Source organism: Lissotriton helveticus, chromosome 9 (genome assembly GCF_964261635.1).
Source record: "Lissotriton helveticus chromosome 9, aLisHel1.1, whole genome shotgun sequence".
Lineage (NCBI taxonomy): Eukaryota > Metazoa > Chordata > Amphibia > Caudata > Salamandridae > Lissotriton > Lissotriton helveticus.
Genome location: NC_136070.1, coordinates 219,464,974 through 219,537,062, shown reverse-complemented (window position 1 = coordinate 219,537,062; position 72,089 = coordinate 219,464,974).

Here is a 72,089-nt window from a genome sequence, read left to right as displayed (position 1 = left end):
AACTCAAGATCGTCAGTTTGTAACAGTTTTGCTTCGCTGATATTAAATAGACTTGGGATGAGTTTGAGGAGTTCTGCTTCACGGAACTCCGCAAAGTGGCTAAAAAACTCTGCCATGCTACTTGTAGTTACACATGCAAGTAGAGTTTGCCGGGTGCCTGTTCCTGTTGCCATGTACACCTCCTCTAGTTGGATATTGTGCATGAACAGCATTATGCGGTTCTGATATGCATCATCGCATTGGAAATCACATGCAAATGGCACCAGGCGGTTTGCATGGGCAAGGCCACCTTGTTTGTCTACTCTCTGTAATGGTGCTGGACCTAATTTTCATTTTCAGTGCCTCTTTAATCCTCCTCCTTTAAAACATATCTTTCCCTCATTTTTATGTATTATATTAGTGTGTGTCTTTGTGTTTGTGTATTGTACGTTCTTTTGAAATTTTCGCTGTGTCTTTGTGACTTTTTTATTTTGTTTATTTTTCCCCAACTTCCTTGTTTCTTCTTTCCTTTTCTTCTTTGTCCTTCTTTTCTACCCCACCCAGCACCATAGCAGAGGGCTGTCTTCCTTACGGGTGGCACTGCGGCTATCTTTAGCTAGGAAGAGAGGTAGCAGCACTTTTGTTGATTGTTCAGCGCCACCTCACCTCCATGCTGGCAGAAGGCCCGGAAGCGGATGTCCCCTGTGGGACCATCCACTGCACTGGGAGAGGCTGCGCCCCTGCTTGTGGTGCACCAGCCAGGTTCAGCGCACAGTCTAACAGATGACACACCGCTATGTGGATATGTTAGACCGGGACCAGGACTTGCTCAACATGCTAGGTGTTGAGTATTAATTATTTTCTTTGTGTTCTACAATGCCAACTTTTTTTTATAGCATGCTGCTCATACTCAGAGGTAAGCTATGTTTAGTTTACATTGGAATATTATTATTATTATGTGATCCAGTTTCTAGTTTCTGCTAAGAAGGTGTTCAGTGCTACTTAATCTTACTCATCATTGATGCTCACTTTGGCTAATTGATTAAGAATCCATTGTAGACTGCTCTCCTGTCACTATATTGAATCAGTGACATCAGTGAGTAGCACATTCTCTGTGTGACTTTGTTTATGTAGCTCGTACAGTTTCAAGCTATTTCACAGTGATGTATAGTATGCATCTATGCATTGCAAAAAGGGAGACAGATTTGGTCCATCAAGAGGGTTGAGAAATGAGAATAGAATCAAAGATCATTCACTGCAATACATTAGTTCAAAATATAGTTTTTGCTAAGGAAATTTGGAATAGGGATTTTAGGATTAATACGGGCAACTCAGCTATAGTCGATAGACTCAAAACTAGTTCTACATGTGATCTGTTTTAGACAAGTACAATGTGTGACTGTGTTTGCCTGTCATAATAATTTTGTGGAATAAACTGAATCACTAATCTGTTTTTATCTTCTTCATTTCTTACCTCAGTACCCAAGGGCAAGAAGATGGATGTTGTAGAGGGTTCTGGAGTAGCTGGTTAGCAGGAGGTGCTGATCAACAGTGCTGCTGCTGAGGGCTCTGCTAACCCCAGTAAGTCCTAATATTTATTATTATTTTGTCCCTAGTGTTGGGGTTTATGATTGTTGTGGGCTTAGGGTAAAATCTTGGGGTATAGGAATGTTGGTGTTGGGTTCGAAGATGGGAGTTGCTGTCTTGAGGCTTGTGTTGCTGGTGAGAAATAACATTTCTCTGACATCCTTACCTGCCGTCTTCATTCCACATGGCTACGATGACGGGTACGAATACACTTGTGCAAAGCACAATGGATTACATTTTAGTTTCATTCCTGTTATCCCTGCATTATCTTTTTTTCCCATATATTACATGGTTTTCATTTTTGGTAGCTGACTTTTTCCAGTTTCTAGTTCACTTATCTTCTGCTTTGTTGGTAATCTTTCCCTCTCTCCTATATATCTTGTGGTACTGTAAGAGTAAGACTAATAATAGCACATTTTGGTACTCTACCATCTACCGTGATAAATGCAGGCCTAAGTAAGCTAGTATTATAAATAATATTCACCATGTATGTTCGTTGAGTTCAGAAGAGAGTGGCCATAGTCATGCCCTCGCAATGTTGTGTTTCATTCATTTATACAGCATACCAGCAGTTTTCCATGACAGTGCACCAAGGCTGCAAAAAAATTAAAAACAATTGTTTGCATAGAGCATTATTTACAATGTATTTGTTTTCTTTTTGTTTTTCTCAATACAGCTACTACTACAGGTCCATCTGTAGGACCTAACAGGCAGGAGATAGTGGACCATCTGCAGTGGGAGAGGTTGGAGCATATTCAGCAAGAGAACCGGTGGCTGGTGGTCCTGAAAGAGGAGAAGGAAATAAATGCCTTTCAACTTGGCCCCAGTGCACTTGGTCCCGCTCAGCCTCCAACCTCCCAGCCATCCCATAGCCGGCACCTCCACCAGCTGCCATCAACTGCTTCCACACCGTTCCACACTGACAATAGCATGGCACTGCTGAGGTGCCTCCTGCAGTGGTTGGACTCCATAGAGAGCCAGCTCACCACAATGGAGAAGAACCTGGACTAGCTCTACCCAAATGCAGAATGCCTTCCTTTAGCCTTTTATTATTTTATTTTTTTGGGTGGGAGGAACTTTTTATGGCTGGGTCGAGAGGGTGGGAAGGGAGATGGGACCAGGTTTCTTTGGACATTTCAGGTTTTGGGGGATTGGCGCTTGGGTCAGTTTTTGGGGCGACGGGTGAGCATGTTGTTTGAGTGGAGAGGGTGGGTTTCTTTGTAAAAACAATTAAGGGAAACTATATTTTATCAAATGATATGCCTGAAGTAGTTTGTTTTACTTTTACTGAGCACTGCTGCCTTGAAGATAAGATAAGATGAGATAATATTTTATTTTGTTTGAATAATTAAAATCTTTGCAAATACATGACAGAAAGATTCCCATTGTGCTCAGATAAATACATATAAAAACTATTAAAAACCACATAATATAAAAGAGTCAACAATTGCATATTCCTAATGTATACAACCACCTGTTTTAAAAAAGATTCTCATAAACATATACATCTCATTTAATACTAACTGCAATGTCTACCACAACTTCTCAAGTCGGATGGCACAGCTTAACCAGATCAGGGCCGGACTGGGAACCAAAACCGGCCCTGGCAAAGTGCTCACCCCCCCTCCCCGGGGGAGTTTGGAGGTGCCGCCAAGCTCTTTGCCAGGCCCGGTTTTCGTACGATTTTGTCACAGGACCGATTATGCAGCTATGCTGCAAAAAAGGCCTTGTAACAAAATCGGCCCAAAGGCGCCCAAAACCGGCCACCACCCGTGCGGCGCACCGGGGGATTGCCCGGTGCCCGTTACGGCCAGTCCGGCCCTGAACCAGATCAATTGTCCAAGTTAGAGGCTTGTGATTAAAGTGCAAGTGCAGCTATTACAAGATAGAGAATTTATATACTTAAGGAGCATTTTAGCATGTTTTGGATAGCGACAGGATTTTAAGTCTCTTAGTTATCAACTCAAAAAATATTGTTAGCCGACAGTTAAGTTGAACGTCAGTAGGATTGAAGCAAAGCTTCACTGCCTGCCTACAGGACCGAATGCCGTAATGCCTGAAAAAGGGACGTAGCAAGGTGCATCTTATGTCCTTTAAATTCAGACAGTTTCGGGGTTTGACCCTGATCCATGTGTCTGTATGCAGCTGCTTTTGCCGATCCAGAAGTGTGTTTGGTATACCCCAATTTTCCAGTTTTTCACAAAGTTTGAAACAATTGACATGGTCGAAAGCTGCTGTGTAATCAATGAAACACAGGAAGAGGGGCATTTTTGAGGCTTTTGCTGCATCCATTAACAACGTAAGAGCCAGTATATTAGTTGTAGTACCTTGGCCACTGCAGAACCCAGTTTGATTAATGGGGATGATGAATTTATCTGAGGCCCAAGATGTTAGCTCGTCCAAGATTTTTCCGGCATAGTATTTGGCTTCTACGTCAAGACGGGCGATCAGACCACAGTTATTTGGATCATTTCTTTTGCCTTGTTTAAAAATAGGGCTAACAATAGATCCTTTCCAAGATTCTGGAATGGTGAAAGTGGTGTTTCAGCCCTTGAAGACTGGTAGTAGGGCCTTGCTCCAGAAGACAGCGTCGTGTTTATACAGTGCTGGTGGGATCCCGTTGGGGCCAGGTGCTCCCATATCTCTACCCTTGGTTATTAGGCCTTTTGTCTGTTTTTCCATGGGAGCATATCCTTCCTCTTCAGTGGGGTCTGTAGAGTCTAAATCGACAGCCGGCAGAATCCCCTGTTGCTTGTGGATGTTAGTGCTGCTGACCAAGTCAACTTTGGTTGTGCAGTTTTGTGTTGCTTTTCCCTTGTTGGGGGATTCGATATCCGGTACCGTGATGCCCGCTAACTTGTTTGGTTCCCCTCCCTTGTTGTTAAAATGGGCGGCGAGGTAGTCTACCAAGTCGGCCTCTGTTATATTGGAACTAATTCCAGGGTGGTTTGGTCGCTCTAGCTTGTGGATTGTTTGCCAGAACTTTGCGCTGTTGTGTTGCTTGGCATCATGCCATAATTTAGCCCACGTTTCGTCATTCTTTTGCCTTATTTTTCTCAACCTCCTCTTTCTCAATAGTGCCTTCGTTTGTCGAAGGGTGGACTGCTGCTCCAGGTTCCCTGGTGTTTTTCGCAGTTGTCGAAGGGTTTGGTTTGTGATGCGTTTGAGGCTCTTAGTTTCTGGACTGGAATTTACTTTTGTTATTTCATCTTCTGAGTGTCTTGATTTGGTCACGGTCCTGGTCGCAAAATTGCCACTGAAGGTTTTAATGAAGTTTTCCCATGCTGTTACAATTGTGGTACCAGTTTCTTTTTCTCTCAAATAAGATTTTAGCAGTGGCTGATAGAGCTTCAATGTTGTTGGCATTGCACCTTAAACACTTTAGATTAGAGAGTTCTTCATTTGCAGCCGGGTATCAATGATCTAGTGCCTTCAATTTTTATGTAACCTCTTTAGGCGCTTATAAGGCAGAATGTACTGCTTAATTATAGAGTTATACCTCACTAGCAATCTTGAAAATATGGGGGGATTCTGCCAAAACCTATATTGTCTACAACAACCTAGATAAATGATAACTTGTAGTAGCAGTTCATTACTTACTTACTAACTTAACTAGTTCACTTCACTCCATAGTTTTCATACCTGAATATAGATGAAACAATAACAGGGAAAGCATCACAGCTTCACAAGTGAGGTCTTATAGCAAAGCTTTCCAAAGAATTGATACCAGACTACTATAAGATGACAAAAACAGAATTCTGTGTAGTGATAAAATAACAAAAGTCCTTTGGCCAATTAGGGAGCTACTGGTAACTTACGAAATAAATCCTCAATTTATACAAAATTGACTCAATGTCTGGAGTGGACAGGCTTAGGTTAGGCGTTTATGGTTACGCAACACACGGCCTGAAAGATGATGCTGATGACTGATGTTTTTCGTTCCATATCTAAAATATGGATCACTTTTCATGTGCGGGTTGGTAAATGGGGCCAGTGTGGGCTATTGCTTAGAAGATCCTGCAGTGAGCTGGTGTTGCTTTCACCACATCCGCCCGCCAAGTGTGTGATCCACTGTAAGCCTGGGTGGAGTTTGTGTAGCCGTGCTATGTGGAACTCCGTGAAGCTGTAAAAAATCTCCTGAATGCTATGTTTATTTCCACGAGCAGGTGAAGTTTCTTGCCCTGCCTATTCGCATGACATTTCTGTTGTACGGCAACTCAGATTGTGTGTTCGGGGAAAAATATTGTGCAAACTGCAGCACACGGTCGCGCATGGGTGTGGTCATCTTGTTTATTTTCTCTGTTGGCCTACTTTCTGAATCCTTCCTAATACTTTCAATTCTTTTTTTTGTATTGTTTTTCTCTCTACTTCCTTCCTGATTTTTTTTACTTCCTTCTTTCTTCTCCCTGTTATTTTTTATGCTTTCTATTTATTTTCAGCCCAAGCATCAGGGCAGAGAAGCGTGCCACAAAAAAGGCGGCAAACAAGAGCTGCCTTCCTTGCGGAAGGCGGTGTCCGGAAGTAATGCAGCCATGGGGCCCTGTTTTCGGAGCAGGAAGTGTCAGCTCTTGTTTTTTGTGTGCAGCACCACGTCCCCTACACCCTGGCAGCAGGCGGCAGGCTTGGGTCCGAGTACAGTCTCCTGGAGCACCAGCAGTGTTAGGCGAGAGTTCTCCAGGCAGTGTATTGCTGCGCGGGGGTCCGGTGCACTCCCAATCAGCTGATGATCCGGTGGTCCAATATCCTGGACCAAGAGCAGGACCTGCTGGAACTGCTAGGGGTTGAGGTCACGGGGTTTGGGGAGTAGCTAATTATTAATATAATTATTACTTGTGTGTTCTATGTTATTGCTAATATATTTTCCCAATGGCAATTATGCTGCTTACATGCAGGTAAGTTACATTTACAAATCTTACATTATATGACCTTTATTGTAGACAGGTGCTCTCTGCTACCTAATATTACTTGTTTGCAACTTTGCACTCATTGGGCTGAATATGTAAGAACTTATGTTAAGCAATGCAGACTAGAGAGAGACTTCTTTCCTTTGTCCTGTTACTAATATAGTGGTAGTATAGTGGTAGTTATATAGTGGTAGTTAGTATTAGTAACTTAGCTTTGGGCGTCCTTTCACTTCAGTTCTTAGAACCTTTTTTGTAGCCGGTACAGTGACAAACAACCAACCAACTTGGTGTATGCATGCATCCATCTATGCAGTTAAAGACAACATCTAGACTTCGTGAATTGGCCCGTCAAAGGGATTTGAGAATGATTGTGAATTAGATCGGAACTTAAAAGCGAATATCATTTCCTGCAATTTATTTCAAAGTCTTTGGAATAGGTGGGCTAGGTAGGTTTAGAAAATGTGGAATCAATATATAGGACCGTCCGCAATTCTAGCCTACTAATAGTCGATTTGATTTAGGAAAGTTCATTGTTATTGTATTGCTATTTACTGTCAAAAAATCTTTTTGAACAGATTTTTCATTTACCACCAATTATTTTTTGGGCTCTTTAATTATGTTTTATATCAGCATCTAGGGGCAAGAGGTTGTCTGAGGGTGGTGCAGGAACTGGAGGTCACTCCCAGGAAGAATGCTCCTCGACGATTGCTCTGCTGACCCCAATAGGCCCTCCTGTCTTAAATTATTATATATTTCACTAACTTTTACCGCTCCTTATTTTGAACTATTTTCTACCTGTTTCCTACTTTTATTTTTTTTCCAAATCCTCTTCAATCCATCCGTTTCTAAAATCTTGTTATCCCTGCATTTTCCTATTTACTAAGTTATTTTATGTGTCTGTATTTTACATCAAACTGTCTCTGTCTGTACTAGTCTGTCTGTAGCTTCATTTCTCCTGGTTTTTCAATCAGCTTTTCCTCTCCCCCTATCTATTTGCAGACTGCCTAGTAGTGATACAGTAAGACTCAGAGTACCCATTGGTCATGGTCACTTACTACTACTAATACTACTCTGCCGTGCAGATTGTATGCTCAAGTAAGGTATTCAACGCATGTTTGTTGAGATGAGAAGGCTTTCTTTTACATTCTCATGCTCCATCAGTAACATGAGAGAGTGACCATGGTCATGTTGGACACCCCCAAAGTTGTGTCTTGTTCCGAGTTAGGCCTATTATTATTGCAGCAGTTGATGGTGAACTGATATCTGTGCATCATGGCTGGAAGGAAGTATGATGAGGAGGACTGGCCTATTGCATTCGCCAACCAAAAATACCCTATGTCTGATTTTCCGCCCAGTTGGCCACTCTTATTTCTTTTTAAAACTCAGATTCACCAAGAACTCCAGCCACTCAGTCCCATCCTTAACATGTTGTCTTCTAGAGAGACTTTTCAAATAGACTTTTCAAATATTTGCCACCAACAAAATGCTCGACCTGATTTTTTTGAGAGAACATACTGTCTGTATCTGAATTGTAGTGAATAGTGATATGTGCGGTGCATGTATTTCCAATTTTGCTGCAAAAAATAATTAAATAGGTGGGAGGCTTATATGGCATATAAAAAGGTGTAGTCATTTTTCTAGCCACACCAACTATCAGTGCCAGCGGGAATGGCGGAGCCATCCAGGAAGCAGATGTGGCAGCTGCAGGGGGTGAGCCAGCAGAAGTGGCAGGTGGTGGTAAGTCATATTTCTTGCTTATTGACAATTTATATACTGGCTGCAAGGCTGTACACTGTAATGTTGAGTCAAAGTTGTTATGAGTTGAAGACACCCCTCTTTACTTAGCATATGCAGCAGGAGTTGAGTAAATAATACCTCATCTATCTTCAACTCAGCAAAGAAAGTTTCATGAAGAGTCAGACCTTGATCGGCTGATGGGAAAGGGAAAGACGGATTGAAGGAGGAGTGGCTCGTGAAATGTAATATGACTGGCAGAGAAGGATGCGTGGGTGAAAGGATGCATATAGGTGGCTGATAGGATGCATGGGTGGGTGAAGGATGGATGAAAGGTGAATGGATGCATGCCTGGGTGGGTGAAAGTATATCGGTGAAAGGAATCCTTTGGGGGTTTGATAGGTCAAAGCAAGGATGCATGGGTGGCTAAATTACAAATGTATGTTGGTGAAATGCTTGTTGAGAATGTAAAACTAAAACTGTGACTGAGTAACAAAGAAGAACAGTGCAAGGATGCATTGAAAAATCCCTGGAAAGAAGAGTACGCGAGGAATGTTCTTTATCAAGGTTTTTGATTCAAAGAGTCAAGATTGTATTTCAGACTACTCCCTTGACTAACAGTAGTTTAGAAGGACAACATATATTATGTGCCCACCAATCATCACTAAACACCTCCCTAAGAGTCCCTACCAATGGCATTACACCAGTCACAGCCTTAGGTGGCCTATCAGCTGTATGGTTACAATAGTAGTGCCTCACCTGACGTATATCATTCATATATTAGTAACTATTCATCTGCCTTGTTGCAATCTGGCAAAATTGAAGCGTTTAACAGAGCATGGCCTTGAGAGGAAAAAAGATAGTTATCTAGCCACAGCTGCCCCGCCAGCAGATAAAAGCAAAGTAACCCCACACAAGTATGTCTGTCTAGGGCACAAGCTGACCTGGCATGAGAATACTTTTGTACTCCAAAGTGCTTAATGCCTGAAACTCTAATCATATCAAAATTGAATGGGGCGAGGAATCAGGGATACCAGAAAATGTTATGTACTGCTAGTGCTACTGTGCCACTATATCATTTTATGTGTTATTGTTTTACTAAGCGTGTTTGTTATAATTTGTATTTTTCCTTTCTTGATATAGCTACTCCCACCAATCCTTCATCTTCACAACCCAACAGGCAGGAGGTAGCAGCCAGGACATGGCAAAGGAAGCTGGAGGCCATCAAAGCCGAATACCAGCAGCTGGTGGCCGAGGAGGAAGAGGAAGTGGCAGCAGCTGCAGCCTGCAATGCCCCGGGCCCTTAGTTTTAAATATCTGCTGATAGTTTACCACACCAACAGATAGTTTTGTGGTACCCTCACTTGTACTACTACTCTTTCCTCCTAGTCTCTGTAGTCTGAAACTATATTAACCCCTAAGTACTAAGGGGAGTGAGGGTTTGAGAATTTCCATTGTATATAGATTATTGCAGCTCAACAACGAATGCCCCACAGTTCTTCTCTTACCCTGTGGGTAGGCAAAGCGATGCCGGCATGGTTTTCCAAGGTGCCATGGTGATGGTAATAGACAGTAGCAGGATGCTAGCACACTAGTCAAATACTAGTGTAAGCACCCGATTCAGAAGTGAGGTTCCACACCCTCCTAGCGGAACTTAAACTGCAGAATGAGAACTATTCATTGCAGGGATCTACTTAAACTGAAATGAAAACTGAGGTAAGGCTGTTTTATATGCAAGCTTTACAAAAAAATGAGACAATCACCAGAGGGAGACTAGAGTACTACTTATACACAAGAAGAAGAGAGCGAAACAAGAAAATATGATTAGCAATGCAAAAGTAAAATAATCAGAATGGTGAGCTAGTAAAAGTGAAGTCAACTCGAGCTATGAAGCGGACAAGCGTAACCTTTAGTTCCGAAAGGATGATGATGCTGGCCATTATGAATTATGTTCCTCTGAAAACAATTAAAATATTGAATACTGTGTATGGGTGGGCAATCTAATATATATAATACTAGCAGCCCGTCCCGACGTTGTCCGGGGCTGAAATAGAATGAGCGCAAAGGGTTGTAATAGGCAAGCAAAATTCATTGTAAGATCTCACGGTATACCACAAAGTATCACAAAAGGTAAAATAATTTAGGAGCGTTATTTACCATTGACCTTACACTTTGTTATGTACCTGTTTATTGAACTTGGTGATAGACGGTAACGTTATTTGCAAAGTTCTGGTCCGTTCATACGCCTTAATCCCCGCGTGAGGCCCTGAGCAATTTGTGCAGTGGTAAATGCAAAGGGTGTGATCCCCGCTTGTAGGCTGAGTGGCTTTATCCCCCGCCTGAGCACCTGAGCACTAAGCGAATCTTGTGCTCCCCGCTGTTAGTGAGAGTGTGTTGAGCCCCCGCCTGAGCACCGTAGCAATGCCGCGCCCCATGAAGCCTTGGCCATTGGTGTTTGGCCACGCCCCTGTAAGCCTTGCCCATTGGTGTTTGTGCGCCCCGTGAATGCCACGCCCATTCAAGTTTTGCCACGCCCCTCTGACAACGGCCAGGCCCACAACTGTGTTACGTGAATATTTTACTTTACCATGCCATTTTCACTTGTAGCACTAATGACGGTGAATGGCGCGCCTCGCTCCCCGTGAATGGCGTGCATATTGCTTACCAGTAATGACGGGGAATGTCGCGCCTCGCGCCCCGTGAATGCCACGCATATTGCTGTTTGCTGTTTGTCCACACCCCTCTCACAACGCCCACACCCACAAGGGAGCCCTGTGAAGGTTTGTTTGCCGCGCCCATCGCTGACAGCACAACGCCCACACCCAGAAGGGACTACTTTACCCTAATGTTCTTTTACCTTTGTAATGTAGATTGTATAGCCTATGTCCATCTGCTGCAACTGTCCTTTCCAATGCTGTATTGGGTGTTGTGATTGGTGCTGTACTTCTTGAGATTACCCGCCTCAAAGGTTTGGGCTCTCTCTTTATAATAGTAGTATAGCTTGCCAGTGTAGGCTATAATTAGGGCAGAAGAAGATCCGCACCCTGCCTTGAGTTGATTTTGCTTTCACCACATCCGCCCCACCAAGTGTGTGATCAATTAATGGTGTAAATTTAATTTAGTCACACCTCAGTAAATCACACAGCCCAGGGGAAGAGGGTTATGGGTTCGATGAAATGATGGAAAGGGGGATTTGAGGGAGACGTTTGACAAAGACAAACACTACACAGGGACAACATTTATCTTGGCAGCCAACCATCATATATCTGTTATGGGAGGAAAAGGAAATGTATGATGATTATGATGAGTACTAGTACAGGTAAACCGAATCAAATTGTCCTTATGCCCCCAGAGAGACCCAAGTTACATTATGTTCTGTTGTACCAAGCTTTAAAAGATAGAAAATACAATTAAAATATCTGTAGGAGTCAAGTAAACACACATAAACAACACCCACAGTACTAATGATGAAAGAGAAAAAATTATACTATATTGCCAATTTGGGATTTGCACCTGCATTCCTCTTAGACTGTCTGTCAATCTTGGGTTCCTGGCGGTATGTGTGAGTATACTGTAATGTTTTTGCAGTATGGCATAGGGTAAACGGCCTGTAGATTAAAAAACAAAAATTATAATGAAGAATCAAGGAGAAAAGCTAAACTGCATAAGGAGTGCAATGAGAAGATTCAGAGGTAGCATGGATAAATGTCTATTTTGGCCAGTTACTTTCAACAACAGGCCCCCCACCAACCACAACTTAACTTTGAATTTCATCCACACAGCACAGAGCACACAGACACCCAGCAACATGGCATGGTCCCAATCAAGTAAAAAATCAATGAACCGCTGTCAGTCACCACTCACCACCATTACACACTTGTGTAGGTATGTTGTTTACCTTTAGGCCACTTTAAAGACATCATCCAAATCTGTTGGTTTGAGTGAATTTGAAACAGTCCATCTTCTTCTGTTGGCAGTTCTCGAAGTATTCATGCTCAGGCCCACACCCTGAGTCATTCCATCATTTCTGATCCTATTGATTTTACTCTGAGTTTGGTGGTAAATTCTGTCCCAACTGTGTCCCGAGTTTCAATAAAAAATGCAAAAGATCAGCCTATAGTAGTAGAATTTTGTTGTTGAACAACAAGAAGGAAAAGATTCAAGAGTAATTTTTTGCGTAGACTAGTGTAGTGTTTACAAACTTTGCATTATCTAAAGGACAGGTCGGGTCTGACTCTTTAAGGAGTACAAAGCAGAAAATAATAAAACAAAGCAGTATGGACTGTGGAGTGGATCCGGTGAAGGAATCTTGCTATCTCTCAAGGGGAAAGAAGTAAAATAACCTTCAGGGAAAATTATTGACCAGCCATCGGTATGCTACCATCATTATGAATCATCACTAACACATTAAGCATAATAAACAAACACCCAGTCTCACACTGTCTGCCACCACATGAATCATCTCTTCTCAACAATTATGATGATGACCCATCACAACAAGTTCACATCATAACAAACAGCAATCACTCAGCGTGCAAAGCATGCCAGCATATACCTGTTCTTCTGGTATGCTCACCATGATTGATTGGTGGTGCACCTCACAACGCAGATCTATTTGTTCACGAAGTAGAGAATTGCCAATGTAAATTGAATTATAATGTCACATGTGGGGTAGTCCCTATAGGGTAAGAAAGGATAGATAGTCACAGCCCAGGGTTCTAGACAGGCACACATTTGTTTGTATTCTCTGTCCAATGCCTGGCCTGAGGTAACTGGGTTTGAAGAGTGAGACAGGACTTGTGTACTGCTCACAGTTGCAACTCCAATCCAGCAATAAAATGTGTCTAACAGTAAGACAGTGGGAATGATTTGGTCAACCAGACACACAAAAATAATAAAATAAATAATTTTCCTTAGCTATATCTTCTTTTTAGGTGTCAAAAAAAGAAATATAGCAGATCAGTGAAAGAATACAGACTGATAGAGACATATTTATGGTTGTTGTTGGCCCAGGCCCAGTAGTCAGGGAAGTAGAGCTCATCCTCAAACTCTGCTGGATTGCCCAGAAGTAGGTCATGTAACACACTACTTTCATGACCTAAGTCTACCTCATCTTACTCCTGTGGTACTTCAGTTATGGTATAATCAGGTGGTATAAAGTGCTGATTCATTTTCATCATGGTTAATCTCTTCACATTTTGGGGTGAGAGACTGGTCCTTCTCACTGTGACAATGGCACCAGCAGCACTGAAAACATGCTAAGTGTATACACTGGCTACAGGGCAACCCAGACAGTTTATTGCCAAAATCCTGGCACTGGCCATTGGCGCTGTTTCCCATACAAATACACCAATGGGTTTTGTTCAAGGTATACCTCGGTTGCGTCATCCAGATTGACCTGGATCATTCGGTCAGTGTTCATTGCTGGTGCTCCATATTGCTCGACCTCTTTTGCCTTCGCCTCTGCACTGGACTTAAGCCCTGTCAGTAGAAACCACTCAGTTGCAGATTTTGGGGCCTGATGCTCCTAGTCTTGTTGTTGATGGTGTTCTTTTTGTTGGTTTTGGCTGTTTTGACGTTAGTCAGAAAAAAATTCCCTTTGGGTAAGGTAACAATAGTACAAAAATACTTACAAACAACCATTTAAGTCACCCACATCTAACACGGAAGCAATGTAGACAGATGAAACTGACCATATATGTGAAAACACTCTAAAAATATTTTATAAAAACAATTTATTCAGGATACATTACATTAAATAAAAACAGAATCAGAAAATGGGAAACACACAAAAGACGATGCATTAAACAATAAAAACCACATTCAAGTAAAAAGGAGTATACGGGGAAAAGGATAGAACTCAATCAAAAGGACAACAATTTTGAATTCCTCCTTAGTTTGTATTCCCAGATTCACTCCTTAGGCGTCGACGCGTTTCGGCAGTGTATTCATTTAAATCCGCCTTCATCAGGACAGTAATAACGTTTCCCAAATAAATTCTGAAATTAAATAAAACCAATCTTGAGCTTACTCGCTAAAGATGAAAGATCCACTTAATATACAGAAACCTCAAAACACTTTTTAAAAAAACGTAATGCTTCCAACTAATTATGCTACCACAAATATATATACATTGCTTCCAAACCAAAACACATAGTACATCATTCATGCTCATATAAGTATACAGAATTCATAATCTGACAGTAATAATTCAACACTTTTGATGATAATCACAGCATTAAAGGCATTAGAATATATCTTTTCAAGCCTTAGAAAGAATCCAGGAACATTTGATTTTCCATGAGTATTGGTACGCTACAATTACCAAAGCTTAATATACTAGAGGTGGCACGAAAAGAGAGCAATGATACAGCACCTACCTCAGACACAAGACAAGTCTGACAGATATTGTTAGGGGTATTCAGCCTCCTTCGTATCACCACAACTTATTCGTCCAGCGAATTCGTTGTTCTTTTATACATAAAAACCTATTTAGAAAAAAACCTATTTAGAAATAATGAATTGATGGTTGGCCCTCTATATTCCATAACTCACGATTTACAAGGAATTTGACTTATATGTCTCCATTTGTATCAAACTATTCAGTACTCTCCGCTATTTTCCTATGCTAATACATTAGTAAGTTGGACTTTTTTTTAATTTTTCAAATACTTACTAGTTAAAAATAGATGGTATGAGGCGTAAATACGTCTTTTTGACTCATGGAGATCTCCAGCTGACTGACTGGTAGCTGAGGAAATACACAGTAATAGGCTATTATTTAACTGACTGCCACGCTGTAAGCACTAGTTGCTATGCCGAATTCTAGAGGCATACTTCCAAATAATTAAAAAACTAGTGCCTAAGCACGCAGTAGTCAGGTATTCAATTCCAACTTCGATCTTTTTATTCAGGCTTTTGCATGGGTTCTGGAGGTATGATCCAAAGGTACCCGCTGTACAAGGGAAGCCTCCTTGTCAACCCTACATATTATGACAAGAAAGGGGGCAAATACACTCGTTAAACGCGTGTTCGTAGAACGCTAACGCAGTATCATCCAAACCCCCCATTCAGTGCATTTACCTTCTTTTGCTCTTCTTTATCAGGCTATTGCGCGTTTGGTCACAGCATGGGTTCGGGGAGTATAATCCACATATACCCGCTGTACGAGGGAAGCCTCTCGGTAAGCCCTGCATATTATAACAGGAAAAGGGCAAATATACTCGTTACGAGCGTGTTCGAGAGGATGCTAACGCACTATCATCTAGAGCCCCCATTCAATGCAGTTACCTTGAGCGCTGTATTCGCGGACGTCCTGCGTGCTTCTGTTCGTCTTCCCGGCTAGCAACGTCAAGGAAAGAACCGCGGATTTAAATACCCTGCATTACCGCGGGTGTTTGTTGATGACGAATGCGGAAATAATAGAACGGGAAAACAGACTACCCGTACTAGTAACATACGATTATTATGCATTATTTTTAAATTGTTATGAGGTTCTGCAAGAGACTACTATAGCCGTTGGTATTGCAGTGCTTATACGCCGAAATTCTTCGTGAACTAATTAAAGAGAGGAATTCTTATATTGTTCATTTTATTTTAATTTTGTTTATATTTTTGTTTTTATTTTAATTTTAGACAGTCGCTAAGCAAGTCATAGATGTGGATCATTACTTTAAACATAAACCCTAAATATTATGGGCACCAAAGTTGTATTAACAGAATAATCTGTTTGTATAGAAGGGGGCACTATTTTTTATATATACACCTGATATATCTAAATGTTGATGGTATGAGCGTATTAAGCAGCCAATAGGGACACCTCAAAATCAGTGATTGTCCTATATAGCTCCAATAATCCGTTCCCACTCTTCTCTTGAATTAAGACCCCTCTTAACAGTGTCCAGAACAGAGATGTACCATTGCTCCCTTTCCTTCCTCCTTGCGACCATATTGCCACCTCTTTTACCAATTTTAATTTTTTCTAATATGAACCATCCAAATTCTGAGTCCTTGTGGCCCCTTTCTAAGAAATGGGCCACGATTGGAGCAGTGATTTTTTCCAGTCTCACAGCTGATCTATGCTCCTGAAGTCTTGTTCGTACTTCTCTCCCTGTTTCTCCAACATAGGGTAGGCCACACGGGCACAACAGTAAATAAACAACGTTTTTACTCCTACAATTATTGTGGGTCTTACATGTTATTTTTCTCGAATTACAGACAATTTCTGATCCCACAATACATTGATTGCACATATTACAGTTTCCACATTTTGTTGTACCGGTAACCTTTGTACCATCAATAGTTCTTTGTTTATCAGCTGATTCATCTTTGTAGGTATGAACCAATAGATCACGCAGGTTGCTATTCTTTTTGAATGCAAATAATGGCTTTTCTAACAATAAATCTTCTTCGTGATTCAGAATGTGCCAGTGTTTGTTAACAATGTTTTTTATTTGGTTACTCATGTTTGAGAATTTGCTAACAAATACAACCTTATTAAGGGGCTTCTTTTCCTTGGGGGTATTATGGATCAAAGCGTCCCGGTCAAAGAAACGTGCCCTTTTCATAGAGTTTGAGAGAAGTTTTTTCGGGTATCCCCTATCTTTCAGCTTAAGTTTGAGGACTTCAGCATGTTTATAATAGTCATTCAAATCTGAACAGTTTCTCCGTAACCGGAGAAACTGACTAAAGGGAATACTTTCCCTTTGGGATTTTGGGTGGAAACTAGAAAATTCCAACAATGTATTCTTCGCCATTGGCTTTGTATATAATTCTACTGCCAAAACTCCGTCACAGTTCTTTATGCATATATCAAGGAATTCAACCCTGGTGGTACTGTAGGTTGAGGTACATTTTAAATTGGGATCTCCTAAGTTAATCCACAGGAGGAATTCCTTTAGGAGTTCAATTGGCCCATCCCATATGAAAAAAATATCGTCTATGTAGCGGTACCAGCCCGCTACATTTTCGAAGAAGGGTGCCAATTCATTGTTGATGTGTATGTCTTCAAACCTGCCCACATATAGGCAGGCCAGACTGGGGGCACAAGTAGCCCCCATGCTGGTCCCTTTAAGCTGTTTGTAGTAGTCATTTTTAAAGAGGAAGACGTTGTTAGTAAGAATAAGTCTCACACAATCAACTATAAAGTCCTTATTGGCCCCACCAAGATCTTGTCCTGACAGAATCTCATCGATCACTTCTGTGGTAGCCTCCTGCGGGATATTTGTGTATAACGACTCAATGTCCAGGGTTACTAAACATTGAGTCTCTTCACAAAAGGGTATTCCCTCAATTTGTGATATGATATGTGCTGAGTCTCGCACATATGATTTTAATTTACATACAATGGGTTTCAAAAAGTGGTCGACATACTTGCTGACTGGTTCCAATAGTGAGTCAATACTACTCACTATTGGACGCATAGGTGGATTAGTTCTGTCCTTGTGTAACTTAGGCAGGCCATAAATGGCAGGTGTCCTAGGCTCTAGATTGTTAAGAAAGCAGAACTCCTCTTCACAAATAAACCCGGACTCTTTGGCATTTGTGAGCAGAACAAGGCATTCATTTGCTATTCTTTCTAGGCTGGCTTCGGTAGTACGGACATAGTGTTCTCTGACCCCTAGGAGCCCTAGCATACGCCGCTCATAGTCCCCGGTGTCAAAGACCACTACACCGCCGCCTTTGTCTGCTGGCTTGATGGTCAAGGAGCCATCATCTTTCAACTGATTGATGGCCCCTCTTTCACTGGCTGAGATGTTATGGTTGTAACATCGCTTTTCTTTATTGAACAGTTTTTGAATGCCGCTTTCAACTGCCATTTCGAAGGCTTCGATGTTTTTATTTACCATACTAAGGGTGGGGGTGAATTTAGATTTGGGTTTTAAACCGGAGATGTTTATTTTTTCTCTGTACTCCCTGTTTTCGAAAAATCTTTTTAATCTGATCTTCCTGAAAAATGAGCGTAAGTCCTTTTCAAACTGAAATTTATCTAGATTGGTAGATGGGACAAAACTAAAACCTTTGCTAAGAATCCCTATTTCTACATTACTCAAGGTTCTACTTGATAAATTGATTACTGGTAATTTGGTTGTTTCCAGTACTTCTTGTTCCGGGTACTTAGATATTCTTGCTGAGGAGGTGCTTGGTTGTAGTTCTGCTGGGGAGGAGGACCCTGGATATAATTTTGTTGGGGGGGGCCCTGGTTGTAATTTTGTTGGCCCTGGTTCTGGTATTGTTGCCTCCCTCGACTGAAATGACCCTGGCCTCGATTCCCATTGTAGGCCTGCCCCCTCCTTGGGCGTGGTTCTAAAAAAACCCCTTGGTCATAACTGTTCCTACCAGCCTCACTAATCTCTTCTTCCTCAGATCCGGAACATGATGAGTTAGAGAAGGTCACTTGTTTGTTACCCCCTCTTGAGTATATTTGTCTATTTGTGGAAAAGTAAATTTTGCCATGTTCTGTGTCCCTACGTATCATCCATCATATGTTATGTGTGCATGATTAAATATGCATATGTATTCCCCATGTCCGATTAATGACGCAATTACAGTTGTGTCCACCTCTAGTATGTCAGTTTCTAGTTCTCGTGAATACTACGAATATCAGGCCTATGTAAAGCTACGTTGCCACGTTTCCCAGTGTGCACGTTATTCCATTGTAAAGTCCCCGTTTCTAGGCCTCAAAAGGGCCTGGACACCAGATTCAGCTCCTGTCTCCTGAAGCCTCGCTGAGGAGCGATACAGCCCCCACCTGTATCCTCGACCCTTCACTTACTTCCTGCCTCGCAGTGCCCGGCTCAGCCTGGCTCAGTCTCTGAGTCTGCCAAGAATATGTTATGATTCCAGTTATCAGTTCAGTCCTCCTTCTCTGCATTCCTAAGCTACTGAACTGCATCAATAGTTTCCGTCATTGTCTAGCCTTCACGTCTCCACGTTAGAGAAATACTGCATTTAATGGTCATTTAATATTCTTCATCACGCACTACATGTAGAATAATGCATGGTCCAGTCTTAGAATCAAGTTAGCCTTTCCTCTCCTAACTTCTAGTTTATATCAACATGTTCTCTAAACATCAGATACTAGATACTGTTTAGGTACATGTCGCCCTGACTCTCCAGACTTCAGTCTCTGCTCCTAGCACAGAGTTCATAGCCCCCAGCTTCTCCTAGTGATACGTCATTGCTAGTTTGCGCGCACCATCAGGTTAGAGGTCCCGGCTCCTTAGGTAGCCCCCTCCATGGTTTCCGCCCCATTCATGACATATTCTGTTACGTTTGCATCACATGTCCATGTATACGCCCAGTTACACCTACTTTCGCCCTTATCTTTCGCGACTGCTACGCGTCACGCCTTCTGCTCCACCCACTGCTACGCCTACTGCAATGTAATGCTATGTGTTTGCGTTATGTATATATGCTCATGTATTGTTATTAAAAGTTAGCGCGCTCATCCCAGATCCAGCCCCAGCAGCTGCTGGGCCCTGTCATCCTATTCCTATGCAGGTTGTCCTGTTCCTGTCCTTATGCTGTATTAAACCTGCAAAACTCCTACTACCTCGAATCTTGACTCTTATTTATTGAGCTATCTGTTATGATATATGTCTAGTCAAAAAGAGAGGTATTATTTATTTATTTACCACATAATGGCGCCCGAATAGGGACTTGCCCTTTCCCCACGCGTCGGTGAAGCCACGCCGACCCCCTGACCCTCTGCAGTCGTGACGGAACTCTTCTGTGCACCGGCAGATATTTCTGCTTCAAGTATCCCTCAGGCCCATGGAGGAGACGGAGGAGGCGGTCCAGCATCCAAACGAGACGGTGGAGGAACGCGGCGAGTCCCGACCAGAGCCCAAGCCAAGAGTCCAAGGTCCGAGGTATCCGGAGGCCCACCCGTAACTGAAGTCCGAAGTTCGTCGTCCGTCGTCGTAGCAGTCCAGTCCAGTCCGAGGCCTTCCGTTCTTGCTGCCCGGTGAGTACCATTACTGGGGTAGTATCTAGACAGGGTCAATCTAAATTGACTCTGGTCCGTGGGTTGGTGGTACACAGACTCACAAACGAAGTGTTCACCTAGGTGGATACGGGTCTTGATGCGTCCCTTTACGGGACCGGTATGTTCCGTACTGTTTCAGCAGTGCATCTAGTAACTCTAGTCTGTTCCGTTCTCGAGAAATTCTTGTGTTTCTGTTCTCAGTATTCCAGGTAATATTCTGTCCGAACTGTTATGTTATGATGTTGTTCAATGTATTTCCAATGTCGTGGTATGCCTGAATCGTTCTCCAAATTGTTATTGTTTCTCGTGTATTGTATTGTGTTCCGATTCAAGTTTACAATGTCTCTCTTTTCGAGATTACGCCAGTTAAAAACTAGAAAGGGTCTGTTAGAAGAAGCAGTTCCTGTTCCGCCGAGGGACAGTCCAGGTCACTTTATGTATCAGAAGCATGGCATAAGCGCCATATTGTATCTAGATTTATGGGTAGAGTATACCAAACAGTTAGAAGAAAAGTATAGATGGCCCGTATCGGGTACATGGGATGCCGAGTGCATCATGCGAGTAGAAGAAGCGTTATGGAAAAAGAAAGCCAGACAGTCACAGAAAGATGCCATCGAGTTATGGCGTAAAGAATCTCATAAAAGAACTGAAAAGGAAATCAGAAAGTCAGAATTAAGTAGAGAATCCTTAGAACGAGCACAAGAAAAAGAACTAATCGAGATAGGTGAACAAGTCAAAGCCGAACAGTCAGACAGACAGAGGCATGCCCTTATTAGGGGTATGTATCCTCTTCTTGCCGAGGGCTTGCCAAAAGCGACCCCAGAGGCATCCAGTAATTTCCCGCCACCATTAGTTCCGACCAAGCTACGTCACAAACAGACCGCAGCTGATATTTTCATTTCGTCCCATTTGGACGACACAGTCCCAGAATATGCAAATCCTGTTCGCGCTCCGCCAGTCCCTGTAAATCAGGCACTTCCCGCTCCTCCAGACACCGGAGTACCTGTTACGGTACCCCCGGTCCAGTCCGTCATACAAGTCCAGCCTGCATTTCCATTTCCCACTCTGCCAGGACGAAGAGCCTCAGTAGACCTAGACTCCAGTTTAGGGGCCGCAGGGGGAGGTACTCCTCAAACCCCGCCGCCACACAAGCGTTTAACGTTAGCCGAATTACATGCACAAGCGTCACAGCGTACGCCCAGACATCAGACTGTAGCAGAAATAAGAAAATCCCTTGCCGAATGCGGCTATGATCCAGTCCCAGGCGAGGATAATATGGTTTTATATTCATTCCGCGTAAGAAAGGTGGCCGAGTATCTAGTCACCTTACCGAATATGAAAGAAGATCTAGACAGAATATATCGTTTCATCCGTACAGGAGATGATCCAGAAAGTATTAGCGAGGCCATGTCTCAAAGGAAAGCCGAGATCCAGCTCATGATATTAAAGTTTCTGATCAATTGTCTAATAAGAGAACAAGATTACCCGTCTAAAGATCCGGCCGAAATGAAAACCCTGACAAGGTGGAGTGATAATATAGCCGAGGGTAAACACAAGACCGTCGGTGCTATGGAGAGTATGTACAAGAAAATCCGTAGAGAAATAATAAAGATACACGAACAACGTAAAGCAGCACAAGTAAGCGAGAAAGAAAGTAACTCTGATACTGAAGAGGTAGAGGACGAGAATCCCGCCAGAATAGCGTATGTAGGAAAATCTAGATTTCCAGATCGCCATTTACGCCTAGAACACAAGTCTATTTTTCATTCTCCAGCACCAGAACAAGGTTCACTAGAACAAGTGTTTCAAGCTACCGATCACATTCTGAAATCACGAATCGGTTACAGTGAGTTAAGTACCATGCATGAACAAGAACTAGCCCGATCAGCAGTCCGATGGATTACTGATTCTACCACTTTTCCAGATGAAATAGTGGCACAAATGTTTCTGAAAATGCCCCCAGCCGAACAACGACTGGCGGGTATGTATATGATTCAGCACCTCATTACTTTGTATGAGGGTCAGCACTCTGATCCAGGCCTGTTACATGATGTCCTGAACGAGTTACTCCAGTATAGATGGAAAGGTTTAGGTACCGATTTAATTAGTGTCATTCTAGAACAGCGCCACAAATATAGGACGTTTTTGAACCCGCATTTTGTTCATGCCTCACCTCCAGAAGGTAAACCATTTTACATGGAGAGACAGAATCCGTTACGAGAAGTCCACCCAGTTAAAGGAACGGGTGGCGAAATGCAGCGAGTGTTTGTATACACTCCGATTACAAAGATGGAACTCCTCGAGATGAAGAAATTAATTCCCTGTCATGACAAAGATCCAGCAGGGTTCCATAGAGAATTAAAAGACATGCTCCGTATGGGAGAATACACATACCCAGATATAATTAAAATGTTAAAGGTTCTGCTGCCCGCAGGGGTGTATGAAAAGCTCAAGGAAAAAGAATGGGAGGTGGGAGAGAAAAAGATCGATTGGGCAGTTCTAGAAGCCGAAGACAAGGCACGAGTACCAGGTACCGGCCTTGGAGATAAATGTAAAGAATTACCAGAATTATTGATACAAGTTTTACCCAGATTATTGACAACTAGAAAAGAAGACTGGGATGCAATCTCAGCCTGTAAACAGAAGCAAGATGAGGATATTAGTGATTTTTATTCTAGATTTGAAAAATGTTTCAGCATCAACAGTGGCCTCAAGACAAGTAGTGAGTCATACCCTCACCTTTTTGTTACCAAATTAGTCGAGAATTCAAGTCCACAAATTAAAAATCGAGTTTTGAAAGTCGAAAGTACCTGGCAAGCTAATACCCCGTCCCAGATGTTGCAGATGCTTCAATACCACCAGAATAGAATCAGAGAAGAACAAGAACACGAAAGAAAACGTATGAAAGACACGAAAATGAAAGTACTAGTTGCACAATCTGTTTCTCAAGACAGTCAGAAGAAGGGTCCGAATCAAGCCAGTCATCCTGCAGCTCCCGTTAAAGGGAACTGCAATTATTGTAAACAGCCAGGTCATTTTATAAATGAGTGTGCAGTTCTGAAACACAACATAGCTACTGGTAAGACTAAAGAAAGACCACGTCCGCCTAGACAAGAACAAGTTTCACAGACTCCTCAGTCACAGAATGCACCACAGACAGTTACCGCACCGCAGCCTATCGCTGCAACACAGCATGTTACATCGCAGATGTACCAGTATGCACAGTCTGAGTATCCAGAGTACCAGCAGTATTCATGAAACAGCCTAGAGAGGGAGGTAGGCTTGCCTCTCATCGAGATACCTGTAGATCAAGAAGGTCCCTATGTTCATAGTCAAGTATTAGGGAAAGACAGAAAGTTTTTGATTGATACAGGGGCAAGTAGGACCACAATTAGTCACGCCGAAGTTCCAGGGGCTCCGCTCTCAGGCTCAAGAAATGTTTCCCTTGGATTTTCAGGAAAACCTATCGTAAATGAGATTTCAAAGCCAGTTACTCTAGAAGTAGGTCCATTGTCCCGCACTACTGATCTGTTACTTACTAAGTCATGTCCAGAAAACCTATTAGGCATTAGGACACTGAAAGAGTTAGGTGCAGTTATATGCTGTTCCCCAGAGGGAATACGATTGTTCCTACGTGACTTCAAGGGTCACTATGTATTACGAGATTTTGATTCAAGATTGTCTAATGTTCCACAGCATCTATGGGCGCAAGGTCCAACTGATGTAGGTTACATGCAAATCACACCCTATCGTGTGACTCTCAAGCCAGGTGTAGTGTTACCACGAATCAGACAGTACAGATTGCCACCTGAGGCTGTAGCAGCCTTATCCAAAATTATTGACGAGCTCATGGTTCAAGGAGTAGTTGTAGAAACTGACTCCAATGTATGTAATTCTCCGATCATTCCAGTCATGAAACGTACTGATCCAAATGCACCCCCAGTATATCGATTAGTGATTGACTTACGAGAGCTTAATAAATGTATTATTCCTCAGTACCCAGTTGTCCCAGATATCTCTTCCCTATTAACAGCCATTGATTCCAAAGCCACGTTCTTCACTGTCATAGACCTCAAGAACGCATTTTTCAGTGTTCCTATTCATCCAGACAGCCAGATCCTTTTCGGATTTTGTTTAAATGGAAGGAGCTATATGTTCACACGAGCTCCTCAAGGTTTCACAGAAAGTCCTAGTATTTACAGTCAAGCACTCAAGAGACAACTAGACAACATTCACATGCCAACTGACACTGCCCTGCTCCAGTATGTCGATGATCTACTGATCACAGCCCGTTCTGAACGTGCTTGCGAGCGAGCATCCCTTACAGTCTTGTATTTCCTAGCCGAGATGGGGCACAAGGTGTCCCCTTCTAAGCTTCAATTCTGTGTCCAGCAAGTGGTCTACTTAGGACACTTACTGTCCAAGAGGGGTAGGCAGTTGACACCAGACCGTATCCAGTTAATAGCGAGTCTTCCTCAGCCCAAGACCCAGAAGGAGGTACGTGCTTTTATCGGCCTTACTTCTTACTGCAGACAATGGATTCCCCAGTATGCATTTCTAGCCAAACCACTGATACAGTTAACGACACAGGAGGCAGCCGTATCGACTGGCCTCCCTTGGACATCTGAACATACACTTAGTTTCAATGAGTTAAAGAAAGCCCTATGCCAAGCTCCAGTTCTAGCAACACCGAACTACAGTAAGCCTTTTACACTTTTTGTCACAGAACGCGAAGGTACAGCATTATCTGTTCTCACACAAGATCAAGCAGGACAATACAAGCCCTGTGCTTATTTTTCGAGCACATTAGATCCTGTAGCCCAGGCGCTGCCTGCGTGCCTCAAGTCAGTTGCAGCCACAACACTAGCTATCAGACAAAGTGATTCCATAGTCTTAGGACATACCTTGACAGTACAAGTTCCACACTCTGTGGAAGTTCTTTTAAACCGAACACAAACTCAGCACTTGACAATTGCACGTTTAACAGGTTATGAATTGACACTGTTCCAGCCACACATAGAAATCAGACGCTGCAACATTTTAAATCCTGCTACACTGTTACCATCAGTTAATTCAAATTCTGCCACACATGACTGTGTGGAAGTAGTTAACATTACGACAAAGCCCAGACAAGATCTGACAGATACTCCGTTACCAGACCCCGACCTGACACTTTATGTGGATGGTTCATGCCTGAGAACTAGTACAGGAGAACTAGTCGCCGCGTATGCAGTGACTACTGACACCGAAGTTATTGAAACACACCGTATTGACACCCTGTCCGCTCAAGCAGCAGAGCTAGTTGCTCTGACACAAGCCTGCATACACGCCAAGAACTTGAAAGTTAATGTTTACACAGATTCACGCTACGGATTTGGAGTTGTACACGACTTCGGAGTGCTCTGGCAGGAGAGAGGTTTCATGACTTCTCATGGAACCAAGATTCAGCATGGTCTCCTTATTCAAGCTCTGTTAGATGCCATACACTTGCCGACATCTATTGCTATCATGAAGTGCAAAGCACATACGAAAGTTACTGACATTATTTCCCAAGGTAATGATCTAGCAGATCGCACAGCCAAGCTTACAGCACAGACTCCAGACATTCAAGTTAATCCGACACAGACACATGCTCCAGATCCGACTACATGTATGACAGTTAAGGACCCTACACAAGATGTCATAGATATCCAGTTACATGCTACTCCTGAAGAAATCAAGAAATGGTCCGAACAAGGAGGGGTCCAGACAGATCAAGGATGGTTAACGAAGGGTAGAGCCACATGGTTTCTCCCCGACTCTATGGTTCAAGTCATTATCAATACCGCACATAGTCCAGCACATTTAGGAGAAAAAGCTATGTTAGACAGTATCCAGAACATTTGGTTCAACAAGCATTTACGAGCTGCAGCCAAGCAGAAAGTCCGTACCTGTATGATATGTTGTCAGTTTAATCCAGGTAAAAGTGTCCCGGTGGAACAAGGTGGATTCCAGCCCCCTGACCACCCTTTTGAAGTCCTCCAGATGGATTATATTCAGATGGAGCGATGTCGACGTTTCAAGTATGTCCTTGTAGTTGTATGCGCTTTGTCCAGGTGGACAGAAGCATATCCAGTCCCAGATTACACAGCCGCGACCACTGCCAAGCAGTTGGTTCGTGAGTTCTTCCCTCGTTATGGACTCCCTAGAGTCGTATATTCTGATAACGGTCAGCCATTCTCATCTGAACTCATGAAGCATGTTTCCCTTTTGCTAGGGTACCAGTGGAAGTTTCATTGTGTACGCCATCCTGAAGCAGCCGGTCTCGTAGAGAGACATAACCAGACTCTGAAAATCCGTATTGCAAAAGTGTGTAAAGAAAAAGGCGTGGACTGGCTAGTAGCTCTGCCAGTCGCTTTATTTTATATGCGCATGGTCGCACATTCCAGATCAGGTCTGTCCCCGTATGAGGTCGTTTTCGGCCGCCCCCCTAACATGTGGGGTACTCCTAGACCCCGAAGTATTACCGATGTTTCAAGTAATATGCTGACAGATTACCTAGCTTCCTTGATGTCTGCCCTCAACTCATGTCGTTCACAGGTTGCCGCCGCATTTCCAGACAATACCGAGGTGGCACCGCACGAAATCGTTCCAGGATCCATGGTGATGGTCCGCAACTTTGACAGATCAAGTCCGCTGGAGCCTCGTTGGAAAGAGCCCCGACAGGTCCTCCTCACCACCCGTACAGCCGTGAAGTTGGAAGGACGCAAAGGCTGGGTACACCTTTCTCATGTCAAACTTTTTAATGGACTGAAACCCGTCTTAAAGAACATTTCCCAGGATTTGAAGGATTGCCAAAATATTGTTCTCAAGGACTGTCCCGCAAATGACATTGCTACAACCCCTCCCCTGTTAGAGAAAACTCCACAACAGGAGTATAAGCTAAAACTCCGGTCTAGTAAAATAAGTCAGCCAGTTTGATTGTCTAAGTCCTCCCCTAGGTGAAACGGTTAGACTGTTTCTGACATGTATAAAATAGACCCCCATAGTGAGAGAGTTAGTCAAAACTCAATCCGATGTATCGTTTTTTTATGTTTCATATTGTTTTTCAGCCTTATGATTTCCTGCACCAGTTATGCATTTTACCTATGTTTCCCAGTCTCACATGTAAATAAGTCTTCCAATGTTACAGTAGAGCACACGTTTAGTGACCTGCCCCCTCATGAACTCTCTTACCGCCTCGCTATGCGTAATAACTCCTTTATCCGCATGTTACATTACTCACACCAGTCCAGCAATACCACTAATTGTTGGGTGTGTGGTCGACTCCCCCCTTTCCAGACACCGAAGGGAGTTCTGCCACTTTTTCCCTATCCATTTTCACATAATGGTTCGTGTGGAGCATGGTCCACGTTAACGTCATCCTCAACAGATATGTCTTTTCTTAACAGTACATGTTTTCCAGACAAGCAAGGTCTCCCCCACAGAACAGGTTTAGATCTAGAAAATGAAGTGTATAATTTAGGTAATTATTCGTCGAATTTCATGGTCCTGAATGTTCAGTCTGATACTACTCCAGACTTACCTGCTATTTCAGTACTACCAGTCAAAGGCGAATTATGTGTCCGAAATTATGGTTCCGTACATGTAGGACATAGTGATTGTACTACTATTGTCACGTATAGTGACAGTGGGAAATCTATTTTCAAAGCTTCACGTCATTCTTATTTTATTTGTGGTCAAACTGCATATGTTCGTCTGCCCCTCGATTGGGAGGGAACCTGTTACATTGCCTTCCTACTGCCACCAGTTTTCCTAGCCCCACCTGATTATCATAGAAACACACATCTAGTACACATTAGACATAAAAGGGAGTCCCCAATTGTCGATTATACTGAAACTGCTCTAGAACAGTATACAGATTTCAACAGAGGTTTCTTCTTCTTTATAGGACCTATCCAGAATAGTAAGCTGATCCGTAGGTTAACCAGAACCCTCGAAGCTGTAGTAAATGAGACTGCCTCTGCTCTAGGTAACTTAACTGAAGAGCAATCTGCTATGAGATTTGTCGTTTTACAGAATCGTCTCGTCCTTGACGTCATACTGGCCGATAGGGGCGGGGCCTGTAGAGTCATCGGATCTAGTTGCTGCATTTTCATTCCAAATAACGCGCCGTCTGTTTATTCAGCTATAACCAGACTCCATAAAATTGCCCATCTGATACACCAAGATCCAGGCACCTGGACATGGTCCGGTTGGTTCTGGAATATAATTTCCGCATGGGGATGGAAAGTCTTGTCCTTTCTAGGTATTGCAGTAGCGATCATATTTAGCTGCTGCCTCTGTATACAATGTGGCCCTGCGATTTGCGGCATTTGTGCTACCTCTTGTATTCCTAGTCCCAAGCCCCGTTCTAAATCCCGTTCTAGGATAATTCGAGACGAGCAAATGATACTGTATGAAATGATAGATGGTATCATGAAAATTGATGTTTCCTGATGGAAACGTAGTGACAAGGAGGGAATGTGGAAAAGTAAATTTTGCCATGTTCTGTGTCCCTACGTATCATCCATCATATGTTATGTGTGCATGATTAAATATGCATATGTATTCCCCATGTCCGATTAATGACGCAATTACAGTTGTGTCCACCTCTAGTATGTCAGTTTCTAGTTCTCGTGAATACTACGAATATCAGGCCTATGTAAAGCTACGTTGCCACGTTTCCCAGTGTGCACGTTATTCCATTGTAAAGTCCCCGTTTCTAGGCCTCAAAAGGGCCTGGACACCAGATTCAGCTCCTGTCTCCTGAAGCCTCGCTGAGGAGCGATACAGCCCCCACCTGTATCCTCGACCCTTCACTTACTTCCTGCCTCGCAGTGCCCGGCTCAGCCTGGCTCAGTCTCTGAGTCTGCCAAGAATATGTTATGATTCCAGTTATCAGTTCAGTCCTCCTTCTCTGCATTCCTAAGCTACTGAACTGCATCAATAGTTTCCGTCATTGTCTAGCCTTCACGTCTCCACGTTAGAGAAATACTGCATTTAATGGTCATTTAATATTCTTCATCACGCACTACATGTAGAATAATGCATGGTCCAGTCTTAGAATCAAGTTAGCCTTTCCTCTCCTAACTTCTAGTTTATATCAACATGTTCTCTAAACATCAGATACTAGATACTGTTTAGGTACATGTCGCCCTGACTCTCCAGACTTCAGTCTCTGCTCCTAGCACAGAGTTCATAGCCCCCAGCTTCTCCTAGTGATACGTCATTGCTAGTTTGCGCGCACCATCAGGTTAGAGGTCCCGGCTCCTTAGGTAGCCCCCTCCATGGTTTCCGCCCCATTCATGACATATTCTGTTACGTTTGCATCACATGTCCATGTATACGCCCAGTTACACCTACTTTCGCCCTTATCTTTCGCGACTGCTACGCGTCACGCCTTCTGCTCCACCCACTGCTACGCCTACTGCAATGTAATGCTATGTGTTTGCGTTATGTATATATGCTCATGTATTGTTATTAAAAGTTAGCGCGCTCATCCCAGATCCAGCCCCAGCAGCTGCTGGGCCCTGTCATCCTATTCCTATGCAGGTTGTCCTGTTCCTGTCCTTATGCTGTATTAAACCTGCAAAACTCCTACTACCTCGAATCTTGACTCTTATTTATTGAGCTATCTGTTATGATATATGTCTAGTCAAAAAGAGAGGTATTATTTATTTATTTACCACATATTGGGGGGTCGTTCCCAACTCCCATTGTATTTGTTCTGAAAATAATTCTCTTTTAGAAAGGGGTAAGTTTTGTCTTCTGCATACATCTCAATGTCTCTTTTCAGCTTATTAGTTTTTTTATTAATTAAGTAGGTACTATAACCCTCAACATCTCTATTAATGTCGGCCAGCTTTTTCTTGGCCTCTTCTAGGGCTGGGCAGTTTTTAAGTTCATCTTCAAGTTTATCAATTTCTTCCTTTTCTAAGATGAGTAGGCCCTGCGCTGTTTCGATAATTAAGAGCATCCAGTCCCTACTACACCTATTTGAGATTAGTGCCCAGGTTTCAAGGAACTTCCTGTTCTCTGTGAATACTCCCGGTTCATTCCGAACCTGTAATCCAATGGGGATGATACCAGATGTTAGATATTCTACTAGGAAGTCAGCATGGGCTTCCGTTCGAATTAATTTTTTCTTCAGATTCACAAGCTTACCCCAGTTTTCTCCTTTACCTGAGGCTACTGTGATCCTATTCCCACTTTTGGTACTTATAATACGGTGGAGTTGGTCTTCACTGAAACCAAATGTTTTAATTTTATCCATCAGGGCTAAATGTCTCTGAGGATATAGATATTGGGCTCAAAGGCAGAATACAACTCTCCAGTCCAAAGGACCGTTCACAGAATCTCTAATTAAAGAGAGAGGGACCCCGAAACCAAAGGGATGGGGTTCCACAATTGACGTTAGTCAGAAAGAAATTCCCTTTGGGTAAGGTAACAATAGTACAAAAATACTTACAAACAACCATTTAAGTCACCCACATATAACACGGAAGCAATGTAGACAGATGAAACTGACCATATATGTGAAAACACTCTAAAAATATTTTATAAAAACAATTTATTCAGGATACATTACATTAAATAAAAACAGAATCAGAAAATGGGAAACACACAAAGGACGATGCATTAAACAATAAAAACCACATTCAAGTAAAAAGGAGTATACGGGGAAAAGGATAGAACTCAATCAAAAGGACAACAATTTTGAATTCCTCCTTAGTTTGTATTCCCAGATTCACTCCTTAGGCGTCGACGCGTTTCGGCGGTGTATTCATTTAAATCCGCCTTCATCAGGACAGTAATAACGTTTCCCAAATAAATTCTGAAATTAAATAAAACCAATCTTGAGCTTACTCGCTAAAGATGAAAGTGTCAGGAAGCCCCGGCCGCTGGTAAATCACTGCCTGCATTGTGAACGTGTCTTGAACATGAAAAACTACATTTCCCATGTTTCCTAAAGCGGCGCGTCAGAATGATGCCGCGCGACCAGGAAACAGGATATCCTGGTGTTTGCGGAAGACACTTTGCCGATTATTCCTTTCGGACGAGCGGACTAGAGGCTCGTGTGACCGGCTCTTTGTTTTGTCCTGGTTCAGGTGAGTTGAGCGGAGGCTCACGCTGAATGGTGTTTGGAAACCGCTGGATTACCAGGTGGGGCTTAGGAAGCGCCCGTCCCGGTGGCTTATCTGTCGGTATTGGAAACCGGCTATACACCGCCTTGTGGATTAACTGGAGGGGCTTAGGAAGCGCCCGCTTCGCGTCTTGCGAGGTCCTGCTACAGGTTATCCCTGAACTAAGGGGGTGGCGTTACTCGGTACTGTACTGTACTCATTGTCACTGTTTTCCTGTCGCCTCCAACTCGGCTGAGTTCGGAGGTCTGAGCAGTTACTGACATCAAGTATCTGTGTACTTTAAAGGAAAAGTGTTCCTGTTCTTTCCTGCAGAGACGTATCTGCAGGGGAGTGCGTGTTTTCACAACAACCTTTTGTTTTGCTGGGCAACAGTTATGTTCCTGTCTTTATTCCTGGTTGGAATACCCTAATTGACTCCCGTGTACTTGTGGTTGAGAAACTTTTGGGGTATTCGTGTACCTGCCGGTACACTTCATTATCCATCCTCTCGGAGGGGAACGTTTCTTTTCCATACTTTGTGACAGGATGAATGGTATCCTCATTGGCATTCAGGTTCCCTTCCAGTTCTCAGGGGGTAGGTGGTGAATGATCTTCCTTACACTCAGTACTTGTGAAACCCTATACCAAGTGGTGGGAGAGAGGGGGCATATTGATGGTCTTCTTTATATCTTTAAGCAGGAAATCCTGGGAATCGAGAAGACGCCTGATCTGTCACTCTTGGTTCCAACACGCCTGTAGTCAAATCAGGTGGGTGTCAAACATAAAGCAGTGAGTAGAGAGTAGTCAGGCATAGAGGGACTCGCCCACTGATTCCTTGCTTTGTATGTTGCAGGTTTTCAGTTCCAGTTGCCCAGCTGTTCCCCTCCGGACTATCCTCATTTTTTCCCCCGCTTGATCTCCTTAATAGTCTGCGTCACAAAGAGCCAGACTTGGGATGATCTAGAGGTGGGCCCCTTTTCAGCATCAAACCAATCCTGAGGAGCCACGACGAAAGGCCTGTCAGAATAATCGGCCCACGAGTTCTTCTCCTCCTGGTTGGGTTGAATAAAGGGATGGCCACCTTAGATGATGTTCTGGCAGCACTTGCCTTAGTGCAAACAGAACTAGCCTCTTCTCACCAAGAGATAGCCGCGCTGCAGGCCCGGTTTGATGCCTCGCAGCGTAACCCTTTTGATGCAGGGGCTCCTGCCCCTCAACCTGCCTCAGTAGTAGTGGAAATGCCTTCCCCTGTTCCCTTAGCCCCTCCGGAACGGTTTATGGGTGACAGAAAAAAGGTACAAGTTTTTATGACCCAGGTAATGTTACACTTCACTTGTAAACCTAAGTGTTTCCTCACTAACCAAGCCAGGGTTTCTTTTCTGATTTCTTACCTGGGGGGAGAGGCTGCTCAGTGGGCGGTTCCCATAGTAAAGAATAATGACGCTATACTTTATGATTGGGACCTATTTAAAACTGAGTTTGAAAAAACCTTTGACCGGAGAGCTGAAACCTTTTCAGCAGATAAAGAATTACTCGTTCTGAAACAGGGCTCTTCAGATTTAGTCACCTACCTGAACCACTTTAGAAGGTTAATAGCGGAAACCGACTGGCCTGAAGCAAAGCAAATGGTTCTGTTCTACCAAGGACTCACAGAAAACCTTAAAGATGTCATCGCTCAAGTTGACCCCCAACCTACGACATGTGCTGCCTTTATTGATTTAGCTCTACGCTTAGACCACAGACTACGGGAACGTAAAGGAGAACAAAGCAGAAAAGACCGCCCAGTATTCTTGGGGGAAAAGACAGTTACTGGGGAAAGAACTGAAGGAAAAACAGAACCGATGGAGATTGGGGTGGTACGGGCATCTTTAACACCGAGTGAAAGAGAACATCGCCGTAAGTTCGGGCTCTGCCTGTATTGTGGAAAGAAAGGTCACTTCTTAAGGGAGTGCCCTGTGAAACCGAAAGGCAGTCGTTATCGTTCAGGACAGGCAGCAGCTTCCACAGCGGAAAAGGTGTCGGAAAACTTCAATGCTTGAGTTTATCAGAAGGGAGAAACTCGAGCACTCACTTCATCCCTTCAGTAACCGAAGAAGACTATGTAGAAAACCGCCTGTTTTTTCTGTCCCTGGAGTTGTGGATAGATAACAATCCCAAGAACATCAGCGCTATGATAGACTCCGGAGCCACTGGCTGTTTCATGGATCTAGCAGAAGCCCGGCGTTTGGGGGTAGTACCTATCACCAAAACTGTTCCTGAGGCAGTTTATGCGGTGGACGGACATGAACTGGAATCAGGCCCAATTAATCAACATACGCCAGAATACGAGATGTGGTATAAGAACTGTCATACGGAAAACATATCGTTCAATCTTATACATGCCCCTACATATGGGGTTATTTTGGGACTTCCGTGGCTGAAAAAACATGAGCCCACCATCTGTTGGACGGATCAGTCATTGCAGTTTCAATCTGCGTATTGTCAAGACCATTGCCTCAGAGAGATTTCGCGGCCTTCCATGTCTTTAGCCGCTACTCAGTTCATTTCCACGGCCGCCGAGAAAGAAGTAACACTACCAAGTTGTTATCAAAAGTATGAAGAAGTATTCTGTAAGGCAAAGGCGGAGATCCTCCCTCCACACCGCGAATACGATTGCCGGATTGATTTGGCACCCGGATCTGTGGTCCCCTGTGGTAGGATTTACGCGTTATCACAACCCGAAACCATACACCTCCGAGAATATTTGGATGACCTTCTTAAATTGGGTTTCATTCGACCCTCTAGATCACCAGCAGCTTCCCCGCTTTTTTTTATTCCGAAAGCAAACGGGGAGCTTCGTTGCTGCATCGATTACAGGGCTTTAAATGCAATCACAATAAAAAATCAATACCCGCTCCCCTTGATACCGGTGTTGTTAGAGCAAGTCAGATCCGCCAATATCTACACTAAATTGGACCTACGGGGAGCCTATCATTTAGTGAGAATAAGAAGCGGCGACGAGTGGAAGACCGCTTTTAAAACACGGTACGGGCTTTTTGAGTACATGGTAATGCCCTTTGGGCTTTGTAATGCCCCAGCCTCTTTTCAGTTTTTTTTGAATGAGGTGTTGAGAGACTTTTTAGACATTTTCGCAGTGGTCTATATTGACGACATCCTGATTTACTCCAATGGGGAGAAAGAACACCAAGAACATGTATGTCAAGTCCTTCACGCCTTACACCGGAACCATCTGTTTTGTAAATTGACAAAGTGTGAATTCCATGTCACCACTGTAGAATTCCTAGGCGTTATGCTCACTCCATCAGGGCAAGTCATGGCTGAACGAAAAGTGAGGGCAATCATGGAGTGGCCGAAACCTCACAACGTTAAAGACATTCAAAAACTCCTGGGGTTCGCGAACTTTTATAGGAGGTTCATTGCACACTTCTCAGACATGGTGACTCCGCTTACTAAACTCACCAGAAAGAACACTCCTTTTGTGTGGGGTTCGGCAGAACAGACAGCTTTTGAACAATTGAAAACTGCGTTCACAACCGCTCCTGTGCTAACTCATGCCGATCCAAAACTCCAGTTTGTGGTGGAAGCAGATGCTTCCGATGTAGCTGTCGGGGCCGTGCTCTCCCAAAGGAACGAGTGTACCGGTCATCTCCATCCCATTGCCTTCATGTCCCGAAAATTGAACAACGCAGAGCGTAATTACACCATAGCAGAAAAAGAACTGCTTGCTATCAAAGAAGCGTTCGCGGAATGGAGACATTGGTTAATGGGAGCCTCTCAGCAAATCACGGTGTACACCGACCACCGCAATTTACAGTTTATGCGAGCTGCTCGTCACCTTACTCCCAGACAGCTACGCTGGATGCTGTTTTTTGCCGAATTCCACTTCGTGGTTACGTTTCGTCCGGGTTGTGATAACCGGAAGGCTGATGCACTCTCGCGTCAAGAAAACAGCCCAGCCAAGGAGGTTTTACAAGAGAAATGCATCATTGATCCCAAGAAGGTGGTAGGAGTGATACACACTAATGAGTTTCTTCACAAAGTCAAAAAAGGCATGCAAACCTTTAGCTGGAAGACCTGGATCCGCCTACATCCAGAGTGGAAAATTCGTCAGGGGTTGCCAAGAAAGGGCTCGCAACTGCTCCTGCCTACGTTAGCATTAAGACAACAGGCTTTTCAATGGTGTCACGAGTTGCCATGTGCTGGACACACTGGAGGAAAGAAGACTTTGGAGAAAATGCTACGCACATATTGGTGGCCTACCATCCGTCCAGATGTCTTTTCATGGGTACAGCGATGTGACATTTGCTCCCAGGCCAAGAGCGACCATCGTCCAACACAAGGCCTTCTGCAGAGCATGCCTACTCCTGTGAGTCCTTGGGAGAGCTTTTCTGTGGACTTTGTGGTGGGTCTCCCTAAAGATCAAGGGATGACGGCCATATTGGTAGTCGTGGACTACGTAACAAAAATGGGTCATTTCATCGCATGCAAAGGGATCCCAACTGCCAGCCAACTTGCTCACCTATTGCTTCTTCATGTAGTCCGGTTGCATGGACTACCAAAAGTCATTGTTTCAGACAGGGGAGCCCAGTTCACCGCTAAGTTTTGGAAAGTATGGTGTAACAGGTTAGGCATAGCATCTTCCTTGTCCACAAGCTTTCATCCCCAGACTGACGGGCAAACCGAAAGGTTAAATCAAACACTCAAGCAATACTTGAGATGTTTTGTTGATACTACTACTGAGGCATGGGTTGATTGGTTATGGACCGCTGAGGTTTCCTATAATGATGCTGCTCATTCCTCTACGTCCTACACCCCGTTTTTCTGTACATATGGGTTTCACCCTAGGTTTGCCCCTTTGAGTGTCCCTCCTTCCGAAGTTCCTATCCCACAGTTGCAGGTTAGGCTGGTTCAGTTACGGAAAACTGTGCTACAGGCAAGGAAGAATCTTGAAAAGGCTAAACTGAAGTACAAAGCACAGGCTGATAAGCACCGTAGGTCTTGTCCTCTTTACAACAAGGGCAATTGGGTTTGGTTGTCCACCAGAAATATTCGCTTCCGCAAATACAGTGTTTTCAACCCTAGGTTTATTGGCCCTTACCGGGTGCTTCGTCACATCAATCCAGTGGCTGAGAAACTGTGCCTTCCAGGTCATTTCAGGATCCATCCTGTTTTTCATGTGTCCCTGCTCAAACCTGCAAAGGGTCCTAGAACTAAAACCCCTGAGCCAGTGCGGGTGCAACCGGATGTTGAGTATGAGGTGAGGGGTATCCTGGACGCACGTAAGGTGAGGGGTCGGCTTCAGTATCTGGTAGCCTGGAAGGGCTATGGACCTGAGGAGGACTCATGGGAACCTGCTGGTGCAGTTCATGCCCCTAGGCTGGTTAAGAGATTTCATCTGTCTCATCCGGGTAAACCTGGAGGCAGTCAGTGAATCTTGTGAAGGGGGGGTGTTCTGTCAGGAAGCCCCGGCCGCTGGTAAATCACTGCCTGCATTGTGAATGTGTCTTGAACATGAAAAACTACATTTCCCATGTTTCCTAAAGCGGCGCGTCAGAATGATGCCGCGCGACCAGGAAACAGGATATCCTGGTGTTTGCGGAAGACACTTTGCCGATTATTCCTTTCGGACGAGCGGACTAGAGGCTCGTGTGACCGGCTCTTTGTTTTGTCCTGGTTCAGGTGAGTTGAGCGGAGGCTCACGCTGAATGGTGTTTGGAAACCGCTGGATTACCAGGTGGGGCTTAGGAAGCGCCCGTCCCGGTGGCTTATCTGTCGGTATTGGAAACCGGCTATACACCGCCTTGTGGATTAACTGGAGGGGCTTAGGAAGCGCCCGCTTCGCGTCTTGCGAGGTCCTGCTACAGGTTATCCCTGAACTAAGGGGGTGGCGTTACTCGGTACTGTACTGTACTCATTGTCACTGTTTTCCTGTCGCCTCCAACTCGGCTGAGTTCGGAGGTCTGAGCAGTTACTGACATCAAGTATCTGTGTACTTTAAAGGAAAAGTGTTCCTGTTCTTTCCTGCAGAGACGTATCTGCAGGGGAGTGCGTGTTTTCACAACAACCTTTTGTTTTGCTGGGCAACAGTTATGTTCCTGTCTTTATTCCTGGTTGGAATACCCTAATTGACTCCCGTGTACTTGTGGTTGAGAAACTTTTGGGGTATTCGTGTACCTGCCGGTACACTTCATTATCCATCCTCTCGGAGGGGAACGTTTCTTTTCCATACTTTGTGACAGGATGAATGGTATCCTCATTGGCATTCAGGTTCCCTTCCAGTTCTCAGGGGGTAGGTGGTGAATGATCTTCCTTACACTCAGTACTTGTGAAACCCTATACCAAGTGGTGGGAGAGAGGGGGCATATTGATGGTCTTCTTTATATCTTTAAGCAGGAAATCCTGGGAATCGAGAAGACGCCTGATCTGTCACTCTTGGTTCCAACACGCCTGTAGTCAAATCAGGTGGGTGTCAAACATAAAGCAGTGAGTAGAGAGTAGTCAGGCATAGAGGGACTCGCCCACTGATTCCTTGCTTTGTATGTTGCAGGTTTTCAGTTCCAGTTGCCCAGCTGTTCCCCTCCGGACTATCCTCATTTTTTCCCCCGCTTGATCTCCTTAATAGTCTGCGTCACAAAGAGCCAGACTTGGGATGATCTAGAGGTGGGCCCCTTTTCAGCATCAAACCAATCCTGAGGAGCCACGACGAAAGGCCTGACAGAAAGATCCACTTAATATACAGAAACCTCAAAACACTTTTTAAAAAAACGTAATGCTTCCAACTAATTATGCTACCACAAATATATATACATTGCTTCCAAACCAAAACACATAGTACATCATTCATGCTCATATAAGTATACCGAATTCATAATCTGACAGTAATAATTCAACACTTTTGATGATAATCACAGCATTAAAGGCATTAGAATATATCTTTTCAAGCCTTAGAAAGAATCCAGGAACATTTGATTTTCCATGAGTATTGGTACGCTACAATTACCAAAGCTTAATATACTAGAGGTGGCACGAAAAGAGAGCAATGATACAGCACCTACCTCAGACACAAGACAAGTCTGACAGATATTGTTAGGGGTATTCAGCCTCCTTCGTATCACCACAACTTATTCGTCCAGCGAATTCGTTGTTCTTTTATACATAAAAACCTATTTAGAAAAAAACCTATTTAGAAATAATGAATTGATGGTTGGCCCTCTATATTCCATAACTCACGATTTACAAGGAATTTGACTTATATGTCTCCATTTGTATCAAACTATTCAGTACTCTCCGCTATTTTCCTATGCTAATACATTAGTAAGTTGGACTTTTTTTTAATTTTTCAAATACTTACTAGTTAAAAATAGATGGTATGAGGCGTAAATACGTCTTTTTGACTCATGGAGATCTCCAGCTGACTGACTGGTAGCTGAGGAAATACACAGTAATAGGCTATTATTTAACTGACTGCCACGCTGTAAGCACTAGTTGCTATGCCGAATTCTAGAGGCATACTTACAAATAATTAAAAAACTAGTGCCTAAGCACGCAGTAGTCAGGTATTCAATTCCAACTTCGATCTTTTTATTCAGGCTTTTGCATGGGTTCTGGAGGTATGATCCAAAGGTACCCGCTGTACAAGGGAAGCCTCCTTGTCAACCCTACATATTATGACAAGAAAGGGGGCAAATACACTCGTTAAACGCGTGTTCGTAGAACGCTAACGCAGTATCATCCAAACCCCCCATTCAGTGCATTTACCTTCTTTTGCTCTTCTTTATCAGGCTATTGCGCGTTTTGAGCCAACAGCACTGCCCTCAGCCTCTGGTCTTAAAGGCTGACCCATAGGACTTTTGCCCTGGAGCAGTGGGGCCTAATTCCCTGGCATTCTTTTTCTAGCTCACTCCCTTGCTCACCTATCCATGTTTTGTATTTTCTAACATCCCCGTCAGAAATTCTAAGGAAAGTGAGCAGGAATGGTTTGTACCATTGATCAATAATTGGGGCACAGATGTAATGTTTGGAGGAAACAATGTCTCTTTGCACCCTTGTATTAGCAGACAAGAGAAGGATAAGCTCTCCACTAAGTCATATGCATCTTTTTTTCCCTCCACACCTGTGTACATTGCAGACACCTCCTTTAGCTGTTCCTGTAGCATGTGCAACAACGGGATAGCTTGGCCCATGGTACTGTCCTCTTTGCTGACTTCCCATGTGAACACCTGAAAAGGAAGCAGCATCTCTGTCAAATATTTGACTAGGCCCCATTGGTCCATCTCAATGCTCATGCTTTTCTCATTTGCATCCCCTCTTTGCATGAGATATTCATTAATAGGTCTGTATTGCTCAAACAGGCGTTCAAGCATGTAATAAGTGGAGTTCCAGCGTGCTGGCACCTCCTGTATCTGCGCTTTAACTGACATTCTATTATCACACTATATGGCCCTCAGCTGTTTCCAGGCTTTAAATTAATGGCTGAAATGAGTGAGGATTCTTCTGCAGGAGGAGTTGCTTACTTGGTCTTCTTTTTTGAGAAAGTCCTGTACAATCATGTTGATGTAGTGTGCCAAACACAGGACCCTAAATAACCAACATGGCCTTAACTATATTACTGTCACTGTCCGTGGCAATAAATCCAATCTTAAACCCTCTTGGTCACAGCCATTCAAAGACATTGTTCTAAAAGTCTTCCAAAATGTTTGCAGCTGCATGGGATTTCTCCATGGAGAACATTGCTCCTATCACATGCTTCCGAGCAGCATTAAAAATGTCAACAGTGTCAATACCTGCAGATATCTTTGGCCTAGCACCACAAAAGAGATCCAGTGTGCAGTGATGCATATGTAATCAGTCTCTTGGCAACTGGTCCAGATGTCTGTTGTCAGGTGGATACTGTGAACAGCATTCTACTGCAAAGCTTGTTCAAGCAATTTAAGCACATTGTGATGGTAAAATAGGACCGGTTGGGAACCTTCCATTTCAGGCAGATGGCTGCCACAATTCAAGAAAATTCATCCCTTCCTCAAGTGAAAAAGGGAGGCTGTGCAGCGCTAACATTTTAGCCAGCTTGTGGTGTGTCTCACTCTCAGACTAAGGATGTATCCAGGTGGTGTATAGATCATCAGAAAGGGGGCTTGAAGAAGAAGATGATGCACCACTAATCCTCTTTTTTCTAGCTGGCGATCTGGAAAAAAGGGATCTTCTGGAGCAGATCTCTTTACTTCCTCAGCCTGAAGCTCAATCTCTTGAACTGCCCCAGCTTCGGGAATAACTATTGTTGGTGGTTGTGGCTGTTGTTCTTTTCATCATCGACTTTTCTGAGTTTCCTGCAATGATTGGGTACTACTCTGCGATAAAGAGAAGTCAATTTCAACATCACTGCTCGTCGGTGTTGCCATGATTAGACTGGCTGCCTCTGTGACATACATGGGCTTGGGCCTCGATTGGGGCGGGTCGACTGATTTGGGTGTGCTGCTCCCAGCTTGTTCCCCAAAGGCCAGTGTGACAGGCACAGTTTTTTGTTTTCCAAAGCCATCTGGGGCAACATACTAGTGGCGGTGGTGGTAAGCTCCTTCTTCTTAACTGTCCAGCAGTTTTAGCACATTTCTTAGTGGCCATCTTGAAGCTGTCAGATAGCAATGGCACTTAGCTTCACAAGTTGAAGAGATGTCTGTGCTGTGTGGGTCACTTACGCGTCATGCCATGCACAGGACTGGGGTAATGTTGTCTCTTGTCTTGTCGTGCACCTAAAAATAAAGAAGCAAGAAGGACATCAGTGAATATGGCATTGTTGCTGTCCAATTTGTAGTACAAACAAACGCATTATCATTTAATGTGGTCACTGGTTAGTCCCTTAATTAAAAATAGGGTGTATATCTATTCGTAAATCAGAAAAACACTCCAACATAAACTTTCATGGTGACTGACTGTACACTCAGGAAGAATAAGAAAGAGGAGCAAAAACAACAACAACATACAGTTGAAACTGTTTGCTTTATGTGCAACACATGGTGTCACTCACGTGTGATGGTGCGATGTGCCACTCAGGGAGGTGAAGCTGACAAATGACAATTGAAGGAGTAATCCCTAGACAATGTATGCTGTTATGCACCTATAGAAGACATGGGGTTGATTGATTCCAGATGTAGTGAAAATGGTATGAACAAAAATACATTCATAAAATTATATATTTTTTTATTGAAAAAAATATCAAATATAATTTGCCAATTATTAAAAAATTGAAAAAATAAATAAAAAAATTAAACAGCAGTGATGTTATCCTCAAAGATATAAAAATACGTTATTAAACTGATATCCCATTGCTTAACCATACATGCTGCCTATGGCAAAGGGGCGAATTTGGTTGGACGCACAAAATGGCTGCCAACCAGTGCAACATTCTCATCAACAACAAAACTGAGTAGGTAGGTATTTCTTGGCAACAAAAAGAAGACAAGCAGGCCTATCGGGAAAGCTCACCGGCTGCCTAGCCTACAGAAAAAATGGCCAGGCACCAGCCACATGATCACATTCACAACAAGAGAACACATGTATTCCTATGGGGAAAGCACACTGCCTAGCTAGTGGTAAACACAAAATGGCTGCCAGCTACATGGTCATGGTCATAATAACAACAACCAGCAAGAAGGCATGGCCACAACAAAGAAGATATGCAGACCTATGACGAAAGCACACTGGCTGGATACACAAAATGGCCACATGGTCACAAACTCACAAATGTTGATGCAGGGGGCCTACAAAACAAATGCAAAATGTAAATTCGAAGAGGTTGTTACCTCCAAATTATCAGATTGGGAAGATTGTGATGCTTCTGAAGGAGAGAATCTTCCCCACATTGCAGCTGCGGTAGATTCTGCACGTTCAAGATAGCGTACAGCAGAAAACATCTGCAGTAAGTCGCTGGTGCACACAAACAACATGTTGGCGTCCACAAAATCTCATGGGAGCATGCAGCAGGCTAGAAAATCTCGTGGCGTCCTCAAATGGCCCAAAAAATCTCGATGGCAAGCATCTGGCAAGTCTCTCCCGCTTGCTCTAAATGACTTTTCGAGCATGCGGACCAAGTTTAACGGTAACTTCTTTTTCTCAGTGGCCCGCAACTTGCCGAATTCCCCAAACTTTGCTAAAGGAGCAGAGTTTTACACCAGGGTTTAATCCATAGATGGTGTAAATGAAGCCACACCACAATACATCACACAGCCGGGGACAAGAGTGGTAGGGGTTTGATGAATGGATGGAAAAGGGGATTTTGGGAAAGATTTGGCAAAGACAAACACTACATAAGGACAACATTAATCTGGGCAATGAGCAGCACATCATTTGTCATCACTCTGTTGTGGAAGGAAATGAAGGAATGAGTATGACAGAAAGAGTACAGTTATATGCATTAGAAACAGTCCTTCTGCCCCCGAGACCCAAGTAATCAGATATCTAAATGTTCTGTCTTCTTGGTTGGGAGTGTACTTACCCACTAAGTTCTCCAAATATGATCGTTAAAAGAAAAAATATATTGTATTGCAAAACTAGGTGGTGCATCTGCATTCTCCCAGAGAAAGTCCATCACTCCAGGGTGCCAAGATGGACTGGTCCGGTAGACATGCAAGAGTGTTGACCTCACCTTACAACTTTCATTTAAAGAGGAGACTAGAAGGACTGCAGATTCTAAAACAGAAACTGTATTTTAGAGTCAAGGAGAAGGACAGAAGGAGTGTATCAAGAAGACTCAGAGGCAGAGCAAAAAAACAGAGGGGGACTCAGAGTTTCACTTTTGCCACAAGTGCAAGACAAACACACAGGCATATACACACAGCAGCGTTTCCCAAATAATGGTCCCTCTTTTCATTCCACATAGCCAAGTAGTAGGCTTTAGACTCTTGGTTTACCTTTGAACTGAAGTCAATAACTTCTTGCCTCTCAGTGTTGATGAGGTAGTCCTGTAGCTTCCACCCTGAGTTTTCCATCCTCCTCTTGAGTCTGAGTAACTCCATCCCAGACCAGTCATCATGACCCAAGCAAGATAGACATGTAGTGCGCTGCTGTTGAAGAACAAGTAGAGGAACAGAATTGCAGTATTTTGCACAGGTTTTTATTTTTTAACTAAAATGGCTATTCTGGTCTGTGAAGAAGCAGAAAAATGGAGAGGACCTGCAAAGAAGCTGGCTAAATGTGAAAGGGATAATCAACATCAGAGAAAAAATCATCGCTCATCACTCAGGCCTGAAACATTGCAAATCAATCATCTCAAGCAAGTTCCAAAATTACATTTCAATACCCTCCTCACTGTCTGCCACCACATGAATCATCAATCATCGCTCACAATCACTTGATAATCAGATAACTCATTGGTGCAATGGTTACCTGTTACAATCCAATCACGGTTGTAGGTACACTATCTCGCCCTTGATGCAAGCAACATATTGGAATTTGTCAGTCTTGTAAATCAAATGATTGTCTGGGGCAGCCATCCTAGATGATGTAAAATACATAAGGATCATAGGAGTTGAACGTACAAGTTAATTAATTTTTGCAAAGCAAATTTGTAAAGCCCAATCACCTCTAGGAAAAAAATTATCGCTCATTAGTTATGTGCCAAACATTGCAAATTCATCATCTCAAGCAAGATCCCTTATTAAAGTTCAACACCCTCCCTCACTGTCTGCCACCAAATGAATCATCAATCATCATCACTCACACAATCACTAATTTACCATTGCAATAGTTGTAGATACCTCTTCCAAACCAAGCACAGGTATTTTAAGTACTACGTTTTCATCTTTGATGCAGGCAACACATTGGAATTTGGTTTTGGCACCCTTGTAAATCAACAATCTTCAAGGCATGCGAGGGGGGCAGCTATTGTCTACAATGTCATGAAGGAATTGTAGAGGTTCCAACTACAATCTGGCAATATATGTGACAAAAAAATGATTGGGCAGCATAAATCGGACACAAAAATAATAATGTTCCACTTTTTTTAATTTGTTTTGCAAAGGTGGAAGTTTAATGAGAACTAATTTTAATGTTCTATGAAGGAACTGGCATTATTAGTCTGGGAAGTAAAGTGTGTCCTCAATCTCAGGTGGATCACCCAGAAGTTGCTCATCTAACACACTTGATTCTAACTAATCATCAATCTCCTCCTCCTCTGCTGTTTCAAGAACAGGGTCATTGTGCGGTATGAAATATTGGCTCTTTTTTATCATAGTCAATCTCTCCATGTTTTGAGGCAAGAGACTGGTCGTTCTCACTGTAACAACCTTAACAGTTGCACTGAACACATGCTCATCGGGCACTCTGATTACAGGACAAGCCTGATACTTTATTTCCGGCCTGCTGAGCTCTAGCCTTTGGCGCATCTTCCAATATCAATACCTCAATGGATTTTGAGCCACATAGGCCTCCTTTGCATCATCCAGATACTCCTGGAACATCCTGTGGATGGTCAGTGGTGCTGCCACTTGCTCAACCTCTTTTTCCATCACCTCTGTACTGGACTTGAGCCCTGCCAAGTCAGACCAATACAATGCAGAGCTTGGGTCCAGTCCTTCTGTTGCTGGTGTTCTGGTCTCTGGTGTTGTTGGCTGCTGTGAGACATGACTGCCCTCTCTGGAAGTTGAAGGTGCCACTCCAGAACTGCGGGTGGGACTCTAAATTCCAGCTGTTTTTCCAGGTCTCAGGCTTACCCTACAATCCTCCTCTTGGATTGTGAAACATCCCCTTCAGCAAAAGAAATGAAAGTGGGCAGAATTTTTTACTATGGATCAAGTAGCGTGGCACAGTTGTACTCTTTGGGCAAGATGATGTCATGTTGCAGCCTTGTATTACAAGACAAGCAAAGGATTAAGGTCTCAACCAAGGCATGCACTTTTGTGTTTTCATTCACAGAAGTCCTTTAGTAGATGCATCAACGGGATAGCTTGTCCCATTGTACTGTACTCCTTACTAACTTTCTGTGTGAAAACTTCAAAAGGAAGCTTTCCCAAATTCATCCCCTCCTCTTAGAATGATATAGCCATTGAACTGATTGTAATGCTCAAAGAGATGTTGCAACATGAAATACATTGAGTTCCAATGTGTTGGCACCTCCTATATCAGGCCTTTAAGTGGTGCTTTATTATTATGCTGAAAAATCCTCAACTGCTTCTGGGTTTGAAAATTATGGCTGAAATTAGGGCAGATTCTCTTGTAGGTTGTCAGTATGTTGCTGACTATGTCTTCTTTTTTGAGAAAGTCTTGCACTACCAGGTTGATGCAACGAGTCAAATACAGGACTGTGAAATAGTCTCCGTCTGACATGACCTTGACTATGTCACTATCGATGTCCGTGGCAACAATTCCAATTCTGCAACCTCTGGGTTTCAGACATTCATACACCTTGCTGTTAAATTGACCTAAGTTGCTTGTTCCTTCTCTATGGTGAAAATGGCCACAGTTGCATGCCGCCAAATGCTCTTAAAACTTTCTTCAGAGCCAAGACATGCAGATATGTTTTGCTTTACCCCCACAAAAGAGATCCAGTGTATAGTGATGCACATGTAATCAGTCACCTGACAACGGGTGCACATGTATGTCATCGGTCGATAGTTTGAACAACACTTTCCTGCAAAGCTTGTTCAACCAACTGCAGCACATCATGATGCAGCTCTGGACCAACAACTCTGGCAAAATAGGTCTGACTTGGAATCTTCCATTTTGGGAGATGGCTGCCACAAATTCTAAATATCCCAATCCTTCCACAAAAGAAAACTGAAACAGGTCTAGCACTAACATTTTTGCCAACTGCCCATTGTAAAACCATGCAGTTAGATGGTTCTGCTCGTAGGGCTCCATGTCACTCTAAGTCGCAGAGGTGGGTAATTCTGCTGGTGCAATGCTGGGGACAGGGCTGCTTTGCGTGAATATGTCACCCTCTTCTTCTTCATCATCACCTCCCGCCATGATTGGACGTGTAGCTGAAGTTCCCCGGCTCTCCACACCACCACCACCACATTCAGGAATTATTTGAGGTGCTCCTCCCACTTGATTTTGTGGTGTTTTTTTAAATGGGTTGATTGGCCTTTAGTACCATCATTTGTACCAGGCTTACCTCAACGAACATTTGTGTGGCAAATGCTGCATACTCGTTGCTAACTGTAAACAAGTCTCAAACTGGGGAGGAGTACTTTTTTACTGTGCCATTGCCAATGCCTAACGATGAACTGGAGGTAGATGAGCATTCCATTGATTGCCTCTCTGCTTCTCCTGAGGTAAGAGTTGGTTCAGGTCTCAGGTGAGGTTTGCAAATATGGGAGCTTGTGGAGATACCTGTGCTACATCTCTTGGAGTAGGTTGAAAAGCAATGTCAGACTCCTCTGTGTTTCCTTCTACAATGACTGCTTCGTTGTCGTCATCCTCCACATCAGCCACTTCCATAAATTCAAGTCCTTCAGAAACTTTTCTTTTCCCTTGCCTCTCCTGTTGTCTCCTGGACTCTGTTAAGGTCCACTCCATGCCCCTATCATCATCATCATCATCATCATCATCAGAAATTGTGCTTGGAGAAGATGGTGGAGTATTACCCTCCCTCTTTCTTGCTGGAGATCTAAGAGCTAATGATTCTAAAAGAGCAGGTTCTTTCTTGCAAGGAAGCTCAATCTCCTGTGTTCCAATATCAGGAAAATGTACTATTTCTGGCTGCGGCTGCCGTCTATATTACTCAGTTGCCTAAAACAATGTTGTACTACTTTTCACAAGGAACATATTCAATTACACATCACTACTTGTTGGTATAGACATGATTGCATTGGCTGCCTCACTGACAAACATGGTCCTGGGCGTAGGTAGAGGTGGTGCTGTTGATGCATGAGTCCTGCATCTTCTTCATCTGACGGAAAGCTGATTGTGTCCCTTTTTCCTTTCTCCGAGTCTGCTTTTGCCGCCAGGGACGCCTCGCCGGACCCGGTTCGCGGGTCCCTCAGCGCGGCTCAAACAGCGGTAATTGTCAAGGGGGCACTTTATCTCGACCGGCAGGGCTGCGAGCACGGACAGGGACTCCGAGGACCAGGAGTCCCTGCGCGCCCTAATTGACCAGCTGGGCTGCTCTCCCTGCCGGCCCCGCCCGCCCGCTTGCAGAGTAAAAAAGGCTGCCTGCTAAGAACCGAGTGGGATCTTCATCTGACGGAAAGCTGATTGTGTCCCTTTTTCCTTTCTCCGAGTCTGCTTTTGCCGCCAGGGACGCCTTGTCGGACCCGCTTCGCGGGTCCAGCAGCGCGGCTCAAACAGCGTTCATTGTCAAGGGGGCACTTTATCTCGACCGGCAGGGCTGCGAGCATGGACAGGGACTCCGAGGACCAGGAGTCCCTGCGCGCCCTAATTGACCAGCTGGGCTGCTCTCCCTGCCGGCCCCGCCCGCCCGCTTGCAGAGTAAAAAAGGCTGCCTGCTAAGAACCGAGTGGGATCTTCATCTGACGGAAAGCTGATTGTGTCCCTTTTTCCTTTCTCCGAGTCTGCTTTTGCCGCCAGGGACGCCTCGCCGGACCCGCTTCGCGGGTCCCGCAGCGCGGCTCAAACAGCGTTCATTGTCAAGGGGGCACTTTATCTCGACCGGCAGGGCTGCGAGCACAGACAGGGACTCCGAGGACCAGGAGTCCCTGCGCGCCCTAATTGACCAGCTGGGCTGCTCTCCCTGCCAGCCCCGCCCGCCCGCTTGCAGAGTAAAAAAGGCTGCCTGCTAAGAACCGAGTGGGATCTTCATCTGACGGAAAGCTGATTGTGTCCCTTTTTCCTTTCTCCAAGTCTGCTTTTGCCGCCAGGGACGCCTCGCCGGACCCGCTTCGCGGGTCCCGCAGTGCAGCTCAAACAGCGTTCATTGTCAAGGGGGCACTTTATCTCGACCGGCAGGGCTGCGAGCACGGACAGGGACTCCGAGGACCAGGAGTCCCTGCGCGCCCTAATTGACCAGCTGGGCTGCTCTCCCTGCCGGCCCCGCCCGCCCGCTTGCAGAGTAAAAAAGGCTGCCTGCTAAGAACCGAGTGGGATCTTCATCTGATGGAAAGCTGATTGTGTCCCTTTTTCCTTTCTCCGAGTCTGCTTTTGCCGCCAGGGACGCCTCGCCGGACCCGCTTCGCGGGTCCCGCAGCGCGGCTCAAACAGCGTTCATTGTCAAGGGGGCACTTTATCTCGACCGGCAGGGCTGCGAGCACGGACAGGGACTCCGAGGACCAGGAGTCCCTGCGAGCCCTATTTGACCAGCTGGGCTGCTCTCCCTGCCGGCCCCGCCCGCCCGCTTGCAGAGTAAAAAAGGCTGCCTGCAAAGAACCGAGTGGGATCTTCATCTGACGGAAAGCTGATTGTGTCCCTTTTTCCTTTCTCCAAGTCTGCTTTTGCCGCCAGGGACGCCTCGCCGGACCCGCTTCGCGGGTCCCGCAGCGCGGCTCAAACAGCGTTCATTGTCAAGGGGGCACTTTATCTCGACCGGCAGGGCTGCGAGCACGGACAGGGACTCCGAGGACCAGGAGTCCCTGCGTGCCCTAATTGACCAGCTGGGCTGCTCTCCCTGCCGGCCCCGCCCGCCCGATTGCAGAGTAAAAAAGGCTGCCTGCTAAGAACCGAGTGGGATCTTCATCTGACGGAAAGCTGATTGTGTCCCTTTTTCCTTTCTCCAAGTCTGCTTTTGCCGCCAGGGACGCCTCGCCGGACCCGCTTAGCGGGTCCCGCAGCGCGGCTCAAACAGCGTTCATTGTCAAGGGGGCACTTCATCTCGACCGGCAGGGCTGCGAGCACGGACATGGACTCCGAGGACCAGGAGTCCCTGCGCGCCCTAATTGACCAGCTGGGCTGCTCTCCCTGCCGGCCCCGCCCGCCCGCTTGCAGAGTAAAAAAGGCTGCCTGCTAAGAACCGAGTGGGATCTTCATCTGACGGAAAGCTGATTGTGTCCCTTTTTCCTTTCTCCGAGTCTGCTTTTGCCGCCAGGGACGCCTCGCCGGACCCGCTTTGCGGGTCCCGCAGCGCGGCTCAAACAGAGTTCATTGTCAAGGGGGCACTTTATCTCGACCGGCAGGGCTGCGAGCACGGACAGGGACTCCGAGGACCAGGAGTCCCTGCGCGCCCTAATTGACCAGCTGGGCTGCTCTCCCTGCCGGCCCGCCCGCCCGCTTGCAGAGTAAAAAAGGCTGCCTGCTAAGAACCGAGTGGGATCTTCATCTGACAGAAAGCTGATTGTGTCCCTTTTTCCTTTCTCCGAGTCTGCTTTTGCCGCCAGGGACTTCTCGCCGGACCCGCTTCGCGGTTCCCGCAGCGCGGCTCAAACAGCGTTCATTGTCAAGGGGGCACTTTATCTCGACCGGCAGGGCTGCGAGCACGGACAGGGACTCCGAGGACCAGGAGTCCCTGCGCGCCCTAATTGACCAGCTGGGCTGCTCTCCCTGCCGGCCCCGCCCGCCCGCTTGCAGAGTAAAAAAGGCTGCCTGCTAAGAACCGAGTGGGATCTTCATCTGACGGAAAGCTGATTGTGTCCCTTTTTCCTTTCTCCAAGTCTGCTTTTGCCGCCAGGGACGCCTCGCCGGACCCGCTTCGCGGGTCCCGCAGCGCGGCTCAAACAGCGTTCATTGTCAAGGGGGCACTTTATCTCGACCGGCAGGGCTGCGAGCACGGACAGGGACTCGAAGGACCAGGAGTCCCTGCGCGCCCTAATTGACCAGCTGGGCTGCTCTCCCTGCCGGCCCCGCCCGCCCGCTTGCAGAGTAAAAAAGGCTGCCTGCTAAGAACCGAGTGGGATCTTCATCTGACGGAAAGCTGATTGTGTCCCTTTTTCCTTTCTCCAAGTCTGCTTTTGCCGCCAGGGACGCCTCGCCGGACCCGCTTTGCGGGTCCCGCAGCGCGGCTCAAACAGCGTTCATTGTCAAGGGGGCACTTTATCTCGACCGGCAGGGCTGCGAGCACGGACAGGGACTCCGAGGACCAGGAGTCCCTGCGCGCCCTAATTGACCAGCTGGGCTGCTCTCCCTGCCGGCCCCCCCCGCCCGCTTGCAGAGTAAAAAAGGCTGCCTGCTAAGAACCGAGTGGGATCTTCATCTGACGGAAAGCTGATTGTGTCCCTTTTTCCTTTCTCCGAGTCCGCTTTTGCCGCCAGGGACGCCTCGCCGGACCCGCTTCGCGGGTCCTGCAGCGCGGCTCAAACAGCGTTCATTGTCAAGGGGGCACTTTATCTCGACCGGCAGGGCTGCGAGCACGGACAGGGACTCCGAGGACCAGGAGTCCCTGCGCGCCCTAATTGACCAGCTGGGCTGCTCTCCCTGCCGGCCCCACCCGCCTACCACAAATCTTGTTTTAATAAGGAGGCATAGATCCCGCTGCACGGGAGCGCGCGGGAGCGCCCGGGGCTAAGCCCGGGCAAAGGGCGGGCCCTCTGAGGCCCTCCGAGGACTGCAGAGACTGGACTGAGCACCAGACCCTGGTGCGCCTGGGACTTGGGACTCTTGAGTGTTAGGTATTGTTATTAACGATATTTGTTATTTTTAGTTAGGAACACGTGCTGACTTTGATGGTTACAGCCGTCCTGTTCTTGTGTAAGTTTAGTGTAGAATTTTTATTATCCATTTGATTTACTCTTAAAAATATTCTCAGAATCTGCTTTTGTTAAGCTTGTATAATGAACAAGGAAAAATTAGATAAAGGGCCTATGGATAATTATTTAATCCAAAAAATTACTCAGATTAATTCTAATAGACGTGCCTCTCTTGGGCAGGGGAACTCTCATGCGACGCAGGATGAGGCACTCTTAATTGATATATCCTCGCCCAAAAAACCTCCTATTCCTGCTGGTAGGTCAGTGACTGTGACTGCACAAGTCCATGTTAAAAACGCCCTTGACTACCCAGATATTGTGGATAAATCAAAGTATACCCCACCTACAAGAATATTTAAAAAGGCGAAAGCACGAAAGAGAAGGGGGAAACAAAATTATAAAGTACAATTAGATGTACCCAGAAAAAACTCACAAGTAGTTAATATGCCAAACGATAAAATCAGTGTAGGCAATACAGGGTTAGTCTCCTTGGAATTACATGTACATAATAGTGTGGAAGAAATCAGGCCTCCCAATCTGGGTAAAGGGGAGGACGAAACTGGAATTTTCAACTTTTCTATAAAGGAACTTTCAGTACCAATAACTCCGGTTAGTCTGAAATCCCCACACATTAGTCGAAGTAGTACTTACGAGGAGCAAGGGCTTTCGGATTCCCCAAGATTCTCGCCTACTTTCTCTACTAATTCCACCCAGTCGTCAACCTTGAAAACTACTACTCATAATATAAAAAAAAGAGGGGGTTGCCCTATGCCTAAAAGGGATGCTAAAGTACAGAGGAGGAGTTCGACTCCTGTTGTGACCAAGGTGGCAACTTTGCCTCAACCGATATCTGATTTTTGTACTCCGGGTGAGACAGTTTTGTGTGTGAGGCTAGAAAGTTTGCTAAAAGACCTAATTCAGCCATTACTGGATAAAATGACTTTGTGTAACACTAGACTCGAACAACTAGATGTAAAAGTAGGGACAAATATGCAATTATTAGCTGATCTGATACAGGGGGTGGTTTTAATGAAATCTGATGGCTTACCTGTGCCACCGGCAACTGTTATTGTCCCCAAACTAGTAAAACCTCCTCCAGTTATTTTAGCAAAATTAGGATCTGGTGGGATTAAACCAACTGGCTTTACACCTAAAAGTGCTCCATTGGTAACTCCGCTACAAAACAAGCCTTCCAATAAACCTGTGAATAGTGTAGGTGGCCAAGGTAAGGATAAAATGTTGGTAATAGAAAGGCCACAGATACTCAAATCTAAGACTAGTAAGGAGAAGGCCACCGAAAACCCGTATAATGGAAAACGGTATCAAAGGAGAACGGTTGATCTACCGCCTGAAGCAGCTCCCTACACTATAGTTATGGCAGGGGTTCCCGAGCTATCTATGGATGTTAGGGAAGATCATCGTGCTTTAAGAAATAAAGTAACACACTGGTTACATAATAATAGACCCCTTTCAGCGCACATTAATGGAGAAATTCGGACAGTGAGGCGAGCGATCTGGGTGGGTTCTAGACCCAAAGATAAGAAAGGGGACATTATCATTATAAATTTCAAGGACCACAGAGCAGTTCGTCATATAGGAGATTGGTATGAGTCAAATGACAGTGACTCTATCTCTACTCACTATCTCAGTTATTTCTATCCTTACTGTCCAGGCCAAAAGCCTGGAGGGAGGGATAGAGTAAGACAACCTGTAGATTGGTCCTTGCCAAACCCCGGTGGATATGGCCCGAATGCTTTACCCCACTTTGGTATCCCTCAGAGACAATTTTTTCCAATTACCACTGGAATGGATTATGGGAATAACAACTATTCCCGAGAGAATAGGGATTTTTTCCGTTCATCTTATAATTTACCAACTTATAACAGATTCTATGTGTTTTCGGGCCTTGATTATGTGGATTGACATGAAAAGGGTGCCGCTCACACAATCCATCGGAGTCTGTTAGAGGCTGACACGCTTAAAAGTAATCCAATAATTCCTTCCATAGGGAAGGGATGTCGAATAACCTCCCCCCCAGAATTGACTATTAACATAAATCCTGATATGGGTGAGGAGTCCTCTCCTTTTAGCACTATTATAGTATAGAAGGATGAGACTGGGAATAACATCGGGGAAGTGAGCTCTCAATGTAAGGAGATAGACTGTGATACTTCCTCGGTCCAAGAGGCAGGAAGAAACAAAAAACAGGATTCCTGTACATTCCTATCTTGGAATGTAGCAGGTTTAAAAAATAAGATAGATAATCCAGCACTGAACTCAATTGTAGGTGAGCGGGATGTTGTGGCCCTTCAAGAAACATGGTCCACAAAACCCGTCCATCTAAGTGGGAACAGAACTTTCTTTACCCCAGCTGAGGCCGGCCTACATGGCCGTGCGAAGGGAGGTTTAACAATTTTCATTTCAAATAAGCTTAAATATGAGAAAGTGATTTTTAAACCTAGCTTGAACTATTTTCAACTTATAACCATAAGTACTAAGGGATTCACTGTAATTTTGATAAATTTTTACAATAATATCCCGAAAGCTCATATAGTGATTACTTTAACAACACTTAGAGAAAAAATACAACACGAAATAGATAAATCAAATAAGGAAACTGTAATTTTATGGGGGGGTGATTTTAATTGTCCACTCTGTATCGGGGGCAAAAATGGGCTCTGTGGCTTAATGTTAGAACAAGATACACACCTAACACACTTTGAGCATTCCCTGATTGGGGATCTACTAAATGAACTAGTGTTTATGTTTGATTTGGGTTTTGCGAATGAAATAGCTCAGAATTCCACTCCATTTAAACCGACATTTGTAGGCAGAGGTGTAATGTCCACTATTGATTTTGTTCTCGCATCTAATAGTTGTGGTAATAAAGTCAATAGCTTATTGACTCTGGATTTGCCCCTAAGTGACCATCTGCCTTTATTATTAGATGTTGTGAATCTTTTTTATGAACCCTTTGATTGTACCCCCCTTCGTGATATTGCCCCTGATTTAACTTTAGGTAGGCAAAACGGGTATACTCTAAAATGGGGTAAAGTTATGCCGGAGCAATTTCTAGCAAAATTATTAAATACTTGTTCGGATAGTTTTTCTATATGCTTAGGGGAATCAACCTGCCCCACTCAGATTTCAGAGCATTTTGATAAAATAGCCCTTGAAATTAAGAAAAGTCTGTGGGTGGAGCTAAGAAACAAGACTAGGTGCTCTAAAAGCTGGTTTGATACCGCTTGTACTAGGGCTCTAAGTGACCTGAAAAATGCCATCCATAAATCACCTCGGGATCACATAGTAATAAGAGGCTTAAGGAAACTCTACAATAAGGCCCTGAAAAATAGGAAAAATGTTATTAAAAAGGAGGCCCTTGAAGAACTTTGTGAGGCTGCACAGTCTAAAGATGCATCGGCATTTTGGAGGGCAGTTAACGCACCTTTTCTTTTTGATAAGCACAAGGCCCGAATTGAGACAGCGATTACCGAGGAGGAATGGGTGAGACATTTTTCAATGTTATATAGCTCGCAGGATGCCCCTTGTCCGACTAATGTTTTTACATCTGGGAATAGTGTAACGGGCGTGGAAAAGCTGGTGGTATCACTGGAGGAAGTCATAATTGGATTAAATGCCACTAAGGGTGGTAAGGCTGCTGGTCCAGATGGGATCCCCGCAGATTTATATAAAGCAAATGTGGAGATTTGGGGCCCCATGTTGGTACAGCTTTTCAATGCCGCCCTAGCCAATGGCATGCATTTATCCTGGTTCACTTCAATAATTGTGCCAATTTTCAAAAAGGGAGAGAGACAAAATTGTGCCTGTTATAGGCCAATCTCCCTTCTTGATTCTTCTGTAAAAATCCTTGGGAGAATAATCTTGGCAAGACTTCAGACTTGGGCTGATGAAAATGAAATTTTGAGTGACCTACAGTATGGTTTCCGGAAAGGTTTGGGAACCTTGGAACAATGTTTAAATCTAATGATTATCCAACAAAAATATATTAGGGCTAAAGGGGAACGGTTATATTTTACATTTGTTGATTTGTCTTCGGCTTTTGATTGTGTTTCGCACAGCAAAATATGGGATATCCTGCAAGGGCTGGGCATCGACGAAGCCATAATTTGCTTCTTGAGAGATCTTTATTCAGGTGCCACAGCATCAGTTCGCTATGGCCGTGGGGGAGAATGCACTAGAAGATTTGGTGTGGGACGTGGAGTACGCCAGGGCTGCGTCCTCGCCTCGTTTTTATTTCTTCTTTACATTAATGGACTTGAACACCGCCTACTCCAGGAGTGCGGGGATCTGCCTAGAGTGGGGAGGAGGCCGATCCCCGCGCTTCTGTACGTGGACGATGCTGTCCTCATGGCTCGAACCCCCTTGGCCTTGCAGAAATTGTTAGTATCCTTCGAAAAATTCATGTTGAGTTTAGATTTGAAAATTAATTGTGGTAAAACTTACTCCATGAATTGCGGTACAAAATCTGGTAAAAAGTCGAAAACTATGTTTTTAAATAAGCTCCCCTTGGAAAATACTTCGTGTTTTCCCTATTTGGGTATTTTGTTCCATGAGCGGGGCGGTTGGATGAGTGCCATAAAGGCTAGAACTCTTCTGTTTCAAAAGACCCTAATGGCCGTTAGGATTTTTATGAAAAAGCTGGGGAAAAAACCTATAAAAGAAATCCTGACCATATATAACGCCACATGTATATCCGTTGCGCTATATGGTGCAGCACTTTGGGGCTTTTCGAATATTGATTCACTACAGATAGCTGAAAACATTTTCCTACGGGACATTCTATCTGTACCACAGAGTGTTTCTACCTACATCTGCCATGTGGAGCTGGGTCAACCTTATTTATCAGATTTAATTCGAATACAGCCCATTCTTGTCTGGCACAGGGTGTGGACTTCAAATGAATGTATAGTTAACCGGGCTGTGATACAGGACATTCTGAATACTGAAAACTCGGTCAGGGTGGAATGGTTAGCATATATTAAGCAATTTATGTTTGATATTGACCACTGTGAATACTACGAGGATCCACTATCTGTGGGAATTATATCCAGAAGTTTTTTGAAAAAACTGTGTTTGGAATACCTCGTGGATAAAAGAAGAAGTGCAGAAGCTAACAAAAAGACAGTTGCTTGCCATAACCAAATACTGACTGGAGTAAAGGTACAGCCCTATTTGACCCTGGTAATGTCTAACCATGAACGATTTCTCCTAACTCTTTTTAGATTGAACCTTCTTTTTAGACTTCTGTCCTTCCCAAAGATGAACTTATGGACACAGACTTTATCCACTTGCCCTTGCGATGATTCCTCGCCCCAATCTGATATTCAGATCTTATTTTTTTGTAAATTTTATTATATTCCCCGTCGAAAATTTTTAATCCCGTTTCTTAAAGATATGAACTTAAAAAGATGTAAATTAGCATTCTTAGATGTCAGAGAATGGACACTATTTTTACTGTTGTGGTTCTCTTAAATTATTTTAAACATGTATTGAAACTAAGGAAAAGCATTAGTGTAAATGAAATATAATCTATATGTGTATTTCTTTTAAATCAGTTTCTTAATGTAGTATGTTGTCTATGTTGCTGTTACTTTCATGGTTAATTTTATTTTTAGCCGAATAAAGTACTTTCTGATTCTGATTCTGCATGAGTCCTGCTCTCAGCTTGCTCCCTAGAGGGTGGTGCGGCTTGCACACGACGTGGTGGTCCAAAAAAGGTTTGGGGGGACATGCCACTGGTGGCAAGCTTCTTCTCATTGACCACTTTCTTGGAGGCATCTTTCCTTTGGGCCATCTTAAAGCTCTCACTTGGCAGATGCACCAAGCTGCACAATCAAATGTGATTAGAGGACTGATTTGTGACTGCATAGGCCTTCTGTTTGGCAGGCCTGTAGGTGATATCTCATCTCTTGTGCAACTAAAAGCAAACATGCAAGAAATACCTTTAGTTTGAAAAGTGGCATTGTTTGCAGCATGTATTAGTGCACACAAAGGCAATATTAGTGTGGGTGTTTTGTTAACTTAGGTAACCACTTTAAAGTCAAACCCCACCTCCATACTATAGTTCCTCAACAGAACAACACACATTATACAGAATGATAGAGCTCGTTCTTTTATCTTCATATATTCTAGAGAAGATACCTCTGGCACTCAGGGAACAAAATGGGTAAATAGAATAGTAATCTTTAAAACATGGAGGTTAGATTGTCCCTCTGGCAGGAAATGTGGTCCAGGGGGAATGCCATAATAATCATCCTCATTACACAAATGAATGATGCTTGAGTCTTAAGTGCACCACCGCCAAGGTGTCTAGGAGGAAACTGAATTATTATATCTAAAAAACTGAATGCTGTTGCACGTCTGTGAGCCTATGGTGTATGTACAATGAATTGATCAAGGCAACATTCTAAAAGGGGAAATATAATTTAAAATTTACAAAAAAACAAGTTGGAAATTGAAAACAAATTCAATTACAACTAAATTAAAATTATCCTGAAGCATTTTATTAAACTGAAATTTCATCCTTCCATGCAAACCTATGGCAAAGGCACACTGGCTACGTGCACAAAATGGCTGCCAGCCTGTGCCACATGGTCAATAACACTGAGCAAGAAGGCAAGGGGAACTAAGAACACATGCAGGCCTATAGCAAAAGCACTTTGGCTGCCTACACAAAAATACCTAGAGCCACATGGTCATGACAACAACAACAACCAGCAAGGAGGCATGGCCAAAATAAAGAAGCAGGCCTATGGCAAAAACACACAGGCTACCCAGTGCCGACACAAAATGGCTGCCAGACACATAGTCACAACAATAAGCAGGAGGTATGGAAAACAAAGAACACATGCAGGGCTATGGCAAAAGCATACGGGCATCCTAGTGCCTTCACAAAATGGCTGACAGCCACATGGTCACAACAAGAAGCAGGAAGCCTGGTAAACAAAGACCACATGAAGGCCTATGGCAAAATAAAGCACACTGGCTGCCTACACAAAATGGCCACCAGGCACATGGTCTCAACAACAAGCAATAATTACTCTGTGCTACTCCGCAGAGCACAGAGTGTCTGAATTCTACAAACTCCCAAGCAGAGTGGAGTTTTACATCCAGGCCTCATTTTAAACATAGAATTAAAATATGTTAAGACAACATCAGGCATTCTTGGTGACTCTCATGATTTGCAGAGCTCTGGGTCATCACAACATTAGTCATTAAGTCCAAAATCTAAATCTTTCAGGATGTTTCTTAGAATTGTTCCTGCTGATTTTACTGCATTCTGTGATCCTATTTTGGCAGCAAGAATTTGAGTAGTCAAATCAGCTGACAACACCAGAAGTTGCTCATTCTTTTTGTTAGAGTGATAAAATCGAATTCTGGCATTGCACATTCTCACCAGAAACATTTTCATTTCATTAATAAGGATCAATACAGTTTCATCCATGTTGACCATTATTTGTCTGATCTCTCTGAATGTGAACCTGTAGCCAGCTCTCAAGAGTGCTTTAAGACTTCATTTGCTTTTTGAAAGAGTGCAAACTTAACTGAAGGCTGGCAGTTATGTTGCTGCTGGGAGCTGACTGTACATTTATATTTTCGAATGTAGGCACACATGCAGTTTGGGTGGGCATACAAATCCCATGCAAATACATTTACCTTGCTGTTTAGATCAGTTATTTGGCTGAAAAAAGTCATCTTGGAAGAAACTGGCTGCAGATAAAAACATGTTTTCCTTTGAGATTCACATACTTTGTACTTTGTTCTTTCATCAACTCTTTTGGCCCTTGTACTGGCTAAACCACTGATAAGTAGAAAACAAAAGAGAGAGCAAGGACCAAATACTGGGAACGTCCTTATCCCTAAGTACTTATTTTATAAACAACGTGGACAAACCCACTAAGGACAACTCTGCTACAACTATTGTGCCAGGTACCACTTAGTTTAATAAAAAGAACCCTCACCCACCTACCTAGTTGTTGGCATGCTTCATCATAGGGTTCCCAACTGGGTAGCCGAATGCTACCCAGCTGTGCTACAACGCCTGGTTACAGCAGAGTGGGATTTTTGTAGGTGTGTAGTGCTCAAAGTGGTGAAATAAAAATATCTCTGGGATTTCTTACTGAACAATTTTTTATTTCCACTCGCCCAGGAATTCCACACTAATACATGGGTTCAATACCCCTTAAAAATTGGGAACAACTTTAATCTGTTCTCTACAATGTAAATGATTTATAAAAGCTCCCATCCACTAAAGTGCTATTTTTTAATATAAAGTGCTAGTGCTCATAATCCTACTTGTAGTAACGTGATTGCTAACAGGTTCCTTATACTACTAGTTTTTGAGGTGCTATGCGGGGACTTTCCAAATTTCTTTTCAGATTAAAACCATTCGGTTCTATGATATCTAATTCAAGGACATAAAAGGTTTCTAGTTTCCTCAATTCTCTCTCTCTGTCCCCACCTCTCTTCTTCTTGGGCACATGTGCTAGGCAACTATACACCAAGGACGTAGGATCACTTTGATGTACTTTCTCCTAGTTCTGTCAGGAATTTCGATTTTCTATAGGTGACTTGTGGTCTCTTCCTCACTTATTGCCACACGACAGGATCTTCCACAATAAAGTGCCAGTGCTTGTTTAAAACCCTTCTCTCCTCTTCATGCCTCACAATGTATATTGTAATAAATCTACATGTACTCTTCAAGTTCCTTATTCTTTTTTTCAAGGTTGTTCTAAAGGGTTAAAACAGCATTGCTTCCCTTTTCAGGCCTCTCGCTTTCTTCAATGCTGCTTCCAAACATTTTACAGAATAACCCCTCTCTATAAATGTTTGTTTCATGTCCTGTTCAAAGTTGTCATACTCTTGAAGAGTACTACATGCTCTTCTAGCTCTTGAGAACTCGCCAAAGGGGATAGTCCTGATGAGGGGCTGTGGGGGAGCACTCCCCGCATGTAGTATTTCCTGCTGTAGTTTTTCCAAAAACTGTACTCTCAAGTTTACCCCCATCCACACTTACCCTGAAATCCAAAAACTCAACTGTATGTTTGCTCCTTTGACCCACAAATTTTTAATTTAGTTCATTGCTGTTCAGTTCTACTGTAGAAGTCCACTAAAGGGATCCCAAATCAATAAATATATGGACGAGAATGCCTTTTCAAAAGACCGTGTTGTAACAATTGACGCCTGTGAACAAGGAGCTGAAGCTCCGAAACGCGTTAGGTGAAGAATATAGATCCAAATGCAGATATGCCGATGTGCTTTTAATTAGTCTGCTACCGAGTGCGCTTCCCATCGAGGAAAATTTGGTTTAAAAAATAAATACAAAATTATATATATATATATTCACTGAAAAAACCATAGGTTTCACACCAGTTATAGTTAGCTGAACATTTCACTCATACAAAACCATTGAAATTCCCACGTTATAGTTAGTTGGACTCACTATAACTCGCGCGCCAGCAATCCACTGCTGATGATGTCACATATTACATCATTCATGACATCACTGATGACATCACTGATGACAGCTCAAATGACATCACTGATGACATCTCTGATGACATCATCCAGTGACGGTGTGTTTCTGTAAAGTTTAAATATGTTTTACATATTCAAGAATAAGTGGGCGTATAAGTGTCTGGATGAAGGATATAGTTGGTGCGTGACTGACTGTATGGGTGAGTGATTAAATGTGGCTTACTGAATCCATTGGTTAGTGACTAAACTGTCTGAATGTGTGCACTGTCTGTTGTTGTGTAAGCTGCTGCATGTGTTGATCAATAGCTATATGAGTGGCTATATGGTTTATTGATTGGTTGCACAAGTATTTGTATGTGAGTCTGAGTGTGTGTGTGTGGGTGGCTGTGAGGTGTGTGACTCTGTGCATAGATGTGTGACTAGTTAATTCACTAGGTGTATGGGTTCAAGAGTGCATATGGAAACAGCTGTATGGGCAGTTTACTGTGTGCATGGCTGTGTTGGTGAGTGAATGGATATCTCAGTGCTACATGTCCAAGTAAGTACATATGTAAAACACAGTGCTTGTGAGAGTTGGCATATATAAATGACTATACATGAGAGCTAGAGATTGTGTGAGTGGCTGTATGGATCAAAGTGTACTTGCATCAGTGATTGTATAAGAGAGTAAGTATGTGTTAGTATATGTTTTGATATTTGAGGTGTTGTCTGTATAACTGTATAGATGAGGAAATGGGAGTGTGATTGATTCTTTGCATGACTGACTAGGTGTGTGAGTAACTCCATGGATGAGTGGCAGTGTGTGAGTGTCTGTATAGGTGTATGAGTGCATATGATAGTGTTGTATTGATGAGTGTCTGTATGTATGAGTGATTGTATGGGTGAATGAGAGGATGTGTGTGTAGACCTAGGAATCAGGGAGTGCATATGTAGTTACTGGTGTTGGTGTGTCAATGGTTTCAGCAATGGTAGTTTGTATTTAACACTGGGTGTCTCAAAGGTTAGATTAGAGTGTGAGGAGGTGCATCGTATTATCACATGGACGATGTCATCAGTGATGTCATTTGAGATGTCATCAGTGATGTCATCAGTGATGTCACTGACCATGTCATGAATGATGTAATATGTGACATCATCAGCAGTGGATTGCGGGCGCGCGAGTTATAGTGAGTCCAACTAACTATAACGTGGGAATTTCAATGGTTTTGTATGAGTGAAATGTTCAGCTAACTATAACTGGTGTGAAACCTATGGTTTTATCAGTGAATTTCAAAGGTTTTTTAAAATGCTAATTCCTAACTATAACGAGTGTTAAACCTATCGTTTTTTCAGTGAATTTCAAAGGTTTTTTTAAAAGCTAATTCCTAACTATAACGAGTTAGTAACCTATGGTTTTTAAAGTGAATTATTACGTTTTTTTAATAGCTAGTTTTTTTATTGCTATTAATAATTATAATTTTTATAAAATTATTTAAATAATGTATATTTTTCAAACATTAATTATTCAATTTTTTTTCCTGTGTTTTTTTAAAAATCTTTTTACCCTGGAGCACTCAGGGTACGCGCACCCGTAAACGCACCCGTAAACGCACCGGTACACGTAGCGAGAGCGCTATTCCCACATGCGCAAAAATATATAATTATGCATTTAAAGTAAATAATAATGCAAGACATTCAGTAGCATACTCATAAAAGTAGTATTTTCTATTTTTTAAAACCGTATTTTGACTCTAAACGCATTTAAGAAAATCTAGAAAAAACGTCATTCTGACGCGCTGCGTAAGCGCCCCCGCAGCGCCTATGTACGTGCTGCGTAAGCACCCCGGAGCGCGTAGCGTAAGCGCGCGTCAAGCCATGTGACCTTAAAACAACACTTTTGGTTAATAACAGTTTTTTTTTCACAAGTGGTGAAACACCCCACCCAGTTCCCTCACAACCTCATTGCTTTTGCAGAGACAACACCTCTTCTCTGTTCCTGCCAAAAGAGAAACCTAATTCCATAATGTCTAGTTCCCAGAACCCTTCCCAGGACCAGTCTTCAGACTCTTCAGATGGATTCCTGCCTGAGGACCCTCCACAGAGAAAAGTGAAGGACCACTTCATATGGAAGTTTTTCTCTTTTCCAGAGGGACAGAAAAAATGCAACGCTGCCAAAGTCACGTGTAAGATTTGTGACATTGTTCTATCCCGTGGAGATCCCATCTGGAAGTATAGTTTCGGGAACGCAACTTTACTCCGGCACGTTGAGAGGAGGCACCCGATTAATTTTGCATGGGAGAGCACCAGAGCCCTAGCTTCTAATCCACCCCAAGATGGCCCCTCCACTTCCACAGGAGGTTCAACATCATCGGTGAGAGGAAGACCAGCAGTCATGATACCAAATATTCAGCCTGTTTTTGCAGACATTACAATTCGTTGTAAGCAGTGTGATAAACTGCTTTGTTATGGGGAGCAGAGCATTCAACTAATTGTTAGAAAAAGGGAAGAACACCGCTGCGCCCCTCGGCCCTAATTTTTCCCCTTTTTTTTGCTCCTGTTGAGCAGTTTTGCACTCCCTAGTTTTGTTTTTGTTCTGAAAAAAATACCCCCAAAAAATTAAAAATGTTCGGAAAAAGTAAAAAAAAAATTAAAAACTAAAAAAGAAGAAAAAAAACAGTTCTTTTTAGAACTACCTCCAATTCTCCAAAAAGAGCTATATTCCTTACATATTCTCAAGGAGTGAGTGAAGTGGAGTACAGTGAGAGAGGAAAGCAAAATGAGTGAGGGAGCGAAGGAAGGGAAAAGAGAGGAAGGGAAGTGAAGCAGGGGGACTGAAAGAAGGTGAGTGTGGGAGGTGAGTGAGGGGAAGGGGAGTGAACATGGGCAATGAGGATAAGTGAGGAAAGCGGAGTAAAGGAACGGAGGTGAGGAAGGGTAAGAGAAGAGCAGTGAGCTTAAAGAAAGAGGGGTGATAGAGAGTCGATAAAGGCAAGTGAGCATGAGATAAGGGGAGTGAGGGAGTGAGGAGACAGAGGGAGTGAAGGAAATAGTGAGAGAAGGGGAATGAGTGAGGAAGAATAGGAAGGTAAGTGAGGGAGTGTAGGTGAGTTAAAGGGAATAAGCATGAGGGAAGGGAACTGAGAGAGTGAGGGGACAGAGGGAGTGAGGCTAAGAGAGAGGGAGTGAGGGAAGGAGAGTGAGGATGGTAGAGGACAGAGGGAGTGACAGAAGGAGTGAGTGAAGTGGAGTAAGATGAGTTAGGGAAGGGGAATGAGTGAGGGAGCGATGGAAGGGAATAGAGGGGAAGAGGACTGAAGCAAAGGTACTGAAAGAAGGTGAGTGGGGGATGAAAGTAAAGGGAAGGGGTGTGAGGGATGGGGAAGAGGGATACTGAGGTAATCGGAGTAAGGGAATGAGGGTGAGGGAGGGTGAGAGAAGGGCAGTGAGCGTGAGTAAAGAGGGGTGAAAGAGGGTGGATAAAAGTGAGTGAGGGTAAGACAAGGGAGGGACTGAGGGGGTGAAGGAAGGAGTGACAGAAAGGGACTGAGTGAGGGAGCAAAGAAAGGTAAGTGAGGGAGTGTGGGTGAGTTTTACAGAGTGAGCGTGACGAAAGAGGAGTGAGAGAGTAAGGGGACGGAGAGAGTAAGGCTAAGAGAGAGGGAGTGAGGGAAGGGGAGTGAGGAAGTGAGAGTGAGAGAACGAGTGAGTGAAGTCGAGTAAAGTGAGTGAGGGAAGGGGAATAAGTGAGGGAGCAAAGGAAGGAAAGATAGGGGATGGCGCCGAGGTTTGGGGTTACACAAATTATATCCATCTCCAAACCGAAGAAAACAGGTTTTGTCGGAAGGTGCTGGGTGGGGTCATTTGTTCCCCTCAATACATATGGCATAATGAATTAAACATCTCTTATATAGAAGACTTTGTAATATCAAGACCAGCACTCTTCTGGCTAAAATTATGGATTAACCCGACTGCCACTTTGACCCGTGATATAATTTTGGACTGCCTAAAATGTGACAGGGCACACTATATACCCTGGTTAAAAGCTGTAAAAGATTGCCTTGACAGCGTAGGTCATGGTCATTTGTTTACTTCACCCACTTTAATAAATCGTTCCCACAAGATTACTATTCATAGGGCACTGTATCATTTGTATAGAGAAGAACGGGAAAGGAAAAATCTGTCAAAGTGTACTGTCATAAAATACATGGGCTATTCTGATTCGCAAACTAAACATCCAGGCCCTCCTCACAGATATCTATGTTTACACCTTGGCAGATGGAACAGAAGCTTGCTGTTTCGCTTCCGTGATGGGAGCATAGTAAATCTGTTAAATTTTCCTTTGGGTTACAATAAACATTTAGAAACCCTGTATTGTCCTTGTAACCCAAATATGAAACAGAGCCTTTTGCACTTTTTGTTTTTCTGCGGTTTTTATAAAACTCTTTCTGCTCATTACTTAATGTCTTACTGCAGAAAACAAAAGTTGACTTGCTTTAGAAAAGCACTGAGAACCTTTTTATTATTGGAATCTGATGAAGTAATATTCAGAGTGAGCTGTTTTCTCAAAGCTGCCGTTCGATCACGAGCCACTTTATATATTGATGTATAACATCCGCACACTGTATTTTTTATGCACTTTATAAATGCTCTCTTTGCACATTGGGTCTTATTTGCTCTTTTGCACATGACTGATGAGGACTAATTAAATGTTGCTGCTATTTTTCCATCCATCTTTCTATCTCTGTTTGTTGGAAAACAGTTTTAATTGTGTAAAATGTTGTTGTTTTTAAGAACAGAAGGGACACTTTGTGTGTTCATGTGAAATAGATTAATTGGTTTATGCCTTTTCTTTCCAGCTGTCATATTATTATTGCACTGCATTGTTTTAAAATTGCATTTGTATGCACTTTTATGGATGTTTTTATTCCGAATAAAGATCCTTTGACTTGATTTGACTTGATAGGGGAAGGGAAGTAAAGCAGGGGACGGAAAAAAGTTGAGTGTGGGAAGGGAGTGAGGGAAAGGGGAGTAAACATGGGGAATGAGAATAAATGAGGACAGTGGAGTAAGGGAACGGGGGTGAGGCAGGAGATTAAAAGTCAAAAAAGGGTACTAAGAGATGAAGTAGAAGTGAAGGACAGAGAAAGGGAAACAAAGGAATGGTGAAGGACAGAGAGAGGGAATAAGCAATAGATGGTGAGCAAATTACTAAGAGGATAATGAGGTGGATAGATTCAGTGACAGAGAGGAAGAGAGGGAGAGAGAAATGAACTGACGGTGAGTAAGATACTAAAGGAATGTGAGTTAGCAAAACTAAATGAGGAAAGGGGAGTAAGGAAAGGGGAGTGAGTGAGAAAGAAGGGGGAGTGAGTGAGGGTGCATTCATGACAATGAGGGATGGAAGGTGAGTGAGAGTGAGTGAAGGTGCGTCAGAGAGTGAGGGGACAATGCGAGTGAGGGTAACAGAGAGGGAGTGAGGGAAGAGGAGTGAAGAAGTGAGAGGACAGAGGGAGTGAGAGAAGGAGTGAGTAAAGTGGAGTAAGGTGAGTGAGAGAATGGGAATTACTGAGGGAGCAAAGGAAGGAAAGAAGGGGAAGGGGAATGAAGCAGATGAACTGTGAAAAGGTGACTGTAGGAGGAGAGTGAAGGTAAGGGGAGTTAAGGATGGGGAATGAGGATAAGTGAGGGAAGTGGAGTAAGGGAACAGGGGTGAGAGAGGGTGAGAGAAGAGCAGTGAGGTTGCGGAAAGAGGAGTGATAGAGGGTGGATAAAGACGAGTCAGCGTAAGACAAGGAGAGTGAGGGAGTGAGGACATAGAGGTAGTAAAGGAAGGAGTGAGAGAAGGAGACTAAGTAAAGGAGCATAGAAAGATAAATAAGGGAGTGTTCGTGAGTTAAAGGGAGTGAGTGTGAGGGAAGGGGGAGTAACAAAGTGAGAGAATGGAGGGAGTGAGAGTAAGAGTGAGAGAGTGAGGGAAGGGGAGTGAGGATGTGAGAGGACAGAGGGAGTGAGAGAAGTAGTGAGTTAGGTTGAGTAAGGTGACTGAGGGAAGGGGAATTACTGAGGGAGCAAAAGATAGAAAGAAGGGGAAGGGGACTGAAGTAGAGTGACTGAGAGCTGGTAAGTGTTGGAGGGGAGAGAGGGGAAGGGGAGTGAAGGAACGGGGGTGAAGGAGAGTGAGAGAAGGTCAGTAAGGGTGAGTAAAGAGGGGTGATAGAGGGTGGATAAAGGCAAGTGAGCATGAGACAAGGGGAGTGAGGGAGTGAGGAGACAGAGGGAGTGAAGGAAAGAGTGAGAGAAGGAGACTGAGTGAGGGAGCATAGAAAGGTGAGTGAGGGAGTGTAGGTGAGTTATAGGGAGTAAGCGTGACGGAAGAGGAGTGAGAGAGTGAGGGGACGGAGGTAGTGAAGCTAAGAGAGAGGGAGTGAGGGAAGGAGAATGAGGATGTGACAGGACAGAGGGAGTAAGAGAAAGAGTGAGTGAAGTGGAGTAAGGTGAGTGAGGAAAGGGGAATGAGTGAGGGAGCGAAGGAAGGGAATAGAGGGGAAGAGGACTGAAGCTTAGGTACTGAGAGAAGGTGAGTGGGGGATGAAAGTAAAAGGAAGGGGAGAGAAGGATGGGGAATGAGAGGTAGTGAAGGAACGGGAGTAAGGGAACAGGGGTGAGAGAACAGCAGAGAGCTTGAGTAAAGAGGGGTGAAAGAGGGTGGATAAAAGTGAGTGAGGGTAACACAAGCGGAGTGAGGGAGTGAGGGGATAGAGGGAGTGAAGGAAAGAGTGACAGAAAGGGACTGAGTGAGGGAGCAAAGAAAGGTAAGTGAGGGAGTGTGGGTGAGTTTTACAGAGTGAGCGTGACGAAAGAGGAGTGAGAGAGTGAGGGGACGGAGAGAGTAAGGCTAAGAGAGAGGGAGTGAGGGAAGGGGAGTGAGGAAGTGAGAGTGAGAGAACGAGTGAGTGAAGTCGAGTAAAGTGAGTGAGGGAAGGGGAATAAGTGAGGGAGCAAAGGAAGGAAAGATAGGGGATGGCGCCGAGGTTTGGGGTTACACAAATTATATCCATCTCCAAACCGAAGAAAACAGGTTTTGTCGGAAGGTGCTGGGTGGGGTCATTTGTTCCCCTCAATACATATGGCATAATGAATTAAACATCTCTTATATAGAAGACTTTGTAATATCAAGACCAGCACTCTTCTGGCTAAAATTATGGATTAACCCGACTGCCACTTTGACCCGTGATATAATTTTGGACTGCCTAAAATGTGACAGGGCACACTATATACCCTGGTTAAAAGCTGTAAAAGATTGCCTTGACAGCGTAGGTCATGGTCATTTGTTTACTTCACCCACTTTAATAAATCGTTCCCACAAGATTACTATTCATAGGGCACTGTATCATTTGTATAGAGAAGAACGGGAAAGGAAAAATCTGTCAAAGTGTACTGTCATAAAATACATGGGCTATTCTGATTCGCAAACTAAACATCCAGGCCCTCCTCACAGATATCTATGTTTACACCTTGGCAGATGGAACAGAAGCTTGCTGTTTCGCTTCCGTGATGGGAGCATAGTAAATCTGTTAAATTTTCCTTTGGGTTACAATAAACATTTAGAAACCCTGTATTGTCCTTGTAACCCAAATATGAAACAGAGCCTTTTGCACTTTTTGTTTTTCTGCGGTTTTTATAAAACTCTTTCTGCTCATTACTTAATGTCTTACTGCAGAAAACAAAAGTTGACTTGCTTTAGAAAAGCACTGAGAACCTTTTTATTATTGGAATCTGATGAAGTAATATTCAGAGTGAGCTGTTTTCTCAAAGCTGCCGTTCGATCACGAGCCACTTTATATATTGATGTATAACATCCGCACACTGTATTTTTTATGCACTTTATAAATGCTCTCTTTGCACATTGGGTCTTATTTGCTCTTTTGCACATGACTGATGAGGACTAATTAAATGTTGCTGCTATTTTTCCATCCATCTTTCTATCTCTGTTTGTTGGAAAACAGTTTTAATTGTGTAAAATGTTGTTGTTTTTAAGAACAGGAGGGACACTTTGTGTGTTCATGTGAAATAGATTAATTGGTTTATGCCTTTTCTTTCCAGCTGTCATATTATTATTGCACTGCATTGTTTTAAAATTGCATTTGTATGCACTTTTATGGATGTTTTTATTCCGAATAAAGATCCTTTGACTTGATTTGACTTGATAGGGGAAGGGAAGTAAAGCAGGGGACGGAAAAAAGTTGAGTGTGGGAAGGGAGTGAGGGAAAGGGGAGTAAACATGGGGAATGAGAATAAATGAGGACAGTGGAGTAAGGGAACGGGGGTGAGGCAGGAGATTAAAAGTCAAAAAAGGGTACTAAGAGATGAAGTAGAAGTGAAGGACAGAGACAGGGAAACAAAGGAATGGTGAAGGACAGAGAGAGGGAATAAGCAATAGATGGTGAGCAAATTACTAAGAGGATAATGAGGTGGATAGATTCAGTGACAGAGAGGAAGAGAGGGAGAGAGAAATGAACTGACGGTGAGTAAGATACTAAAGGAATGTGAGTTAGCAAAACTAAATGAGGAAAGGGGAGTAAGGAAAGGGGAGTGAGTGAGAAAGAAGGGGGAGTGAGTGAGGGTGCATTCATGACAATGAGGGATGGAAGGTGAGTGAGAGTGAGTGAAGGTGCGTCAGAGAGTGAGGGGACAATGCGAGTGAGGGTAACAGAGAGGGAGTGAGGGAAGAGGAGTGAAGAAGTGAGAGGACAGAGGGAGTGAGAGAAGGAGTGAGTAAAGTGGAGTAAGGTGAGTGAGAGAATGGGAATTACTGAGGGAGCAAAGGAAGGAAAGAAGGGGAAGGGGAATGAAGCAGATGAACTGTGAAAAGGTGACTGTAGGAGGAGAGTGAAGGTAAGGGGAGTTAAGGATGGGGAATGAGGATAAGTGAGGGAAGTGGAGTAAGGGAACAGGGGTGAGAGAGGGTGAGAGAAGAGCAGTGAGGTTGCGGAAAGAGGAGTGATAGAGGGTGGATAAAGACGAGTCAGCGTAAGACAAGGAGAGTGAGGGAGTGAGGACATAGAGGTAGTAAAGGAAGGAGTGAGAGAAGGAGACTAAGTAAAGGAGCATAGAAAGATAAATAAGGGAGTGTTCGTGAGTTAAAGGGAGTGAGTGTGAGGGAAGGGGGAGTAACAAAGTGAGAGAATGGAGGGAGTGAGAGTAAGAGTGAGAGAGTGAGGGAAGGGGAGTGAGGATGTGAGAGGACAGAGGGAGTGAGAGAAGTAGTGAGTTAGGTTGAGTAAGGTGACTGAGGGAAGGGGAATTACTGAGGGAGCAAAAGATAGAAAGAAGGGGAAGGGGACTGAAGTAGAGTGACTGAGAGCTGGTAAGTGTTGGAGGGGAGAGAGGGGAAGGGGAGTGAAGGAACGGGGGTGAAGGAGAGTGAGAGAAGGTCAGTAAGGGTGAGTAAAGAGGGGTGATAGAGGGTGGATAAAGGCAAGTGAGCATGAGACAAGGGGAGTGAGGGAGTGAGGAGACAGAGGGAGTGAAGGAAAGAGTGAGAGAAGGAGACTGAGTGAGGGAGCATAGAAAGGTGAGTGAGGGAGTGTAGGTGAGTTATAGGGAGTAAGCGTGACGGAAGAGGAGTGAGAGTGAGGGGACGGAGGTAGTGAAGCTAAGAGAGAGGGAGTGAGGGAAGGAGAATGAGGATGTGACAGGACAGAGGGAGTAAGAGAAAGAGTGAGTGAAGTGGAGTAAGGTGAGTGAGGAAAGGGGAATGAGTGAGGGAGCGAAGGAAGGGAATAGAGGGGAAGAGGACTGAAGCTTAGGTACTGAGAGAAGGTGAGTGGGGGATGAAAGTAAAAGGAAGGGGAGAGAAGGATGGGGAATGAGAGGTAGTGAAGGAACGGGAGTAAGGGAACAGGGGTGAGAGAACAGCAGAGAGCTTGAGTAAAGAGGGGTGAAAGAGGGTGGATAAAAGTGAGTGAGGGTAACACAAGCGGAGTGAGGGAGTGAGGGGATAGAGGGAGTGAAGGAAAGAGTGACAGAAAGGGACTGAGTGAGGGAGCAAAAAAAGATAAGTGAGAGAGTATGGCTGAGTTATAGGGAGTGAGCGTAATGGAAGAGGAGTGAGAGAGTGAGAGGACGGAGAGAGAGAGGCTAAGAGAGAGAGAGTGAGAGAAGGGGAGTGAGGATGTGAGAGGACAGTGGGAGGGAGAGAAGGAGTGAGTGAAGTGGAGTAAGGTGAGTAAGGGAAGGGGAATTACTGAGGTAGCAAAGGAAGGAAAGAAGGGGAAGTGGAGTGAGTGAGAGGGAAGGGGGAGTGAGTGAGGGTGTATTCACGACAATGAGTGATGGAAGATGAGTGAGAGTGAGTGAAGGGGCGTGAGAGAGTGAGGGAAAGGGAGTGAGGAAGTGAGAGGACAGAGGGAGTGACAGAAGGAGTGAGTGAAGTAGAGTAAGGTGAGTAAGGAAAGGGGAATAAGTGAGGGAGCGAAGGAAGGAAAGATAGGGGAAGGGAAGTAAAGCAGGGGGACTGAAAGAAGATGAGTGTGGGAGGGGAGTGAGGGAAAGGGGAGTAAACATGGGGATTGAGAATAAGTGAGGGAAGCGGAGTAAGGGAACTGGGGTGTGGGTGGGTGAGAGAAGAGTAGTGAGGTTAAGGAAAAGAGTGATGAGAAAGTAAATTTTGTTTGTCAAACTTACCTTATAAGTAATGTAAACTTAATTACATATTTTTACTAAATTTAATATCTGTGGAAGAGAAAAAAAAAGTAAGTTATAATATTTATAATATATATTTCAAAATAAATACAAGAGACAAGGCAGGAGATTAAAAATCATAAAAGGGTACTAAGAAATAAAGTAGGAGTGAAGGACACAGAAAGGGAAACAAAGGAATGGTGAAGCACAGAGAGAGTGAAAAAGAAATAGAGGGAGAGCAAATTACTAGGAGGATAATGAGACGGATACATTCAGTGATAGAGAGGAAGAGAAGGAGAGAGAAATGAAGTGAAGGTGAGTAAGATACTAAAGGAATGCGAGTTAGGAAAACTAAAGGAGGAAAGGGGAGTAAGGAAAGGGGAGTGAGTGCAGGGGAGGGGGAGTGATTGTGGGTGGATTCACGACAATAAGGGATGGAAGGAGAGTGAGGGTGAGTGTAGGGACGTAAGAGAGTGAGGGGACAATGGGAGTGAGGATAACAGAGAGGGAGTGAGGGAAGAGAAGTGAGGAAGTGAGAGGACAGAGGGAGTGAGAGAAGGAGTGAATAAAGGGGAGGAAGGTGAGTGAGGGAAGGGGAATGACTAAGGGAGTAAAGGAAGGAAAGAAGGGGAAGGGGAATGAAGCAGAGGGACTGGGAAAAGGTGACTGCTGGAGCAAAGTGAGGGGAAGGGGAGTTAAGGATAGGGAATGAGGATAAGTGAGGGAACCGGAGTAAGGGAACGGGGGTGAGGGAGGGTGATAGAAAGGCAGTGAGGTTGAGGAAAGAGGGATGATAGAGGGTGGATAAAGGCGAGTGAGTGTAAGACAAGGGGACTGAGGGAGTGAGGACATAGAGGTAGCGAAGGTAAGAGTGAGAGAAAAGGACTGAGTAGGGGAGCAAAGAAAGGTAAGTGAGGGAGTGTGGGAAAGTTATAGGGAGTGAGCGTGACGGAAGAGGAGTGAGAGAGTGAAGGGACGGAGAGAGTAAGGCCAAGAGAGAGGTAGTGAGAGAAGGGGAGTGAGGAAGTGA